At 42.4% G+C, this 72089-nt stretch overlaps 4 protein-coding genes across 6 annotated transcripts in view; 2 read left to right on the top strand and 2 right to left on the bottom strand.

Annotated features, from left to right (window-relative positions):
• The window catches only part of LOC124265108 (calpain-5-like), a 14611-nt gene extending 11597 nt beyond the window's left edge, over window positions 1–3014 (top strand). The window contains exons 2-4 of the mRNA XM_046699897.1: window positions 1139–1297; window positions 1842–1973; window positions 2808–3014. Coding sequence (XP_046555853.1) covers window positions 1145–1297; window positions 1842–1973; window positions 2808–3014 — 492 coding nt within the window. The 5' untranslated portion in view covers window positions 1139–1144. The remainder of the gene's footprint in view (window positions 1–1138; window positions 1298–1841; window positions 1974–2807) is intronic.
• Window positions 3015–8756: 5742 nt separating this feature from the next.
• Window positions 8757–21058, top strand: LOC124265107 (calpain-5-like). Of its 3 annotated transcripts, XM_046699894.1 has the most exons (10): window positions 8757–8943; window positions 9832–9849; window positions 12505–12582; window positions 12956–13136; window positions 13643–13765; window positions 14142–14338; window positions 14941–14961; window positions 16945–17069; window positions 17857–17993; window positions 20028–21058. In XM_046699894.1, the coding sequence occupies exons 1-10, from the start codon at window positions 8798–8800 to the stop codon at window positions 20208–20210; spliced, it is 1209 nt and encodes a 402-aa protein (XP_046555850.1). In that variant the 5' UTR covers window positions 8757–8797; the 3' UTR covers window positions 20211–21058. The 3 variants fall into 3 exon arrangements, with proteins under 3 accessions (XP_046555850.1, XP_046555851.1, XP_046555852.1); XM_046699895.1 differs by lacking the exon at window positions 9832–9849; XM_046699896.1 differs by lacking the exon at window positions 14941–14961.
• Window positions 21059–30641: 9583 nt separating this feature from the next.
• On the bottom strand, window positions 30642–50274 carry LOC124265082 (cytochrome P450 3A29-like). The gene is made up of 14 exons (XM_046699873.1): window positions 50058–50274; window positions 48501–48597; window positions 46005–46054; window positions 44949–45045; window positions 44616–44735; window positions 43735–43823; window positions 40978–41129; window positions 38549–38685; window positions 36647–36749; window positions 36238–36395; window positions 35666–35754; window positions 33209–33346; window positions 32367–32523; window positions 30642–31734 (listed from the first exon to the last, which is right to left on the bottom strand). The coding sequence occupies exons 1-14, from the start codon at window positions 50126–50128 to the stop codon at window positions 31657–31659; spliced, it is 1536 nt and encodes a 511-aa protein (XP_046555829.1). The 5' UTR covers window positions 50129–50274; the 3' UTR covers window positions 30642–31656.
• Window positions 50275–59822: 9548 nt separating this feature from the next.
• On the bottom strand, window positions 59823–71868 carry LOC124265053 (high mobility group protein 20A-like). The gene is made up of 11 exons (XM_046699848.1): window positions 71771–71868; window positions 68321–68459; window positions 66408–66460; window positions 65612–65661; window positions 63561–63770; window positions 62952–63063; window positions 62005–62057; window positions 61809–61887; window positions 61387–61602; window positions 60636–60774; window positions 59823–59968 (listed from the first exon to the last, which is right to left on the bottom strand). The coding sequence occupies exons 2-11, from the start codon at window positions 68440–68442 to the stop codon at window positions 59956–59958; spliced, it is 1047 nt and encodes a 348-aa protein (XP_046555804.1). The 5' UTR covers window positions 68443–68459; window positions 71771–71868; the 3' UTR covers window positions 59823–59955.
• Window positions 71869–72089: the final 221 nt, after the last annotated feature.

The raw sequence follows: 72089 nt of genomic DNA, 5'->3' as shown, positions 1-72089 counted from the left end.
GCAGGGGCGGATACAGCTTTTTGAGAGAGGTGGAGATGTGTGTGTGTGTGTGATTTGCACGTGAACATAGTCAGGGTAAAATTAGAAAGGTTGAATGAAAGATGTAACTGTGCTACTGTAAACTTCAGTGATAGAATTCAAACTGAAAGTTTGCTACAAACTCAATTAAACGTTTTTCGATATGCGGTGTCTGTGACGTCAGGAACGGCTACGTGCAATTGGCATGTTCGTAGTTGAAACCAGAACATTGTGTGGCTAGTCCGCCATTTGACCGCCATTAATTAGTAGATTACAATCCCGATATCGTCATGCAAATAACGTTGATGACAGACGCCGATCTGGTAGAACAAAGGGCGACAACTGGCGAACATGACCGTTTCGTCGGAACGGTTATATCACGAGACCGTGGTGAAAGTGCCTTTCAAACTGGAGATGAGCTTAAAAGAGCTACAGGAGTGAGCGGACGGACGATTCGTAATCGGCTACACAGATGGAACGTGCATGCTCGACGTTCACGTGTTATCCCAGGACTGACGGACCGCAAGACGTCGTTTGTGTCAAGAACGGCAGAATGAACCTATCGCCTTTGGGCAAACGTGATGTTTTGAATCAAGGTTTATTTCGGTCTTCTTTGACCAACGCGGTGTGAGCGGTCTCGTGCTCGTCTGTGTCAAATGTCCCTGACAGAAAATTGTATTTAAGAGTTAGTGTGAAAGGGAAGCGTCACTATATTTGTCTATACATTATACGAAGTGTAACTACCATTAATTCCCAGGAATAAGGTGTCACTGTGATGACGTAATTCTTCCATAATCCCACGAAGTAGGTGTCCCTATTGTGACGTATATTCGCCCATAATCCCACGAAGTAGGTGTCAGTATAGTGACGTATATTCGTCCATAATCCCACGAAGTAGGTGTCAGTATAGTGACGTATATTCGTCCATAATCCCACGAAGTAGGTGTCAGTATAGTGACGTATATTCGTCCATAATCCCACGAAGTAGGTGTCAGTATTGTGACGTATATTCGCCCATAATCCCAAGAAGTAAGTGTCAGTATAGTGACGTATATTCTTCCATACATGCTATACTATAAGTGCCATTACAGTGACATATATTCTGTCTTGTATCCCACAGAGGAAGATGCCCTCCAACTTCCGGGGCCAAAGCTACTCCAAGCTCAAGAAGGCTTGCCTGAAGAAAGGTGAACTGTTCGAGGACCCCGAGTTCCCTGCCAACAACAAGTCCCTCTTCTTCAGCAAGATTGACAATGACGTCGTATGGATGAGGCCAAAGGTTAGATTGTTTTACCAAGGTCAACTGACTGACTGACTGAGTATGGTTTTACGCCGCTTTTAGCAATATTCCAGCAACATCACGGCGGGGGACACCAGAAATGGGCTTCACACATTGTACCAATGTTGGGATTCGAACCCGGGTCTTCGGCGTGACGAGCCAACGCTTTAACCATTAGGCTACCCCACCGTCCCCTTTACGAAGGTCAAGGTTATATCGACGGAGAATAAACATAAAGTTCATATTCTTGTACTTCTTTCTGTTTTGGGCCCCACTTAGGATTCTAATCCCGGTCACAGAGTCAGGCACCTAATTTCCACACACTAAGTCAGCAGTCTGACGTCAGACTTCCATTTTTGAGGAAACTGCGATGGCTTAGGGGGTTAAATCGATCATTTTGTGTGCTAGAGAGTAGGTGCCTGACTCAGCCTTAAAAACTAGAATCTGAAGTTTACTGAGAAAGTGTAATTCTAAAGACAGCATGTGTAACATTGGATCATTTTCTAAATGGCGTTGTATAATCACACTTTTGTTTCCTAAACAGGAGCTGTGTAAAGTGCCACGGCTGGTGGTGGAGGGGGTCAGCTGTGATGATCTCAACCAGGGAAGTCTCGGCAACTCCTGGTTCGTCAACGCATGTACCAGCCTCACCCAGGAAACAAAGATGTGGCAGAGGGTGCGTAGAGGCGTTATAGCGAGGGACGATGGGTGGTATAAGGGGAGATGTTAGAGCTGCTTTTACATCCATGTGCGAAATACGCGTTTTGTCGGAAAGCGCACGTTAGAGCTCCAAATCACCATCATCTGCAGCTACACGAAAGGTGAAAAGATGAAAAGGAAATATACGAGAGATGATAGAGTGAGTGAGTGAGTGAGTGAGCGGTTTGACACTGCTTTGAAAGGTGTCTCAACATTATCATGGCGTTTCTATTTAATGTGAGCGTGTGGGGGTGGGGGGTGGGAGGGGGCCGAAATGATGAAGGTTTCAGGTATTAAACTCTACTATATTTTTTCATATCCACGAGTACTGGTATAGTGCACACAAATCGAGAAACGTAATCGATACATACCGGGATACGAACGCACGGTCATAGGTTTCTGGTCGACCAAAGGGAAGTAACTCTGTGAAGCTAAATGCGTTGCCTCTCTCGACTCAACCATCAGTGGTCCCACCTTTAGGAGACCTGTCTGTTGTCCCGATCAGTTGGTATATCTGTTGCATTTGGATCTACTTGAAGTGTAGTAGACCTGTGGCATGTCTCTGGGGTCTGTTACATGTATCGTGGATCTGTTGCATATGCCGTGGATCTGTCACATGTGTAGTGGATCTGTTACATGTGTCGTGGATCTGTTACATGTGTAGTGGATCTGTTACATGGATCTGTTACATGTGTCGTGGATCTGTTACATGTGTCGTGGATCTGTTGCATGTGTCGTGGATCTGTTACATGTGTCGTGGATCTGTTACATGTGTCGTGGATCTGTTACATTTGTAGTGGATCTGTTCCAGGTGGTGGTGGATCATCGGACTCAGGAGTGGGATGATAAGAACGAGTATGCCGGCATCTTCCGCTTCCAGTTCTGGAGGTTCGGCGATTGGGTGGATATTGTCGTGGACGACCGACTCCCCACCAAGGACGGCAAACTCATCTTTTGTCACTCGAAATCCAGGAACGAGTTCTGGTCCGCGCTACTCGAGAAGGCATACGCTAAGTGAGTTGGACATTTAAACTTCGAGACGTGCGCCAAGTGAATCTCATACGGTATTTCATTTAGACGAACATGAAATGTTTTGTTTGTTTTTGTTTTACGCCGCACTCAGCAATATTCCAGCTATATGGTGGCGGTCTGTAAATAATCCAGTCTGGATCAGACAATCCAGTGATCAACATCGTGGGCATAGATCTACACAATTGGGAACCGATGACATGTGTCAACCAAGTCAGCGAGTCTGAACACCTGATACCGTTAGTCGCCTCTCACGACAAGCACGGGTTGCTGAAGGCCGAATCTAACCCGGGTATACAGCAGATGAAAGTGATATAGTATTGGTCTGACATAGCGGTATACACAAAGTGATTTTGACACTGTACAGTATGTCGCACACATCACTTGACGTTATCAGCTGTGGCCACATGACTTTCACTCAAAACTACCCGCCTCACACGCACGCAATAATACCCAGCTAACATGCGAAGTCAGTGGTAATACTCTGATTACCACCCGGCCTACACCCGCTCTTAGTGGTAATACACTTATTACCACCCGGCTTACACCCGCACTCAATGGTAATACACTTATTACCACCCGGCTTACACCCGCACTCAATGGTAATACACTTATTACCACCCGGCTTACACCCGCTCTTAGTGGTAATACACTTATTACCACCCGGCTTACACCCGCACTCAATGGTAATACACTTATTACCACCCGGCTTACACCTGCACTCAGTGGTAATACACTTATTACCACCCGGCTTTCACCCGCTCTTAGTGGTAATACACTTATTACCACCCGGCTTTCACCCGCTCTCAGTGATAATACACTTATTACCACCCGGCCTAAACCCGTACTCAATGGTAATGCACTTATTACCACCCGGCTTACACCCGCACTCAGTGATAATACACTTATTACCACCCGGCTTACACCCGCACTCAATGGTAATACACTTATTACCCGCAGTGGTAATACACTTATTACCACCCGGCTTACACCCGCACTCAGTGATAATACACTTATTACCACCCGGCTTACACCCGCACTCAGTGATAATACACTTATTACCACCCGGCTTACACCCGCACTCAATGGTAATACACTTATTACCACCCGGCTTACACCCGCTCTTAGTGGTAATACCCTTATTACCACCCGGCTTTCACCCGCTCTCAGTGATAATACACTTATTACCACCCGGCCTAAACCCGTACTCAATGGTAATACACTTATTACCACCCGGCTTACACCCGCACTCAGTGATAATACACTTATTACCACCCGGCTTACACCCGCACTCAGTGATAATACACTTATTACCACCCGGCTTACACCCGCACTCAGTGATAATACACTTATTACCACCCGGCTTACACCCGCACTCAATGGTAATACACTTATTACCCGCAGTGGTAATACACTTATTACCACCCGGCTTACACCCGCACTCAGTGATAATACACTTATTACCACCCGGCCTATACCCGCACTCAATGGTAATACACTTATTACCACCCGGCCTACACCCGCACTCAATGGTAATACACTTATTACCACCCGGCTTACACCCGCTCTCAGTGATAATACACTTATTACCACCCGGCTTACACCCGCTCTTAGTGGTAATACACTTATTACCACCCGGCTTACACCCGCACTCAGTGATAATACACGTATTACCACCCGGCTTACACCTGCACTCAGTGGTAATACACTTATTACCACCCGACTTACACCCGTCCTCACTCTCTCAAAAGTTCTCAGCTCACAATGTACCAATTTTATCATAATTTAACCATTGCTCGTTACAACAAACAATGTGAAATTTGTTTTAGTAGCACGGTGAAGTTTTCCGTTGTAACAATTTCTTTCAATATGCCAACAATTGAAATTCTTGCTCTGTTAAATGCTTTCTTGGCATTCCGTCTTCAGTACATCACTGAAATGAGGCATCCGAAGCCAGGTTAAACATGTCAGATGTTTTACTAAACCGTATATCTAGCATCTTTGTAAACATTAATACAAAACTGCTAAAGAATAATTTCAGTGTAGCTATTAATACCCGGCGTCTATTCACACACATTCGGGAAACGCTCAGCAATACCCGCCTGACACCCGACAGAAAAACATAAACAACGTCGCTAGGGAGAAACTTCACGTGTTTACGTTGCCCTGGTGACGTTTGTGTGCTTGTCGTGTCACGTGACGTAGTCAATGTCATCAGCTGATGAACGAGCTGTAGGGCAAATATAGATTCAAAGAACGTTTCAATAATTAGTCAGCTTTATCATTTAGCACGGTGGAAAACGCCCATTTTATATGTTAATGATCCATAATTAATTTAACATATTGCACGGCGTACGTGCATTTATATTCAGGCATTTCAGTTAATGAAAAACGAGATTATACTAGTAGCGTTTTGATACAGGTAGAGGGCAATTCAATTCAGTTCTATTTGCCTTCAGCTTAACAGATATTCGGTGGTTCTACAGTGAGGTTAAGTTATCGTGTAGGTAAACATTGGTGTGAGGTGTTGGTGCGAGTGGTTGGTTGTTGTTTAACGCCGCACTCAGCAATATTCCATCAATTCTGGCGGTCTGTAAATAATCGAGTCTTGACCAGACAATCCAGTGATCAACAGCATGAGCATCGATCTACGTATCTGGGATACGATGACATCTGTCAACCAAGTCAGCGAGTCTGACCACCCAATCCCATTAGTTGCCTCTTACGACAAGCATGGGTAGCTGAAGACGAATTCTATCCCGGACATTTCACACGTGCGAGTAGTGTGGGGTGTTCATTGTAGGTCTGCGCGTCAATGTTTCTGGTAGACTTACGTGAAAGGATTTCCGAGGTTATTAACAAACCTATGGCGATTACAATTTTTACCTATTGATCAGTCAGCCGATCATTAAAAGGTTTTTATGAAGACGTACTGAGGTAAATTATTGGGCTGCTGTAAATGTATTGTTGTTTTTGGCCCACCTGCACAAAACAATCTTTGCGCTACGATCATTCTCAGTCCTTAATATCGCGATCTTAGGCACGGCTACAATGACCATCCGCTTGCACAAAGCGAGTGTAGACTGAGATCATTGTAAGCAACAATCAAAACTTACAATTGGTCTGGACCTATTGAAAGGTCTTACAATCGACCAACATAGCGTCTACGGTGGGCTATTGTAAGGAATATCACAGGTTTATAGGAGAGATAGAACAAGGGAGCTTGAGATTGTGACTGACGAGGAGCTCTATACACGATACAGAATGCCTCGTCTGTAGTTGTTTCAGTTACTGGACAAAGTTTGTCATCTTTGTATTTTTATTATATAAGTCATAAATAGATGCGATGATAAATACGGTGTTGCTAGTGATTGACCTGGCGTGCGGTATGCTGTCTTTTGGACTGTGTTAGTGTAAACATCCTGGTCTGATAAAGGTTCAGGGCCCCGTTTCACAAAGATATCCTAGTGCTACCACTGCCGTAAGTCTATAATCTGCCATGCCAACACCAGGGAGATAACTCTAGATGTTCATTCTTAAGCCTACAAGAGTTGCCTCCCATATTGAGTACCCTACTACATAATGTAACACCTGTTTTAAAATTCTATTACAGTATTTTTTACCCATACGGGTGAGGAGATCCCGTGTAATATCTTTTTGATATTTGCACAGTGTGCAATTTAGTGATTCTCGACGTTGATTGGTTGATCGTATATTTGTACATTTTCATTGGATGCCGGAACTACTTTCACACACTACGTTCATTCATAAAGTTTCATCGATTCATTGATAAATTGACATTAAGTAATGTAATCACACATTCCGAGATCTAAAAAAGAAAACATTAAGGTTAAAGAATATGAATATTCTTTTTATTAGACGTTATTATTTTGGAATAAAACTGCGTTATAAATAGTAGTCTTTTTAAATTATAATCTTTAAAAACACCAAACAATCGTTTGCATTGTTTGTAAACAAACATGGCCGCCGTTAGGCTAACCCCGATCAAGGTCACTTACCTAGTTAAAGTTGACGGTGACCAAATAGGAAGAGTGATAAGAATTTTACAGCCCTTGAATTCCCAAAACCTGTTTGTTGTTGAAACTGAATTCGGGGAAATAGAAACAGCAAGATACCGACTAAAGATGTTATCTGAAAGTGTAACAAGTAAGTCGGACACGGCGTCCATGCCATCGAACCAGAAAACAGCTCCTTTCTTACCGGAATCAGTGCTAAATGTTCTTCTTCAAGATGACTTTTTATATCCATGCATTCCTAATCAATCTGAGAGGTTGGTCCCAGTAGCCGATGCAGAGATTGACACATTTCATAGACTCGGATTCCGACTAGAGTTATCCTTCTTGGAACTGCTGTACTCTACTAAGACGAGAGTGTAACACGCCTTCCACAGAACAAAATGTTGTTTAATCTTCAAACTTGTTGAGTTTCTTGACAGAAAACTTTTTCTAGATGTATTCGTGGGATGGTTGTCTTTTAGATTTCCCAACTTTTAACCGTTGACTTTCCCAAAATTGACAGGTTTTTGCCAGAGTGTGTTTCAACACTACACCGTCACCCGTCACTAGAAAACACGTCAGTCGTGAATGAACGATGTTCCGTCGCACTGACTTGATCGAATAAATGTTTAGCTCTTATTAAGTTCAATGATATATTTAAAAGATCATTTTATCATATTAACAAATGTTAATTAATTATTCCAGGCATAATAATTTTGTTGTATTTTAAAGCGATTTTATGATGTACTATTTCCATAGCGTAGTTATGTTATTACCGCTGGAGAAGTTAGGTTTAATACGCGCATGAATACGAATCAGCTGTTTAAGGTCACAAGTCCTGTCTCCGGGTGGTTTTTATTTCGTGGTTCTTCCTTTTAAATTACATTATGGGTAATAAATAGAATAACCAACGAGGTACGAGTGATTACGGGAAATATGCCCTCGTTAAAATAATGTTCAGTGCCTCGCCAAGGCTCGGCACTGTGAACATTATTTCAACTCGGGCATATTTCCCGCATATTTCCCGTAATCCAATGTTATTACACATTCTGTAATATCATCACGCGGTGCCGTACGCATGACGTAAAACTGGTTTACAGTTATGACGTCACAATGCTAATACCTCTGTCACAATAGTATTAGACCTTGCTTGACTCGCGGAAAGCTGAGAGTCATTACACTCGTTGAATTCTTGGGAAAGAAGTACTTTGCTCGATATTATTTTGCTAGTATTTGATGAGTAATAAATAAAATACTAAACTATGTCCCGTGTAATACCATATTATGAAACTCGCTCGTTAGATACCAAACAATTCACTCGTTTCATAAATATGGTATTACACGGGACATCGTTTAGTATTCTCTATGTATCAGTGTTTGAGCGTGTAAAACATTACAACGAGGTTTCAGCGAGTAAAACATTGCAACAATGTTCAGCATGTAAAACATTACAGCGATGATTCAGCATGTAAAACATTACAGCGATGATTCAGCATGTAAAACATTACAGCGATGATTCAGCATGTAAAACATTACAGCGATGATTCAGCATGTAAAACATTACAACGATGTTTCAGCGAGTAAAACATTGCAAAGTATGTTTCAGCGAGTAAAACATTACAGCGATGTTTCAGTGTGTTAAACATTACAACGCTGTTTCAGCGTGGAAAACATTACAACGATGTTTCAGCGTGTGCATGGCTTGTTTCAGTGTGCCCAGAATGCAGTGGGACAGGAGACGGCCGACGGTCTCGTCATGGGTCAAGGCTACAACGTCACGGCCGTGAAGCTCGTGCAGGTCAGTCGGAGTCTACAGGGAGCTGTGGGGTCCGACAAGCTGCTGCTGGTGCGACTGTTCAACCCGTGGGGGGACAAGGAGTGGACAGGGCCGTGGGCCGACTCGTGAGTACACCTTCCTACCACGTTACCTCCCTTTGTTCGGAGTCATGTCACGTGTTTGTTTGCGTGATGTCGACCACAGTGTTTACAGACCAACCAGTTATAATTTGTGGCTGACCTGTAAATTTACATAACTGTTCTTTCCTCATCGTAAAGTTTCCGTGTTTCGGGTGACTACAGTCACTCTCTGCGTGCGACAGAACAATAAATCTTGCTAGGACACAATGTATGAATATCTCGTACGACTCCCAAACTAGGAAACAGGATGTTGACTCATATGTTTATATATCCCTTCCTTCTGAGAGAAGCATTTAGAAGTGGGAGTATTGAAGAACGTTAGAATATCTGGATGAACATATTTATTACTAGACCCTGCTTGATAAAGTGTCAGACCGCCTCCGTGGTGTAGTGGTTAGAGCGTCCGCCCGGAGAGCGGAAGGTCGCGGGTTCGACCAAAAAGACGTTAAAATATGGTACTTGTTGGTCCCTGGCTAGCGCTCGTCATTAATGGGTACAACAAGGACTGGTCGGCTCGGAGTCAGTATAATGTGTCTGAGTGGGGTATTCATGCTTCACTGCGGCATGGTATCTCAGTGGGCTAGCACTATAAAACAGCTTAAGTCTGGGCTAGTACAAGCAGCCGCACATACACATACACATGCATGCACGTCGTCATATGAGCGAAATATTCTCAAGCACGACGTAAAACCCAATTTCACCTCACCTGATAAAAGTGTCTCTGCGAAATGTAATAAAGACGTTGGTCATCCACATATCACTTCCTGTTTGTTCCTGTTGTATTGAACTCTGGGTAATTAGTGACGTCACGTGTATAAGACCCATACACCCCAGAACCAGACTCTATTTGCCCTTGTTTTGTTTCTGTTTCAGAAAGTTCTATAGATATCGGTTTGTGTTCTACTTTCAGTTTTGCTTTGTTAACATTACTCAGACAAACGCCCTATAGGCACCTCCCTAACGCTAACGCTTTGCCAATGTGTAACGGCTTGAACGCGGAGTCTCCGACCAGCCATGCAACACTTAGCAATACAACAACTGGACTAGACCTAAGATTGTAGCGATACAACAATCCCACTAGAGTGTAGCAATACAGTAGGATGGAAAACCTTAGATTGTTGCAAAACACCTGAACGTAAAATCGTAGATTGCAGCAATACAACAACCTGACGTAAATTTTAGATTGTTGCAATACAACAGTTCAAAGTGAAACCTTAGATTGTTGCAATACAACAGTTCAAAGTGAAACCTTAGATTGTAGCGATACAACAGTTCAAAGTGAAACCTTAGATTGTTGCAATACAACAGTTCAAAGTGAAACCTTAGATTGTAGCGATACAACAGTTCAAAGTGAAACCTTAGATTGTAGCGATACAACAGTTCAAAGTGAAACCTTAGATTGTAGCGATACAACAGTTCAAAGTGAAACCTTAGATTGTAGCGATACAACAGTTCAAAGTGAAACCTTAGATTGTAGCAATACAACAGTTCAAAGTGAAACCTTAGATTGTAGCGATACAACAGTTCAAAGTGAAACCTTAGATTGTTGCAATACAACAGTTCAAAGTGAAACCTTAGATTGTAGCGATACAACAGTTCAAAGTGAAACCTTAGATTGTAGCGATACAACAGTTCAAAGTGAAACCTTGTAATACAACAGTTCAAAGTGAAACCTAGATTGTAGCGATACAACAGTTCAAAGTGAAACCTTAGATTGTAGCGATACAACAGTTCAAAGTGAAACCTTAGATTGTAGCGATACAACAGTTCAAAGTGAAACCTTAGATTGTAGCGATACAACAGTTCAAAGTGAAACCTTAGATTGTAGCGATACAACAGTTCAAAGTGAAACCTTAGATTGTAGCGATACAACAGTTCAAAGTGAAACCTTAGATTGTAGCGATACCAGTTCAGATTAGATTGTAGCAATACAACAGTTCAAAGTGAAACCTTAGATTGTAGCGATACAACAGTTCAAAGTGAAACCTTAGATTGTAGCGATACAACAGTTCAAAGTGAAACCTTAGATTGTAGCGATACAACAGTTCAAAGTGAAACCTTAGATTGTAGCGATACAACAGTTCAAAGTGAAACCTTAGATTGTAGCGATACAACAGTTCAAAGTGAAACCTTAGATTGTTGCAATACAACAGTTCAAAGTGAAACCTTAGATTGTAGCGATACAACAGTTCAAAGTGAAACCTTAGATTGTAGCGATACAACAGTTCAAAGTGAAACCTTAGATTGTAGCAATACAACAGTTCAAAGTGAAACCTTAGATTGTAGCGATACAACAGTTCAAAGTGAAACCTTAGATTGTAGCGATACAACAGTTCAAAGTGAAACCTTAGATTGTAGCGATACAACAGTTCAAAGTGAAACCTTAGATTGTAGCGATACAACAGTTCAAAGTGAAACCTTAGATTGTAGCGATACAACAGTTCAAAGTGAAACCTTAGATTGTAGGAAGCGATACAACAGTTCATAGTGAAACCTATAGGCGTAGCGATACAACAGTTCAAAGTGAACGCTTTAATTCCAGTAATACAACAGTTGGAAGTGAAACCTTAGATTGTAGCGATACAACAGTTCAAAGTGAAACCTTAGATTGTAGCGATACAAGATTTGTAGGAACCAGCTTAGTTTGTAGCAGAGGCCATATAACGGTATATAGACGTAATGGCTTTAATTCCAGTAATACAACAATTGGACACAATGTCTTACATTGTAGCAATACAACAATTGGACGCATTGTCTTACATTGTAGCAATACAATAAGTGGACGCATTGTCTTACATTTTAGCATTACAACAATTGGACGCATTGTCTTACATTGTAGCAATACAATAAGTGGACGCATTGTCTTACATTTTAGCATTACAACAATTGTACACAATGTCTTACATTGTAGCAATACAATTGATGGAAATAATACCTTAATTTTGTAGCAACATAAATCTTGTACTATAGTTGGTAGCAATACAATCAGACCTTCGATTGTGGCGATACAAAGCTTCCAGTGGTCCTTATTAGAATATAGCAATGCAGCATTTGAAGATGAAATATTAGGGAAGCTTTGCTATGAACCTCATGAACATCTGTGACAAGTGCAGTACCCTGTGTTCCGTGTGTGCTCTGTTGATGAACTGCTGATGCTTCAATCTAATAGACAGTCTAATATCATGTAATTGTACAAGTATTGACAGTAGAGGATATTTGTTGATTTGGCATGAAATTAGGTGTTATACATGTTCAAACATTAAATTTGATCAATCAAATATCAGCATTTCAGTATCATGTATGGTATATATCGTATATATCTTCAGAATGTAAAAGCTTTAGTTTTATCAAAATATGACAAAGTAGCTGTGGTCAAGCAGTTGAGATTACTTCCCTTCAGTTCAGTTCAGAGAACTGTTGCATGTAACCCGGTCCAAGCTTAAGGCTGTTGTGATTACCTCCCTTGTATTCAATTCAGAACACTGGCAGACATTGTTGCATGTAACCCGGTTCAAGGCTGTAGAGATTACCTCCCTTGTGTTGTAGGTCCCCCGAGTGGAGACGAGTCCCGAAGTCAGAGTGGGAGAAGATGGGAGTCAGGTTCCGCCAGGAGGGAGAGTTCTGGTAAGTCACGTGATACAGGAGCATTGGGAAGGGAGTCACGTGAGTGGCAAATAGGGTTGCAATAAAGAAAAGGTACGGTCAGATGCACGTGAAATTGGAGGTGAAGCCCCGTGAAAGAGAATTAAAGGACAGTACAGGTTCGGAATAAAAGCGACTTGATCTAGAAAATGGCGGAGGGTGTCACTCAACACACAAACGTGGCAGGGGAGTCACATGGTACATAGAAAGGGCTGGGAATGAGGTAGAGAAGGAAGAGGGTTGTATTTACGTGGTATGGCAGGGCGGGATGGGTGTCTCGTGAACACGGGGTATGGCGCGGTGGGAGGCACGTGTTTCTGACTTATGTCTGGTGACAGCCACCTCTCTACTGCAGGATGTCCTTCAGCGACTTCATCCAGAACTTCTCCAGCATCCAGATCTGCCACTTCGTGAACACCTCCTTCTTCTCTTTAAAAAAGACGTGGAATGAATCTACCATGCACAGCAAGTGGTCGCACTCCGGCAGGAACGGCGGCAGCAACTACTTCTCTCCGACATTCCTCAGCAACCCACAGGTAGACTTGCTGTGTTCACTACCGCTTCAGATAAATCTCATTCCACCAAATCCTGTAATTAATCAAACACATCTACACATTGCCCCAACTCGCGCCCACATCACATCCCACCGAAGTCCTAACCGTAGTGTCGCCACAGAATCTTAGCGCCGCCACACAGAAGGGAGATAACTCTTCGTTATGGTCACCATGAACTCTTCCCACCTGTGTGTAAAATGGAGTTGCAATGTTGGTGGTTGGTTTGTTGTTTAAAGGTCGCACTCAGCAATATTCCAGCTATATGGAAATGGTCTGCAAATAATCGAGTCTGGACCAGACAATCCAGTGATCAACATCATGAGCATCAATCTACGCAATTAGGAACCGATGACATGTGTCAACCAAGTCAGCGAGCCTGACCACCCCATCCCGTTATCGCCTTTTACAAGCATGGCACTTCACGTGTCGGAGTTGTAATGTAAGAACATAGTTTGAAGCATGTCTGATCTGATGATACTCTGTTTCAGTATTTGTTCGACATCACGGGAGCGTCAGATCGGATCATGGTGTCCCTCGAACAGCACGACGTGGGCGGTGGCAGGCAGTTCCTGGGGCAGGACCTCAACGTCATTGGCTTCCACATCATGAAGGTAACTGTCAGTCAATATATAAAGGTGGGCGGAGCTTGAGCCTCAACGTCATTAGGTTCAACGTCATGAATTTAACTGTCACTCACTCAATGTGGGCGGGGCTATAAGTGAATGACATCCATAGCATGGGGGCAACAGTGAACCACTCTATTGACAGTGATAGGGCCTAAACGTGATTGTCGTCCAATGACAGAGACACATATAATGTTAGTATGTATGTATGTATGTATGTATGTATGTATGTATGTATGTATGTATCATGTATGTATGTATGTATGTATGTATGTATGTATGTATGTATGTATGTATGTATGTATGTATGTATGTATGTATGTATGTATGTATGTATTACATCAGCCATTAAACGTGCTACCAGGTGGAGGAAAACCGGAAGTACCGTATGCACGTGCCGGGAGAGAAGATGTTCACATCGGATTACGTGAAATCTCGCAGTGTGTACGGGACCACACTGCTGAAGCGTGGACGATACGTCATAGTCCCGACTACCAAAGAACAGGGGACGACAGGGGAATTTCTGCTGAGGCTGTACACAGGGTCGGCCGCTGGGGGAAGGTATGTTATACAACAGGGGAAAGGTATGTTATATATACAACAGGGGAAAGGTATGTTATATATACAACAGGGGAAAGGTATGTTACATGCACAACAGTGAGTGAGTTAAGTATAACACAGCACTCAGCAATGTGCCAACTTTGTGGCGGCGATCTGTAAATAATCAAGTCTGGACCAAACAACCCAGTGGTCAACAGCATGAGTATCGATATACGCAACTTGGATGACACTTTTCAACCAGGTGTCAGGTGGTAGTGAGTGTACACGGGATCGGCGGCTGGGGGAGGGTATGTTAATATATAACAGGGGAGGGTATGTTAATATATAACAGGGGATATGTGTATGTGTATATGTGTATAACAGGAGGGTATGTTATGTGTATAAGGGAGGGTATGTTAATATATAACAAGGGAGGGTATGTTATGTGTATAACAGGGGAGGGTATGTTAATTTATAACAAGGGAGGGTATGTTATGTGTATAACAGGGAAGTACTGAGAGTACACGGGGCAAGATATATCTTATCATATTATAGTTTTTCTTATCTGGTTTTTATTATGTGTGTGGACGAGTATATTACTTCCAACCCTTGTCTTCCTTCAGCGGAATCAGTGGCACTAGCAGGTAGTACCTCCATTCTCGAGCCATGGGTCCGGCTTCACAAAACCCACTTAGTTTCGACTATAACAACTTACGGGAATGTCTTAAAAAGACATGTTATCGATGTCACGCTAAGGTGGCTTTGTGAAGCCGGAGTCTCATGTTACAGGGATTTATGTTTATATTTTATTTATATTTTCCTTTGTGTTAAATATCTAGTATGTCCTCGCTTCATGTCGTTCCACTACGTGACCTTGACCTTGACATCGTCAGGATCTGAATCAATATTTTGTCCCCAGAGTGGTGTTTGGAATGAGAGATCGGATGTAGCGATTTGTGAATATTGTAGTGAACTCTTGATGGCTGGCTTCAGCAAGGTATATCACTCAATCGCAACCCACTGTGTTAAATACTGTTGGTACACGCGGGATATCCCACTCACTGAACTGTGAAGGATATATCTGTGGTGTTTGGGCAACACGTACGGGTGTGTACGTCAGTTTATTAAGGAAAGGGATATGTAACCCATTATTTCAATGCATTATTAAATACCAATTTAAACGTGCGTACAAACTACGATTATATTTGCGGTCCGCGTACGACACTACCTAGTCCCAATTACCCAGTACCCAGTAAATTTCAATGCATTATCAAATGCCAATTCCAACGTCCGCGCTACCTAAAGCACTTTAGTCCCAATTACCCATTAAAGAGACATTCAAAACCCTCATGCCAAAAGAGGGTTCGCAGCCACATTTGATAAACAAGCACTACTTACCTCCCTTCACAGGATGCAGGATCTAGGTCTTCGTTACAATGTTTTCGCTTTCTTTGATTACTTTTTACACTTCGGTTGGTGAAGGTTTTGTACTGGTATTATATGTTGTTTTCACCACACGTTTTGGGTTTCTATATATCGGTATTGTGTTTTATTTCTACGAATTATATTTTGCTTGGTGATGGTATATATGTTTTTACTTCCATACCACGTTTTGTCGTCTGCTCTCTAAGTTCAGACAGGTGATCTTTATATTCATGTAGCTTCGATGCTAAACGGAAAGAGAAATATATTGATGTCAGATATTTTTTCAGTGATCAAAGTCGTGATGTTTTATCGCCCGATCCTAACATTCTACCCTGTCGCATTACTACTCTTTACATAACTTGGTTTCTTATATATGAATCAGTTTTACACCCGTTCAGCCAATCAGGTAACCTCCGACCTCGAAACAATTCACATGACCCGTCACCCTGCCTCTTAAGATGAAATATCCTCCAAGCTGCACAGCGACTATCCGCGCCTCCTTGACCACCGTGTTCCCGTCATTAAAGGCACAACGTCACAAGGCACTTCTCTAAAAATACTTAATGCATTTTCGCTCAATAATACTATCAGCCCTCAGGGAAGTAATCATATAATTTATTCCAAAACAAATTACGTATTTAGATTACAGTATCAAAATAAAATGTTCGAATGAATTAATGCAACGTTGCATTAAATCAACTCTCGCTCCCTCTACCGGCCGAACATTATTTCAAGCCAACCCCACAGAGTTATGTCCCTTGGAGCGCTCTTTACGAATATCCTAAACGCAACTTATGATTGAGGCCAGTTCGGCAAACACCGACAACACTGCGTTCGACAGTTTTCGATGTATGGAGCAATCGTTTAGATTCCATATATGGCAAGTGTTATTTGTTTGAAGCTGTTCGCCTCGAAGTTTCAGTTATCGATTTCAGGCAAGTTGTAAGGGATAATAAGTATCTTTTTGCACCAACAGGAAGCTAAAGTGAGTGCATATGCCCCCAATATATAAAATATAAGCCCAAATATTGTCGAAAATGTGTAACATTGTGCCTTTAACCATGTTGTATGGGTGGGCTTAGCCACTGGTGGCTAAATTCGTTACATATCCGTTTAAGGGGCCTTGGATGTCTGCGACAGTCTGCCGGCCCTAGGCGTCTGAGAGTGACCGACTAATATGAATATCTGTATCCATGTTGCAGGGCCTTGGAGAAGGAGTGCCCGTCCAGTGGTTGTCCGTGTGTGGCCGGCTACAGCATGGTCACCACAATCACCGTGGAGTCTGCCGAAGGTCTGGAACTTCCTATGAAGGCTAAAGGCAAGGGATGTAAGTACAACGTTACTGACGGTCAACTGTAGCAGTCTCTAAAAACCTGAAATTTACATTAAGGTGCCATTTGAGACACTATCCTTTCCTCATGGCGGTTTTGTTTGTTGCTTTGTTGTTTCACGCCGCACTCAGCAATATTCCCGCTCTGTGGCGGCGGTCTGTAAATAATCGAGTCTGGACCAGACAATCCAAATCGGGGAGAATGACCACCCGAACCCGGTAGTCGCCTCTAACGACAAGCATGGGTTGTCGAAGACCAATTCTAACCCGGATCTTCACAGATACTTCAGTCGTACTGGGTGCCGTTGTACAAAGCGATCTTTGCGCTAAGGTGACCGTAACTCCCATTCTTTAACACTGACTTAAAGGTAGCCTTAGCGCTAAAGTTGTTTCGAACAACAGCACCCTGGACTGTGTACACCGGAGTACCATAACTGGAATCGGCATCCGGATACACAGATCTGACACTTTAAATATTCTTCGACCATCTGATGTTTCCTCTTGTTCTGTATATTCCACCTCTGTCTGTCTAGGATATCACCAACGTTAGAGGTCCAATGTCTCTTGTAAACGTTGAAATCTCTATCAACCCTGACGTTACAATGTTGGGGGGAGAGGGGGGAACCGGGTGGTTAAAGTATACGATTGTCACGTCGAATACCCGGGTTCGATTCCACCCATGAATACAATGTGTGAAGCCCATTTCCGATGTCCCCCGCCGTGATATTGCTAGAATATTGCTAAACGCGGCGTAAAACTAAACTCATTCACTCACTCACTCCAGCTCTGGACCCCATGGTCAGCATCAAGTGTGAGGGGGAGAAGGTCAAGTCTGTGGCATGTCCAGGAACCAGCACCCCCACGTGGAGCGTCAAGGCCACGTTCTACAGGAAGAAGACCCACCTGCCTATCACAGTCGACGTAAGTAGAGCTCTTCATCCCCTGTGACGTCTAAACCCGTTATATTCCGGCATTATGATCCACGTGGAATGTTACCTCATGCATTTTACAAGTGGACATTGTACACATTTACAGGACCAACTGTAAATATCTAACGAGCTCCAGAGAGTAACGGGTTTTATCATCCAAAACTGTGTTCCACAGTAGATATCGCTTGTGTGAGAGCAGACAGTAGATATTGTACAATGCCCTGACATTAATGCTATGACGTCATGAACTTGTTGACGTCACAATGTTATGACATCGCTGCACTGCAAATCTAATGGCAGTACTGTGTTCAGAGATGTACATTTTTCATTGAAAACTAATGAAGAGTGATTTTTGATGATAAATAGAATCTCACCCTCGTGTCTTCTGATATCAAATATATCAACACTCGTTGATAAAAGTAAAAATATCCTCGGCAAGCCTCGGATATTTGTTACTTTATCAACTCGTGGTGATATATTTGATATCAAAAGACACTCGGGTGAGATTCTCTATATCTTTCCTATGCACGGGACATACATTCTGTCAGTTTTGACACACGTTCAAACATCTGCAGTTACCACCCCACGGGAACGCTACCCCGCAGGGCTCCAGATAATTTTTCATGATCAGGAGTACGTACTCCTTATTTTTTCAATATAGGAGTACTGGAAAACAATAAAAGTACATTTAGAGTACTGAATGGAATTAAATGGAGTATCAGTAATCTTGTGTTTCGTTTCATATATGCACCACAACATTGCTATTCTTGTGTAAAAAGGTCAATAAACAAAAACAGATTCAGATAAATACGTCTGTAAATGATTCTAAGACGTACACCATTGCTGTGGTGCGTATCTGCTACGTTTTCTAAAATTTCCTACGGTATCATGCTTATTTTATATCCGTACATACGTCGAAAGGGCCCTTATCTGGAGCCCTGCTACCCTTTCATGAAATTACATGATAACAATGAAGATGTACTATGTTTTCACTGCCAGGATAATATGCTGTGTATACAATACATTATGTATACGGGGGGCGTCCCAAAAGTGGTCGGCCTCACCTAGAAAATTATACAAATGCAGCTGTTTTTTATGTATTATATTGTCTACTTCAAGCAAATTGCATTTGCCATGTTCCAGCCTCACGATCCCCATTTTGTTTGACTCTTTATCTTGGTAACCCCCAAAAACGCAAAATCTGCAATAAATGCATCACAAACTTCAGGAAGCAAAATATGCAAGAAACATTTTGTGTGTTTGAGATAGGCAGAACTCCTCGAGAATCAAACGTAGATATTAAAATGCATAATAATGCAAGCTGAAACTACAATGGCTTGTTAAAGTGACACACACACACACACACACACACACACACACACACACACACACACACACACACGATGCTTACTGAAACAGCTTGTTTTGGAGACACTACCCAACGACTTTCAGATGACGTAGTCATAAGGTCATAACTTGTTTTCACTTATTCATACATGATGCCAAGGGTTCAAACTAACTACTAAATGGGCACACAAGTGTCAGCACTCAATATATTGTAAATAGTGCCAGCTTGAATATCTGGACACAATGTTTTTGAAAGATTAAAACAGACCCGTCTAAATATAATCAAGCAATCCAAAACTTTAAATGTTTGAAGTCATTTAATACTACACTGACCATATTGAATATGCTATTATCTGAGGGCATATCATTATCCAAGAGGTACAAAATGGACAGATAATTTTTCACTTTCTGCAATTTTTACAGAAATATTATACCCCAATGTGTTGTGAAGACTAATATCTCGTTAACCACATTACCCACATATGTGAAATTTTGAATATGGCTTTGCTAACGATTCCTTCAAAATAAAATGCAAGCTTTTGTAACGTTGGACATTGAGAATATAAATAGGCCGACTACATTTGGTACGCCCTCGTTCAATGACAAGATATTACCTCGTGTAAACCCTTTAGTGATAGTAAATCCCCTATACTACAACAGGATGTGTCTTTCCTTTCAGGTGCTGAATCACAACATGCTGAAGAACGACCTACTGGGCACGGCGACCATCCCCGACATTGGCAGCGTGACCGGCGAGGACAAGGAATACGACCTCTTCATCGTGGTGAAGAAGCTGAACGAGAGCGTCCCGGGCAAAATCCGCGTCAACATCAAGTCCTCTTACGATCTCACCGAGTTGTAACCCCACGTGACATCACGTGATAGGAGGGGAGACAACTGTATTCATTTAAAGTCCGTCCAGCAGCTTCATCGTGGGCTGGTAGTTGTTTGACATGTCATCAAGTAGGAATCCCAGTTGGATGTGTCTCTCTGACGTTCTTATGAGATTACTGTTTGTGTTAATTCATGTTGGGAAGCATTTGTATAAAGAGTTTAAAAACGGGCATTCCCGTAAAAGGCAAATTACCTCTCTCCCATCCTTATATCAGACTGCCGCTCTTCGAGTTGCATTCTGGGATACCAGGGATGTGACCTAGAGTTGCATTCTGCGATATCAAGAATGTAACCCCGAGCTGCATTCTGGGATACCAGGAATGTAACCTAGAGTTGCATTCTGGGATACCTGGGATGTGACCGGCTGCTTACTGAGATGTGACTCTTGTTGCTCTTTGTGATGTGATGTGACCTCCCGTTTCTGTCTGGGGTGCCCGGCATAATGACCTCATTTTACTGTCTGTGATATCAGGGTAAGGAAGTCCAACGTTGTCAGGGATACCAGGGGGCGTAGCCTAACGTCGACCATGTGTATGTTGCCTTGCCTTGCTATGTGATATATATGGGCTCGTGTCCTCTATTGCTGTATGTTATTTCAGGGACGTGGCCAGAAAGGATGAGGCTTGTTATATTCTCTTTTGCTTCATAGGAGCTTAATCCCGACCCTGCAAAGTATTAACGCTGATCTCGGACTGAGCTGCTGACACCGGCTTTGTATTACATTGTTCAAATCATTGCATGTTATTTTCAAACGTGCAATGTCATGTCAATGTGTATATGTACTCTCGCTGTATATACTGTGCAGTGATGTCAATATATATATATATATATTTAGTTATCATACCAGCAATGGTATAGTGATAGTTGTTAACACTGTGTTATTTACTTCGTGAGTTGATGTCTTGACATCATTGTGTCGTCTTCTATTGTGACGTTTTTTCTGTTTCACAATTACTTGCATTGTGACTTCATGACGTAAAAAGTGACGTCAAGAGTGGTATTACCTGTTTTTGTTTCTGTGATAGGCAGACTGTGATATCCCCACCGTTATCCTGTACATACTATAAATAGACCAGAGTACAGCGTTTGTATGTGTATCGAATGAGTGCTTTTCTTCCAGTATTACCCGTTCTTCTTCAGGTTCCTAGATCCGCCATATAGCTGAAATATTGCTGAGTGCGGCGTAAAACTAAACTCAGGCTCCTATTTACCTTCGTGAAGTAGGCTGTGTATATCCAACGTTCAGTCTTTATGTTATACCCCTAGTAGCTCTGCCCCTGCATTTCTCGATTGCTCTCATTATCATTATGATTTAATACGAAACTGTCTGAGAAGACACCATTAAATCCGTTCATGGCGCAAGCACATCGCTGTCATGAAACAAATAATGAGACCGATGACGTTTAGGTGCCTCATTCTGAGAGTGCGGGTTCGAATCCCGGATGGGACTAAACCAAAGAGTACTAGAATCTTGAATCCCAAATATAGCTTATGTTAAATAATTGATCAATTTTAAGTGTACCTGTATATATATTGTGTGTAAATATATTCTACCCTAGAGATTACAATATTTCATTCTACATCTACATGCATGTTCCCTTGAAAGTAGAGTGTGCCACGCTTGTCTCCAAAACCAAGCGTCAGTGTCACGTGACCCAAGAGCCTTGTTCACGTTTCGTTTTCTCTAAGAACAAGGCACAAGAACACAGGGGGCGTTGCTGATTGTCAGAAGCCTATGATGTGGTTGTATTCATGCTGCATTACATGCTGTCACGGTGTTGGTATATACTGGAACCTCGTTTATACGGACTCCGAAACACTTTTTAGCTGTTGAAATCTGTAAATAGAGTTAACGGACGTGTCATTCTTCCGCACACAAAAATAATGAATTCATATTGGAAACAAAGGTCGGGAATAATAACTTCACAGTTTGTTTATTAACGGAATCAATGGCATCATTCAGCGCGGTAATGCAACACTGGACCCGACCACTCTGTTGCCAGCCATCCGCTATTGGGCATGACCTGTGTTTTCGTTTTATTGGAACAAAACATAAACATAATTTGGTTGGAAAGCCAAGGAATCAATTACATTTATCACCAAATGTTTTAGTGCGTTTCCTGACAGAAGTTGGGCAGTGCAATGGTACCCGTCTTCTGATTCTCTCGTGTGTCTGTCAAACTGAATAAAGACTGAAAGCCTGAATAGTTTTCTGTTATCACAGAAGAGAGAGACAGAGCACCCACAACGCCTTGTAGCGGAATACCCACAATGCCGGATACATTCGTAACTACTCGTGTCATTCCGGCAAGCGCTTGTAAGTCACGGGAAGAGTCGAGTAGTTACGAATGCCTCGAACACCACCTCGTAAAGATCCGGGTCTTCAATGACCCATGAGTGAGTGAGTGAGTTAATATTTAACGTCCCATCGGCAATATTTCAGCCATATCGTGACGAGAACTTTGACGATTATAAAGAATATGTATATACTATAAAACCCGTCGCCAAAGGACAGTAAAACTAGAAAAAATACGCTGTTTTAACAATTTAATGCATGTAAGACGTGAGTAATAAATAAAATACCACACTCGGTCTCATGACATACGAATTATACGAAACTCGTGACCTTCCTATGGTTTCTGACCTCGCTCGGTCAGATGCCATAGGAAGGACACTCGTTTCGTATAATTCGTATGCAATGAGACCTCGTGTAGTATTCTCTATTTATTACCCATATGGGAAAGAGAACACAGGTTAGTATTTTTTCTGTAAGTCCCTAGGGAGGTTAAACCTTTTGGTGAACGTTGATTGGCTGTTTCAGAAAATAAACGATTTCATTGGTTAAAAACAATATGCCGGAAGTACTTCATTAATCTTTCCAGTTCATTCACTGTTTTTCACCCAAACTCTCTTGTACACGAGAAAAAGAAAAATGATTACTAAATAATCATTCAGTTTTGTTTATTCATAAATACATCACTGTAAACTCTTGGAAACAACAGTTGTAGAAAAGCAAAAAACACAATGTTGCAAAAGGTAATACAAGTAGCAGTTACGCTATCCAATCACTCGAGGTTTGTCCAGATAGACGATGGGCGAGCCGGCTACGCCCTCGACATATTCAGCTGTCAATCAACACAGGCTCGCCCATCGTCTATCTGAACAAACCTCGAGTGATTGGATAGCGTAACTGCTTTGTACCATGCCCACATTGCGTGTTTTCAAAATCAGCGCGGGATGTTTGAATTTGAAATCACTCAGTGTCACACCGCCGCGATGTCAAGTCACGAGTGGTATAGACCTTACATGGTCACAAATAATTGACGAAGTTGACAATAATAGACTGGAATGGGATGATACAATCAAAGACACATTTTTTGGCAAGCTGCTGAGGTTATGGAAACTCAATCGGTCGTGTTAGATGGGTTGACTCAATAGTCAGTATTGTACACAGACGAAGGTCCAACGTTTCCTGAACTTAAAACTATACATTTTACTCAGGTCATGAAAAATAATGATGTAGACACGAGCTTTCGTTTTAGAATGAAGTAACTACTACATAGACCACGGGTAAGATCAAAGGGACCGCCGCCAGGGCATGGTACAATACGTCTGCTAGAAATCATGTGAAGCCTGAGAACGTCAACGTTATTGGTGACGTCACTGTGACGTCACGAACCATCCTTGTTCTGTTGTCGATGTAAACATGGCATCTTCCCTATCTCCAATAAAAGTGAATGACAAAGTGAAGGTTGATGGCAGCGTATTGGGAAGGGTTGTAGACATTGTTCAGCCACTGAACACCGTCAGTGTATTTGTTGTGAGGACTAAACAAGGTGAGATGTAAGTTCCCAGGTTTCGCATCCGTGGTGTGCCTGTCGAGACTGTCCCCTCTCGCCTCCAAACGAACTACTTACACAAAAATCTGATAAAATACGTTTTTGTTTTCAATTATTAATACACAATTCAAACATTCAAGTACAGAAACTATACACTTAGGTTAGTTGAGAAAGACACACTGTTCTAAGGGACTATTTAGTCTCGCGTCGCGTTATATTTACAAGTGTATGAAATAAGACAGAAACCCAGCCAGACATGAGGGCTGGTAACTTCAAAATGTTACCAGCCCAAAATGGATTTAACCAGACCAGACAATCCACTTGTCAAGTCTAAATGTAAGGCTCAATTTGAAAATAGATTTTAAGATATGGTGAATTTACTCAGATGTATGGAACATGTTTTCTAAAAATGTTTACCAGACTATCGGGCCGGCTGGCTGTAAATTATTTAGACCGTCCGTCAGAAATCTAGCCAGTCTAGGGCGGTCGGACGGGCCTTATTTCATACACTGGTAATACATCCGTTAAGATAGCGGTAATATGATGAACTTCTTGGAAATAGAGCCGCATCACATGCGTAGGTTTATGGGGATTCCCCACATCGCGGATTTCCTTAGATAGAAACTTTTTCTTTTTATTTTAATTCTCGGAGAAGCAGTATACAATATATGTATAAATGTATACAATATATATACAGGATTGGACTCATCGAGGTTTTTGTTATTTTTTAACACATAGACACAACATTCACTCACACATCCTTACAAAAAAACAAAACAAAAAAAACAACAGAAAATAAATTAATTCGTATTGTCAATGTGTGCTACTAAAAAGATTTTCATACTGTTTCCATTTGTTATGGTATTCCTGAAACCTTCCTTTGCTATAATATCTGATTCTTTCTACGTTGTGGTAATAGTTCAATTCCTTTTTAAAAACGGATAAATGCGGTATTCGATTTGTAAGTTTACATTTATACATATGAAATTTAGCTAATAGAATTATCAAGTCAAATATAGTATCACTGGTGAAGGATTCAGAAATACCAAATAACCCTAGATCACAATGGAATATAATTCTGTGAGCATGTCAACATTTCAGCGTAATCCATTGAGAGAGATTACCCCCAAAAGATTCACTTTCTCTACATGGGTAATTCCCACTTGTCCGGCAGGCTGAGGGGATTAAGAGTTATGGGTGAATGGTTGTGCAAAGTTTGTTGATCCCTATGAAAAAAGGTCCCCCCTCGTCCAGCCGGCTAGGGGATTAGTGAACACCGCTCACCATAACCGGCAAGCGGGTATGGCTGAAGTGTTTATCCTACCAACATGATGAGGTGAATATAGTTCACATGTCATGATTTTGACACCTAGTGAACATACTAATTGTGTTTGCGAGCTTCAATTTACCAAGTATCGGAATGTTATTACACACAGACAGGTTATTTCGTGATTGTCTGTCAGATACCATTTATCCTACAACGCGTTGTTTCAAAACGAATCAAACGAGCGAAACGATTTAGATACCTTCCGAAACAACGGATTTCAAGATACATGTACATGATTTCTGATAGGCACGAGTGTAGAAATGTTTCTCACACCAAATTCAATTTGGCATAAACGTCGTATAATTTCATTGATCACGGAGGCGTTTAATACATTACACAAAGGGCATTGGTGACATAAGGGACCGTTCATATTTTTTTGCTAGGGGGATGGTGATGATTTTTATGGAGAAGCATGTACAATGTGAATGACCCCCCTAAAATTTATGTACAAAGTCAATGACCCCCAACCCCCTTTCCATATTTTTAAAGCATATTTTTAAAATATTTATAAGTACAAAATTGCTGACCCCAAGTAACTTGTGTACCAAATTGCTGAGTACCCCCACACACACACACACCTCCTCAGAACAAAATGGGTGACCCCCCTTAAAATCATCAATTTCCTCCCTGTATCTCCTGTATCTGCCATGAATGGCTGCTCTGTGACCACGAATGTGAGGACATTGTTAAGCACCAATTGCTTTACCGTGAAAGTTTCATCACAGAAATGTGCTTCGTGAGTCTTTATTTTATAACCTGAGGACTGCCTCAGTGGTGTAGTGGTTAGAGCGTCCGCCCGGAGAGAGGAAGGACGCGGGTTCGATCCCCGGCCGCGTCATACCAAAAGACGTTAAAATATGGTACTTCATGCGCTCAGCATTAAATGGTGCAATAAGGACTGGTCGGCTTGGAGTCTGTATAATGTGTCTGAGTTGGGTTTTCATGCTTAACTGCGGCATGGTATCTCAGTGGGCTGGCACTATAAAACCAGCTTAAGTCTGGGCTAGTACAAGCAGCCACACATACACACGCATGCACGTCGTCATATGAGCGAAATATTCTTAAGTACGACGTTAAACCCCACTTCACCTCACCTCACCTTACAACTTACGTCACTGTTGACATATTCTTTGATCACCATTCATGGCATTCTCAGGTGAATGGTTTGAAATCCAACTTCATGTATCAGATATTTACTGCCAGGGAAGCAGTCCGTCATTATCTGAGAGCTCCTCGCCATAAGACAGCCAATCACGGGTCTTGAATTCGATCTCACACATTTGATACCAGCCATATCACATGCGTTTCACGCCAATAAGCCTGTATTATAATTTTCAAGAAATAAATGAAATAAATCCTAGAATCCATTTCATTGGTCAGCTTTAAACGACCTTATCTATCTGGTCCAATGAGAATGAGGGACTAAACTACCGGGCAAAACTTCGTAGGAATCGTGCATATTTCGTGCACAGTAATCACTTTTCATGTAATTGTATTGAAAAAAGCACTGGTACAGGTTTGAACCCAAGCAGAATACATTCGCCAAAACGCTACATGGTCCTGATAACAACGCAGCTGTCCGAAAACTTCGTACGAATCGTGCATATTTCGTGCACAGTAATCACTTTTATAAAAAGCAATGGTACAGGTTTGAACCCAAGCAGAATACATTCGCCAAAACGCAACATGGTCCTGATAACAACGCAACTGTCCGAAGACTTCCTACGAATCGCGCATATTTCAAAACGTGAAAACGCACGTAATTGTGGGATAAAAAAGCAATGGTACAGGTTTGAACCCAAGCAGAATACATTCGCCAAAACGCAACATGGTCCTGAAATACACAAAACGTGAAAACGTAATTGTGCATACTTGTGCATACTTGTGGCATACATACCGGTGTTGGACAAAGCAAGCATGCAGTAACCAAACAAAACCCACTACGAATATGCCAAAGCTTACGCAAGCGCAACGAGACAGGGCGATGAGTATGGCCAATATGGGTCTTCACAATAACCTTCAACTGCAGCTTGGATACCATGAGCACATTGATAAACCGCTACCAGCAAACAGACCCAAGACCGCCCAAGATCGGGAAGACCAAGAGACACGACATCGGCCAAAGACCGTTACATTCGGCAGATTCACCTCCGGAACAGATTCGTGACGGCGACAACACCACGCCATCAGCAGGCGAACAGTCCTTGGTATGGCTGATATACGAGCCTACCGCCCCTTCCGTAGAATGGCCTTGACGCGTCTACAACGGGTCAAAGCAGACTGCAATGTGTTCGAACAGTACGTCGGTGGCAGCGACGTGACTGGTAGAGAATGCTCTTTACAGATGAAAGTCGGTTAAGTCTGTTCAGAAACGATGACAGAGTTCAATTTTGTTTTGTTTGTTTTTCACGTAGAGGGGAGCGACTGACGCCAAACTGCGTTCAAGAAGTTCATACGTTCGATGGAGGAGGCGCCATGGTATGGGGCGACATTTGTGGCCAGAGAGCAACAAGACTGGTTATCATCCGAGGAAATCTGAATGCCAAGCGATACAGGTATGTAGTGTTGAGACCTTTTGTGGTGCCCTTTATTCGGCAACAGCCAAGACGAGTCATTTTGCAGCCTACAACGCAAGGCCTCATACCGCCAGAATTGTCAGAGAATACTTGTACAACATTAACGTCAACGTATTGCCCTGATCAGCGAGCTCTCCAGACATGAACCCCATTGGACACTTCTGGGATAAACTTGATCGTCAGCTGAAAAAGCGTGTACTGCATATTCAATACAACACAACCCATTTGCGATTAAGGTTGAAGAGCTGGTAATAATTACGTTTGACAGATTCATGAAACACGTTGTGCACGTGCATTACCTGCACCCAGTTCCTTTAAAAGCACATGGAATTGTGAAACTCAATCACTTTGAGAAAATACCACGCTTGACACAAGACGAACGGAATCAGGCTATCGGTATGGTCAGCCAAGGTGCTTCTGATGTGATGATTGCCAGGCACACCATCCACTGCTGGTCGACTCAGACAACGTTTTCGGGCCACCGGAAGTGTTGCTGATCGTGCGCGACCTGGTGAACCACCTGTTACCTGTGACGACAGCTCGACATGACCGCAATATCAGAGTTTCACACTTGCGAAATCGGTTCCAAACAGCTACTGATACGGCAAGGAGGACAATCGGGACAGCGCCCAAGACGCCTTGCTGCCTTCAACATCCGGTGTCGTCGCCCGTACCGTGGTCCAGCCTTAGTGCATCGCCACAGACTTGCGATGGGCAGCTAATGGGGACAATCTTGGCAACAGGCCATGGCGAGCTGTCATTTTTTAGATGAATCCAGGTTTAACGTATCCTTTGCAGATGGACGTCAAGGATTTATCGACGTCGAGGAGAAAGACTTGCGCCAAACTGTCCTTGAACATGATCATTTGGAGGGGATGGTGCCATGATCTGGTCTGATCTACAGCTGTTCCTGAGAAATGTGTGTCTTCGAATGCCCCGGAGACTGCGAGTATGTCTTGCAGCGCACGGTGGACACACGCGATATTGACCGCAAGTGATCCCCTCCTTTGTTCCGTCACTGATGTTGTTGTTGATTGGACATTTTCAGTTGAAATTATCCACAGGTGTTCACTTAAAACACATCTACCAGTTCCATTTATATATGTATATATATATACTAAGCAGCAAAAGAAACGTCAGTTAGGTATTTTCCGTCGCAGAAACGAATAACTGTAAACTCATTTAATGTTTTGATTGAATATTTTTGACAACATCTCCAACTTTACCTGAACAAAGACATTCCTTCCCAAACTCAGAATGGAACCTAGAAAATGGTCTCAAAAACGCAGCCTGATCTGACCAACACCACCAATGATCGCCGTCGTACTGGCAGACCAAGGGTGACCACAAGACGACAAGACCGCCATTTTGTGCAGCATGTACAGAATTCCTTCATGCAGGCATCCGAAACAGCACGCCAGACAGTGGGAACACACGGAAGACCAATCAGTACTGATACAGTACGCCGACGTCTTAACAGCGGGAACATCCATTGCCGTAGACCTTACCGTGGACCTGTCCTCAGCCCTCGTCATCGGCGTGAACGTCTACAGTTTGCCCTACAACACCAAAACTGGCGATACAGGCAATTGAGAAATGTTCTGTTCACAGATGAGAGTGGGTACTGCGTATCAACTGCAAATGGCAGAACAAGAATATGGCGACGACGTAGTCAGCGTTACTCAGACCAATGTGTTATGGAAAGAAACTCATGGGGAGGTGCAAGCATCATGGTATGGGGTGGAATAGGCCTAAACCAGAGAGTGGGTCCTGTGGTGTTCCAGAACCTTGGTCCAGGGAGAGGAGGCGGCATCACAGCGGTGCACTACATCGACCAAGCTCTCAGACCCACGTCATACCACATTTCGCACGTCACCAGAACAATATTTTCCAGCATGATAACGACCGGGCCCATACTGCCAGAGCTACACGGGACTTCCTACAGCAGAACGGTGTCAACAGTATGCAGTGGCCAGCCCTTAGTCCTGATTAAACCCAACTGAACATCTTTGGTATGAAATTCAGAGGAGGCTGAATAACGTCATACCAAGGCCGAACACAGACGATTTATTGCGCCAGGCCTTTCTCAGAGTGTGGTTCCAGGTGCCAATGGCCTTCATCAATCGATAGGTGCACTCCATGCATAGACGCTGTGCTGCAGTTATTGCCGCTCGTGGTGGTCACACTAGATACTGAAGTCAAGAGTCTGAATGGACTGCAAACGTTCACGTAATGTCTTGAAATTGTCTTGAGTTATTCATTGATGTGTCAATAAGTTGACATTTGAGTGAGTAAAGAAAGTATGAATGTCAAATTGCGTTTTTATTAACACATATTAACACATATTTGTTTCTCCTTCTTTTAGTTGGATAAAATAGGCTAATTCTTTAAAATGCATAAATAAAAACAAAAACAATAACACCAATACAATGTACGGGTGCTTCGGTGATATTAAGTAATCAAACAGGAACAGGGTTATCGTTCTTGTTTAAAGTAGTTCTGATGTTCATGCGCCAATATGACATCCATCCAGAGGGGCACGAGTCGCTATTTGGCTTGTCCCGTAATAACACGACTTGGTGTTGATGTTGTAGTTAGGTTTACTCTGCCTCAGTCCATCTCTCTATGTGAGTATAGAACCTTGTGTTGTGTTTATCTTTGAATGCGTGTGTGCCTGAGCTACTAACTTCCGACGGAGAACAGCCATAATTAGTAGGTAACTGTTGTAGGGTTTAATAAAACCCAATCGGTAGTTCCGACAATAACCGATAAACACATATAAACAATGAAGTGATTACAAGTGAGTGAGTTTAGTTTTACGCCGCTTTAAGCAATATTCCAGCAATATCACGGCGAGGGAAACCAGAAATGAGCTTCACATATTGTACCCATGTAGGGAATCGAACCCGGGTCTTCAGTGTGACAAGCGAACGCTTTAACCACTAGGCTACCCCACCTATGGAATGGGGAGGGGGTTGATATATGATAAGCTTACTAACAAACCTCTTAATGTTAATGAATGATTAAGAAATTAGCACACCCGCGGGTGTATCGTATTGGTTTTGTGAAGCGATTGTCATAAAAACAATATGTGTAGTTGAAGTACATCAGTCTCTCTCATCACTCTGCTATCCAACGTTCAAGGCAGCCGGCATAGAACCTCTGCCACAGGCACCCGCCATGCGACGATTCGTCACTCCTTTCATGGTCAATATACACTCGAACCCAACGTCTCGAACTCGGTTGAGACGAATTTTCGGTTGTGCCGAACTCATCTCTCGCCTCTGCCGATTTCCTTATATTTATTTTACCCTGATGTCTCGAACAAGATGTGTGGAATTCCCGGTTGCGTCGAACTTATTTGAGGGTATTGCATATTTTTCATCATGTTATGTATCTCAATGAAGCAGCAGTAGTAGTAGCAGTAGTAGTGGCAGTAGTAGTAGTAGTAGTAGCAGTAGCAGTAGTAGTAGTTGTAGTAGTAATAGTAGTAGTAGTAGTAGTTGTAGTAGTAGTAGTAGTAGTAGTAGTAGAAGTAGTAGTATATGATTTATGCTAAATACGTTAATTTCAGAAAAGGCACGTTCGTTGACAAATGAGAAACGTCCAGTTACGTGATATGCAAATGCGCCAGTAGCAGTGATGTCAAGTTTCAAGTCATCACATAGCCTGTCACCGGAGTTCTATCTTCAACTTGATCGGTGTCTTTGGTTGGAGAACGCCCGTAGTTTTAAATTCTGTCAGCTCGTCCTGCAAACGAAATGTTTCAAATTTGCCTGAAATATCAGATTATTTACATGTTTCACTGAGAATTGATTATTGCTGGTTATTGACCCTCTCCATGGAGGCCTGGTGGATAGGGCGGCTGCCCGGGGAGCAGAAGGCCGTTGGTTTGACCCCTGTCCTCGTGATACAAAATAACAATAAAACTCCAAAAATATGAAACGTTAAAAACATCACCAAAACGTTTAACTTAGGTGATGACCAACATGGAGGCAGGTAAGATCGCTTGGCGATTATTCCCTCGAATTAGCAGTCTTCCAAGTGTATACAACCAACATCATTTAGCACACTGATAAACTTTGATGGTGTGAATACATTGAATGGACTGAATTTGTTTATTAATGTCTATGTGTTGAAGAATAATCATTTTTAAAATCGCCGCGAGAATGTCAGTAACTGAAGTCTGGATGTCGGTAACGTGCAAAGAATGAAGCTGGTAATACATACTGTCCTGCTTTAGTCGGTAAACAGAAATTGTCGATTTATGTTTAAATACAAAGGAGATACTAATGCACCTGTATGTTAATGGCAGTGTGTAATCACAATCTTTAATGTGTTATGAAATTATATTTCATGATAATTGCTTAATGTGTTCTTACCGGCGTGTCGACCAGTCTCACAAACCGGATGTGCCTGATCACGTGGACGAGAGCGACCTTAACCTCCACCAGGGCAAGCCTCATTCCAATACACTGACGTGGCCCATGCCCAAATGGCAAAAAGAACATTGGGTTGATCTCAGACTTTTTCTCCCATCTGAAACATGCGCAATAGTTAGTCTGGATAACAATTTCACAAACTTTGAAAACCCCTATAGATGATTTTTACTTTCAGACACTGCAGCTACTGAATGACCCTGTGGTCAATCAAGGCTTCATAGACACGGATACTGAATATTACTTACGGATACAGATTAGAGTGAGTGAGTGAGTTTAGTTTTACGCCATTTTTTACAAATATTTTACCAGAAATGGGCATTACATATTGTACCCATGTGGGGATTTGCCATCTGCGTGACGGCCGAATGGTTTAAGCCCTAGGCTACCCCATCGCCTAGATTATAGATTAGAAATAGCCAGCATCTTTTAGAATATGCACAATCGATCAAATCCGATGTGAATTTACCTCAATGACGGATATGTCCTAACATAGAGATTCACTGAAATGGATTTCCATTAAGAATTAGCAGTGACATGTACTCAAATATAGGAGAATGACTTGTTGTAAAGTTCAGAGAGTGCGTTTAGTTTTACGCCGCTTTTAGCAATATTCCAGCAGCATCACGGCGGGGGACACCAGAAATGGGCTTCACACATTGTACCCGTTTTGGGAATCGAACCCGGGTCTTTGGTGTGACGAGCGAACGCTTTAACCACTAGGTTACCCCACCGACCTCATTGGTGGCTGTTTGTAGCGACTGCAGCCCCCACAGCCCACCTACCTCTCTGCGTTGAACTTGTTCGGTTCAGGGTACACGTCCGGGTCTCTGTGAAGGAAGAGGATGGGGACGTTGACGTATGTCCCTTCAGGAAAAGTCCATCCCTTAATTGTTGTTGTCTTGGAGACGTACCGGGAAGTTCTGTCGTCAAGAAATTATAATGTCTTGTAATATTTTTAGCTATAAACTGACGAGCAAAAGAAAGTACACAGGTTGTGTTTCTTCAATAAGAAAAAAATAACAAAACCTATTGATGAAATGGAAAATTTTGCTGAATCACACTGCAATACACGTGTTTTATCAACAAAATGACATTGTAACAATAAACAGCGATGTAGTGATGACCCCTTCAGACGGTTCCTACGTCTTGCTGGAAGGTCAAGGCCATTCCACGCAGCGGTCGGTAGGCCCGTATGCCAGCAGCACGATGTCGTCTTGTCACTGAGAATCGGCTCACGCGATGACCCAATAATGTGGCTGCTGATGACGTCAACGTCAATATCCGGTTACGTATGTGAATAACCCGCAGATAGCGATCCTCTTGGGGAGTTTTGACTCTGGGACGTCCACCTCTTAGTCGATCACATGTCTGGCCTGTCATATTGAAACGGTTAAACAGCCGTATTAAGGTTTGTCTTTTGCAACCCAATGTCCGTGCAATATGGCTATTGGAAGCACCGATTTGTGACATTCCTGTGGCCCGTTCTCGTTGCGCCGACGTCAACCTTGGCATTTTCTCGTGAGATTTTTGTCAAGTGATTGTTCAGTCTTCACGACAAACAGGTTTTATACCCTCTGTAAGAAAAGTGTTCGTGCATGGAACAATAATCACAATTTTGCGAAAATTCGTGCTAAACACGTACAAATGTTTTTGGTTGCATTTTAGCAAATGAAACATGATGGTTGCTTTCTATACAATCAGTGGTCTTCAATAAATTTACTAGTTAGAACGCAAATTTTGAATTGCAGCAACAATTACACCTGTGTACTTTCTTTTGCTCGTCAGTTTATTTAAATCAACATTTTAAGCGCCACTTGTGGCATATCAAATCATTCTTCGCCTCCATTGCCCCTGCTAGCTTCCGGTTCAACGGAATGAAGGAAAAGGGGAGTTAAATCTAAATATACTTGTTTGATCACATGTCCACCATATGGAATACTTACAGACTTACCTCCCTTGCTTATATTTTTTATTTGTAGAATAAATGTTTCTGAAATTCTAACAATAACAACGGCAGATAAGAAACAAATGATCTCCAACAGTTTAATTGTAAAATTAGGCAATATTATATTTCTTTTTCATTTCTGCTTATTCTTGTCCCTTCACTCCGTTGAACCGGAAGCCGGCATGGGTAATGGAGGCGAAGAACGATGTGACATGCCACGAGTCCACATTGTCAAGCAGAATATGCTCGATGGTGAACACTTCATCACAAGAGATACATATAAGAAGTCCATCTCCATCTGTTTTGAGTTGATAGCCATGAGTAAACTGACTGTGGCCAATACGACATCGCCGTAAAATTACCTCACCGCGTCTTGACTGACAACCCAAGTAGCTATGACCAATTGCTGGTTTCAGTTCAAGTTTATTTCTTCCTACCTGGGTGTCCCACCTTTTTTGCATGAGGTCCCGGGTTCAACTTTTTATAGTAGGTTTGGAATCACTATACGGGATAATCAGTGAGGAGAACGGTTTGTCAAGAGCTGCTTTAGCTGCAGCATCGGCTTTTGTGTTACCTGCTATGCCTACGTGAATCGGTAACCAGCAGAGGACGATGTCACATTGGCCAGTAGAAAGATCGTTGTAAAGTTCTAAAATGTCCAGGTTGAAAGGGTGAAGGCAAGACAGTGAATCTGTAAACAGGATGGTTTTGGAATGGTTCTGCTGTTTAATATAGGTCAAAGCCGTGAAAATAGCTTTGGCCTCAGCAGTGGAAATGGAGCTACTGTCGAGGATTCTTGAGGAGACAGTCATGGATCCAATGACTGTGTGACAGGCTACTTTGCCATCATCCTTGGGTCCGTCTATAAACCTGGATCTGTGGGTGCTATACCCGGAAGGCAACTGGTCGTATTCCTGTTGGAACACCAAAGGATTTGTTTCGGACTTTTTGAGTTTGGTGAGGATAAGATCCACCTGTGGCTTCACCATCTGACAGAAGTCGGTAAGGTGCTATGATGTTGAGAACAATGTTAGTTGCAGATATGTGTGGCTGAATTCTGATTCCAAGTGGTGGAACCAGGCTTGGTAGATTAGGAAACAGATTGCTGGAATGGGTAGGGAATGGACCGAGACAGGCTTCACAACCATGGAACCACTTCCAAACTGGTCCTCACTGGGAACAAGCATGGGTTGCTGAAGACGGATTTGGGGTCATTTGGGGCAGTGGGCAGTGTCCTTGGGCAGGGTCACCCTGAGTACTTGAGATAAAAACAAAGACGTTTGCATTTTCTTACCCAGGGGCTGCAGGGAAGAGTCTCAGTGTCTCATTCACCACTCGATCCATGAACGTCAGTCTTTGGATATTGTCATAATCAGGCTCTTCCTGAGAACATAGAGTTATTTGAGAACATTTGAGTGGTATTCTAGAAGATGGTGGTATAGAGATGACAAAACATTACGGATGATCAATTGCTTGAAAACGGTATAAGAATCTATACCGAAACGTCGCTGTTGTGAAAATATAGAAGTTGATCGTCCATTAAGTTTTATCATCTCATTATTCTACCTTCATTATTCGACTTCAGTAAATACTGGATTGTGATTAGTTAATCAAAGTCATTCAGAGCTATATAATCACATTATATGCCTCTACGTGATAGTTCGTTTTTACAATCTTAATAACGCAGTTGTGGTAGAATGGAGACAAACGTGTTGGAAAATTAGAGGTATATAAACCAAATTATATACAGCTACGCGTTCGGTGTTTTAAATCAAATTTAGAGCTATTATACGTTCGTTATATACCTCTGATTTTCCAACACAGAGTGTTTGTCTCCTAAATAGAAAGAATACACTACAAGCATACGTCTCCAAGCACTGATGATATTTCCTCTGCCAGTTTGTCCTGCACGCCAGGTTGAGTTGCAAGGATGTACGCAGCATACTGTAGAGTGCTCGCTGTGGTCTCGTATCCAGCCAAGATGAATATAAACGCCTGACCTATCATCTCCTCCGCCGTCAATTCTGGAAAGAGGAAGGGGCGGTGGGGTAGCCTAGTGGTTAAAGCCTTCGCTCGTCACGCCGAAGACCTGGGTTTGATTTCCCGCATGGTTACAATGTGTGAAGCCCATTTCTGGTAATCAAATGGGGAATCGAACCTGAGTCTTCAGCGTGATGAGCGGATGCTTTCACCATTAGGCTAACCCGCCGCCCTCAAGGCTACAGAGGTTTCACTATCCACAAACAACATTGACTTCAGACATTATTGTTCTTACTATTGGCTGATTTCTGAGCTGCTTCATCTCCAGTCTTGGCTGCATCGTGGTCGGCACCATCATCCTCGGCATCTAGCATGAGCTGCAGGAAGTCGACCCTCCTCTAAAAACAAAGGTGAGGTGAGATGAGGTGAAATTGGGTTTAACGTCGCACATATGCGTGTGTATGTGTGGCTGCTTGTACTAGCCCAGGCTTAAGCTAGTTTTATAGTGCTAGCCCACTGAGATACCATGCCGCAGTGAAGCATGAATACCTTACTCAGACACATGATACTGACTCCGAGCCGACCAGTCCTTGTTGTACCCATTAAGTGCCATTTTTAACGTCGTTTTGGTATGACTAGGTCTGGGATCGAACCCACAATTCATAATGTGGAGTTACGTCCCTGGGCAAGATACAGTCACTACGACGTGCAGCAAACACTGTGGATCTGACGCTGACCTCCGGGGAGAGGACAGTAGCAGAATCTGGACCACATTCGGTCATTTACATGCAGTTGTGATGAAATGATAACATTCAATTAGGGTTCGATCCCCCATGTGATTAATATAAGGGTCATGCTATTTTTTAGGGCATTATCATTTGCAGAAGCCCGAGGTCTTCCATCAACTGCCCGACGAAGGAGCGCAGTTGAAAAAAACCGAGGGCTTCTGCAAATGATAATGCCCTTAAACATAGCATTACCGTTATTATTGATAAAATACATGGAATTTGTGTTGAAAAGAAAAAGGAAACAATGAAGGAATTAGACTGTAAGTTTACTCAAAACCAACTTCTGACGGGGTTGACTGACCGAATGCAATTACGTCATCGAACAATTCAAGTGACGTCACAACAGAACGTGACGATATTCGACCTTGGCCTTTGACAAGACCATGGCCTGCACCATGTCAAACTGTGTCAGACACGTCAGTTGTCAGTGTTCGGTTTTGGTCCAACAACAATGTTAATAGTGCAATTGTTAAGGGTAGCACCTGCAAGAAAGCCAGTATTACAGCTATTCAAAACGGGAATTCGGGTTGCTTTGACTTGTTTGCCCCAGAATATGTTCCAGTCCAAAGCCAAAGTCGAATGAACCGACGCACCCACTATGACGTCGCTTGACAACAGAACTGATAGTGGCCTGTCGTTAAGGTTGAGCGGTCCAATATCATTTGCAGCGGCCCGCAAATTTCTGATAATAGGAGGGCCGTTTCATGATAATTCCCTGTGTTTTAGCTATAAAGAGTGTCCAAACATTCTAGTGTCTCCCACTAGTGTCTCGTCACTAAGAAGATATGGATGGTCCGGGTTCGATTCCCCACATGGGTGCAATGCATGATGTCTCTTTTTGGTGACCCTATCTGCGACCTTACTGGATTATTGCTAAAAGCGGCGTAAAACCACCCACTCACTGAAATATTGCTAAAATAAGTTGCTAAAAGCAGCGTAAAACCCAGCCCACTCACTAAAACACCCACCTAATCATTCCCTCACTCCCCCAACACCCCCTCCCCGCTCCCGCTCGCTCACACACTTATTCACTCACTCACCCACTCACTCACTCACTCACCCACGCACTCACTCACTCACCCACTCACTCACTTACTCACTCACCCACTCACTTACTCACTCACCCACGCACTCACTCACTCACCCACTCACTCACCCACGCACCCACTTACTCACTCACTCACTCACTTACTCACTCAGCCACTCACTCACTGACTCATCCACGCACGCACTCACTCACTCACTCCTCCTCCACCCCCACTCACTCCTCCTCCGACTCACCACTCACTCACTCCACTCACTTCCCTCACTCACCCACTCACCCACTCCACCCACTCACTCACTCACCCACTCACTCACTTACTCACTCACCCACTCACTCACTGACTGATCAGATGTCGAAGGCTAACCTCTCTCTCCTCCTTCGAGTCATTCTTCCTCTGTTTTATCATGTCAGTGACGGCTTGTATGAAGAACCTCTTGGTGGACGCAGAGAAAGCTCCAATTCCAGTCCACTTCACCAGCGGCCGCAGTTCGGGGAACAACACTGAAAGAGGGTCTCATAATTATGTTTGTTTGTGACTCCGCAGTCAAACAAATGGTCTTTGCACAGGAACGTCCCTCACATTTAAGCCCGGCGCCCTTTGCACATCAACAATGATCTCAGATACGTTTCTTGCTGGATGGGGGACGGTGGGGATATCTTTGTGGTTAAAGCATTCACCCGCCTCGCCGAAGATCCGGATTCGATTCCCCACATGGGTACAATATGTGAAGCCCATTTCTGGTGTCCTCCACTAACTCACTCACTCACTCACTCCCCTTCCCGGATGGTTATGTTCATTTTGAAGCTAGTGGTGACGTTTTGCGTGTCGTTTATAGCAACATGGATCAGATCTGTACTTGACTGACTGAGTTTGGTTTTACGCCGCTATTAGCAATATTCCAGCAACATCACGGCGGGGGACACCAGAAATGGGCTTCACACATTGTGCCCATGTGGGGATTCGAACCCGGGTCTTCGGCGTGACGAGCCAACGCTTTAACCATTAGGCTACCCCGCCGCCCCAGATCTGTACTTGACAATCCAGAGATTGACATTATGAGCGTTGATCTATGCATGCATGAACCAAGGGCAACCGGTCCCTTCATTTGCCTCCGACGACAGTAACGATTTGCTGAGCCCATGTTTTAAGCCTAACGTTCACTTGGGAGCCTCGTATTCACGGCGGACACACAAGGGTTACTGAAGACCAGTTCTAACTTTGATTGTGGGGACAAGCATACATTGCTGAAGACCAGTTCTAACTTTGATTGTGGGGACAAGCATACATTGCTGAAGACCAGTTCTGACTTGGATCTTCCCATTGATAAGCATGCATCGCTGAAGACCAGTTCTAAGCCTGGATCTTCCCATAGGGACAAGCATACGTTGCTGAAGACCTTCCCATCTTGGATCTTCCCATAGGGACAAGCATACATTGCTGAAAACAAGTTCTGACTTGGATCTTCCCATTGACAAGCATGTATTGCTGAAGACCAGTTCTAAGCCTGGATCTTCCCATAGGGACAAGCATACGTTGCTGAAGACCTTCCAATCTTGGATCTTCCCATTGGCAAGCATACATTGCTGAAAACCCGTTCTAAGCCTGACGTTCACTTGGAATACCCGTATTCACAACGGACAAGCATACGTAGCTTAATATCAGTTTTGACCTCGATCATCCCCTGGGGATAGGCATGGGTTGCTAAAGAGCAAGACTAAACTGATCTTTACTTGGGATAAGCATGGGTTGCTGAAGAGCAGTTCTAACCTGGATCTTTACTTGGGATAAGCATGGGTTGCTGAAGAGCACCTGGATCTTTACATGGGATAAGCATGGGTTGCTGAAGAGCAATTGTATCCTGGATCTTCACATGGGTTTAAGCATGGGTTGCTGAAGAGCAATTGTATCCTGGATCTTTCCTTGGGATAAGCATGAATTGCTGAAGAGCAATTGTAACCTGGATCTTCACATGGGATAAGCATGGGTTGCTGAAGAGCAATTGTATCCTGGATCTTTCCATGGGATAAGCATGGGTTGCTGAAGAGCAACTGTATCCTGCATCTTCTCATGGGATAAGCATGGGTTGCTGAAGAGCAATTGTAACCTGGATCTTTCCTTGGGATAAGCATGGGTTGCTGAAGAGCAACTGTATCCTGCATCTTCACATGGGATAAGCATGGGTTGCTGAAGAGCAATTGTAACCTGGATCTTTCCTTGGGATAAGCAAGGGTTGCTGAAGACCAATTGTAACCTGGATCTTCACATGGGATAAGCATGGGTTGCTGAAGAGCAACTGTATCCTGCATCTTCTCATGGGATAAGCATGGGTTGCTGAAGAGCAATTGTAACCTGGATCTTCACATGGGATAAGCATGGGTTGCTGAAGAGCAATTGTAACCTGGATCTTCACATGGGATAAGCATGGGTTGCTGAAGAGCAATTGTATCCTGGATCTTCACATGGGATAAGCAAGGGTTGCTGAAGAGCAATTGTATCCTGGATCTTTCCTTGGGATAAGCATGGGTTGCTGAAGAGCAATTGTATCCTGGATCTTTACATGGGATAAGCATGGGTTGCTGAAGAGCAATTGTATCCTGGATCTTTACTTGGGATAAGCATGGGTTGCTGAAGAGCAATTATATCCTGGATCTTTACTGGGGATAAGCATGGGTTGCTGAAGAGCACCTGGATCTTTACTGGGGACAAGCATTAGTTGCTGAAGACCAGCTGTAACCTGGATTTTCACGGTCTATCGAAAGAATGTATACAGAAGATGTGTTTCCGAAACTTACTTATAATGAGTATGGCTATGTTGCTCAGGAATGCATTATCCAACACTTTCTTGGTTTCTCTGACAAAGTTGTTGTTGAAGTCGTTCTGAGAATCGATGTCAATCCCGAATCCAGTGCTGCCAATTGCGGCCATGGTGAAAGCGCCGAAGTATCTGAAATGATAAATCACTTAATAATATTCCTACTGTTGAATTAGGGATCTTTATGTTTGTTTACGTTTTTGTACATATTTCTTAATTCCTTTGTCTTTTCTTGCCTCACCGAGATCAGAGTGAGTGAGTGAGTGAGAGAGTATGTTTTTTCGAATCTTTTAGCAATATTCCATCATTATTACTCTCCCGTGGAAGATACTGCAATGTGTAATACCTCTAGACGTATGATGTCATAATGGTTACAGTTATGACGTCACAATGCTAATACCTCTGTCACAATGGTATTAGACCTTGCTTGCTTCGTAGAAAGCTGAGAGTCATTACACTTCGTAGGCAGTTTCTATCAGTTTATGTTGGAGAGTAATAAACAGAATACTAAACTGGCTTCCGTGAAATACCATTTTTATTAAACTCGTAAAAGATTTAGCATCAACTCGCTTTCGCTCGTTTGATACCAAATCATTAACTCGTTTAATAAAAATGGTATTACACGGAAGGTTGTTTAGTATCCGTGTTTAGGACACGAGAAATGGGCTTCACACGATATGGAAAAATCAAATCCAGGTGACAAGCGAACGCTTTCAACCGATTTTCAAGTCGTATGTGTTTTGGAGCCACGTTGTATGTTTCGTTTAGAACGTCACATATTTTCTCCAAAGTATCCAACATAAAACATTCTGAGTTAGATAGTTCCCAAATCAGTGTGGTTATCGACCGAGGAAACTGATTGCAAAGTTTGTACAGCGAGGATGGCATATCATTGGGATGTCAATTGTTTCCTTTTGCCGACACAATAATGTCTCAACTCCCTCCCCGCCCATTGATGACGTCCCTCCTGTGCCTTCTCATGACACATCCAACCCGTGAAGATCCGGGTTAGAATTGATCTTCAACAACCCATACTTGGCACGACCAACCCGTGAAGATCCGGGTTAGAATTGATCTGCAACAACCCATACTTGGCACGACCAACCCGTGAAGATCCGGGTTAGAATTGATCTGCAACAACCCATACTTGGCAAGACCAACCCGTGAAGATCCGGGCTAGAATTGATCTGCAACAACCCATACTTGGCACGACCAACCCGTGAAGATCCGGGTTAGAATTGATCTTCAACAACCCATACTTGGCACGACCAACCCGTGAAGATCCGGGTTAGAATTGATCTGCAACAACCCATACTTGGCACGACCAACCCGTGAAGATCCGGGTTAGAATTGATCTGCAACAACCCATACTTGGCACGACCAACCCGTGAAGATCCGGGTTAGAATTGATCTTCAACAACCCATACTTGGCGTAAGAGGCGATTAAACACATCGGATGGCAGGGGCGTAGCTACCGTTATAGAAAAAAGCCCGGGCTTACACATGACTGCTGCTAAAAGGTTTGGGCAAACTCTCAAATCACTACATTTAAAGCTTTGCAACCTATCGGGTTTACACGAAAAAAATGGCTTGCTACGAGCTTCGATGGTGAGGCTTGCTGTCTTAAAATACCTTTTGGTTGACACATGTCATCGTATCCCAATTGCGTAGAACGATGATCATGCTGTTGATAACTAGATTGTGTGATTCACACTCGATTATTTACAGACCGCCACCATATACTAGTAGCTGGAATATTGCTGAGTGGGTCGTTAAACAACAAACCAACCGACATGGTACACCCACGGCCAACAGGTGCCCCCACTTTGAGTGAGTGAGTGAATTTAGTTTTACCCCGCAGTCCGCAATATTCCAGCTATATGGCGGCGGTCTGTAAATAATCGAGTCTGGACCAGATAATCCAGTGATCAACAGCATGAGCATCGATCTGCGCAATTGGGAACCGATGACATGTGTCAACCAAGTCAGCGAGCCTGACCACCCGACAAGCATGGGTTACTGAAGATCAATATTCTAACCCGGACCTCCACGGGTGCCCCACTCTGATATAGCGATGGGTCGTTGAGGATATCTTTTAAAACATGAAGCCCACAGGGCTGTAATACAGAGTGGGTATAAAGACGGAAGTCAGTCTACGATGATGTTACATTAATATTAACAGTCCAATATATGCTACTGTTGCTTGGAGCCCTCTAAATCTGCTTTCAGTTACAGACACCATTCGTGTCCGTTTCGTGCGTTATTTGTTTAAGTCCTAGCACTGTGAAATGTCGAGCTGCACCCTGACCTCGGCTCATCATGCTTGTTGTTAGAGGCGATTAACGGGATCGGGTGGTTGGCGTTAAACAGCAATCAATCAATCAATGGTTCGCGCATGTCATCGCATAGTCGTAAAGTCGTCAAACTGTTCTCGTCTAAACAAACGCGCAATCTTAAAAATCTTGCTATGTACATTAATGTAATATTTAAGTCTACAAAGATACATTAACCTTTGGTTCTTTTTCGCTTTTATCTGCCATCTTGTCATGAATATATTTATATGACTATAGAAATATAGTATTCTCATGTACCACCGTTGGTGGTGTTTTGAGTAATAAATTGAATTGAATTGAATATAACAGTTCGATGCTCATTTGGCCAATCACTGGATTGTCTGGCCGAGAATAAGATTACTAAAAGACCGCTATCATTACGCTGAAATAAAAAACAAACTTACTCTTTCACATCAGCTTCTTCTCCGCTTTCGCCAGCACGGATAAAATTCTTTGTCAGTTTTTCGGCACAAATATTTATCCCTTTGATCATCTGTAACATACAATACACATAATTTATATTCAGAAACTGTCTCACCATTATTTTTGTGTATGTTCAGTTTGCCATTGGGTACAGTTCCAGACCCAAGACGATCCGGGTTAGAATTGGTCTTCAGTAACCCACGCTTGTCGAAAGAAGCTACTGACGGGATCGGGTGGTCAGGCTCGCTGATTTGGTTGACACATGTCACCGGTTCCCAATTGCGCAGATCGATGCTCATGCTGGCTGATCACTGGATTATCTGGTCCAGACTCGATTATTTACAGACCGCCGCCATATAGCATACAACTGATATCACTCTGATGTGGGTAGGAACTCGTCTTGTTGCAAGTGTCCATATCTTTGTCCGTCTCTTATTTTTCACACTCATGACGTAATCTAAGAATGAGTGAGTGAGCTATAGGTTTGCGCCGCGTTTAGCAATATTCCAGCATTATCACGTCGGGGGACACCAGAAATGAACTTCGCACATTGTACCCATTTTGGGAATAGAACCGGGATGTTCGGCGTGACAAGCGAACCCTTTAACCACTAGGCTACACCCTTAATCCAAGCTGGAAACAGTGGTGTATTTGAATGTATTCAGCTTATGTGAGTGAGTGAGTTTAGTTTTACGCCGCTTTTAGCAATATTCCAGAAATGTCACAGCGGGGGACACCAGAAATGGGCTTCACACATTGTGACCATGTGGGGAATCGAACCCGGGCCTTCGGCGGGACGAAAGCTTTAACCACTAAGCTAACCACCGCCTCTCAAATTATGTGAACAATGGGGAAGATATACCTTCCTGAGTTTGCCGCCGCTAAAGGTGGGACTACAGATTTTCCGGATCCGTTTCCAGGTGTCTACCTTCGCGCTGAACAGATTGGTGCTGAGGGGGGAATTGTCCAGATCAAGAAGCGCCTAGAAAAAATAATCTTTATTTTTAATTAATCATAATAATGGCCATTTATCTTCACGTATATTCATACAAGATAATTTTGTATATTTTGTTTTACCACTTAAACATTTCAGACCCAAATATTTGAAATATTCATATTGATCCTATTCATTGCGGTTATTATGATTATATATTATGATAATGATTTCGATTACGTCATTTCTGTCAAATCGTACCAGACGGTCCCCAAACGTGTCAAAATCTTTGATCAAGACCTCCTTCAAGATATCTGGGTCATAGACGGTTACCATAGCAATTCCGCCGAACCATTCTCTAGAAACAGGAACAAGATGTTAGAGACATGTCAGTTGAGGGGTTAATTAATAGGGGCGGTGGGGTAGCCTAATGGTTAAAGCGTTGGCTCGTCACGCCGAAGACCCGGGTTCGAATCCCCACATGGGTACAATGTGTGAAGCAAATTTCTGGTGTCCCCCGCCGTGATGTTGCTGGAATATTGCTAAAAGCGGCGTAAAACCAAACTCAGTCAGTTAATTATTAGAGTAGCGAGAAACGCGTCATTGATGTATTGACTTTGGAACAGTGAGTGAGTTTAGTTTTACGGCGCTTTTAGCAATGTTCCAACAATACCACAGCGCGGGACACCAGAAATGGGCTTCTCACATTGTGCTCATGTGGGGAATAGAACCCAGGACTTCAGCGTGACGAGCGAACGCTTTAACCACTAGACCACCCCACCGCCCCGACATGACTTTAATGTTTAATTAAAAATTATGAGTCACAAACAAATTCAAAACTGGAATGACACCTGTCAAAAAGGTATAACGAGGGATGATTATTGACGGAGAAACAACTATTGTGATAGCCATAGTGTATTGCAACATACTATTACGATAGCGATAGTCTATTGCGACATACTATTACGATAGCAATAGTCTATTGCGACATACTATTACGATAGCGATAGTCTATTGCGACCAACTTTTGCAATAGTTTTTTCTCCTTGAATTGTCTTATTTGAAGTCATTTCGCAAATGAATGAATAGTTTATATGAAAATAAAAACAAGTTGAAGTAGTTTCAGTTTCTTTTGATAACTGGCAAGAAACTTGAAACCCAGATCAAGTAAACAGTCATGTTTGTTTAAGAGGTAACAGGGGTGGATAACTCTAAGTCAAAGTGAACGGTAAGTCTGTTTCATAAGGGTTAAATTCCGAGGGGGCGTACAAGTCCGGATTGGAGCTGGATACAACATGTAGTAGAATGGTTAATTACCCGTGTACATCTCCATACAGTTTCCTATTCTTGTTTTCAAAATCAATTCCCTGAAATATAAATGCATTTTGCGTGAAATATATTTCATTATGGGTTTTTTAGGTCTGGATTACGGTTTCCGCTGACCTTCAACATAAAACTGGAATGACAAGGTATATTAAAATTCTTTAATTACACTCTTCAACAAAAGAAACGCTTAAGCAGTGTATGAAATAAGGAACAACCGAGCGCCCGAGACGGGTTAGATTTCTGACGGATGGTCTAAATTTATAGCTAGCCAGCCCGATGGTCTGGTAAAAAGAATTGATATCATGTTCCATACATCTGAGTAAATTCACTATATCTTAGAATCTATTTTTTAAATTGAGCGTTACATTTAGACATGACATTTACTGTTTGAACATTGAACTATCGTATCGCAAGCTCAAAGCACTGCGTTGACATATATAATCACTAAAACAGCGACACCTATCGATGCGCGGAATTCTGTAAATTGTTCTGGTCTGGTTAAACATTTTAGCCCTGATGTCTGGCTGGGTTTCTGACTTATTTCAGTCACCGGCATAAGCCATTTTCAGAAGAAGTTATTGCGTTAGTATAAGAGCAATTATTTCATGTAATTTCAATGGTAAAAAGGTGAAGATTTACACGTCTATAGACAGAGAGTTTGCCAACACAGCAGCCTATATTGTTGTGTTTCAGTTTACTTGAGTCTACAAGATGGCGTCAAAGTCGGTACTTTGTATGGCCACCATTGGCAGCAATTACTGCTCGGCACAGACTGGATAACTCGACGAAGTCATCCTTGCAGAATTCCTCCCCACACTTCCTGCAATGCGATGGCCAGTTGTGGAAGTGCATGAGGCGTGTTTTAACGTTGACGCAAACGCCGATCGAGTTCATCCCATTGGTGTTCTATCGGGTTTAGATCGGGAAGGCCATGGCAAGACATTGACCTTAGAATTGGCAAGGTAGCGGACCGTGACGCATGCTGAATGTGAAGTAGCGTTGTTATGCTGGAACAACATCCGTGTTTCGGTTCATAATCGGAAGCATGTGACGTGCAAGGACTTCGTTGATGTACCGATTTGCTGTCAAATTCCCCTGAACCACCACTAAATCAGATCTTTGTCTGCGGGATAACCGACCCCACACCGTGACACTTTCTCCACCGAATCTGTGGACTTGTCGAATGCAATTATGGGCAAAACATGTAAATGGCGGTAAACACGCTGTCTTCCACTCGCCGGTGAAGAAATCGTGATTCATCACTGAACCAGACTCGCCTCCAGTTTCTAAGGTTCCAGTTCAGGACTCTACGACACCACATCAGCCGATTGCGCCGATGGAAGTCTCTCAAAACAGGGGCGACAACTGGCCGTCTTAGTCGAATCCCCATTTCACGCCATCGATGCGTTGTTCAGTCTCCACGGCTGTGGCAAGACGATGATGCAAGTGAGCAACCCGGCTGGAGCGGTCCTGAGTGTGAGTCGTAACTCTTGGACGGCCGCTTCTCGGGCGATCTTGGGAGGAATCGGTCTGCAGGAAACGATCCCAAAGGCGAGATATGGTGGTCTGATGAACGTTGTAATGTCGGGCAATTGCAGGCTGCGACTCCCCAGCTTGAAGGCGGCCTATGGCGATGTTTCGTTTGGCGGCATTCAGTCGTGGCATTATGATTTCCTCTTTTCCAGGCAAAAACGAATGACAAAAATATTACTTGCCTTTTTATAGTGATCGATACCGCATGCTTTTCCGCTTACTTGCACATGTAGTTGGTTTGCATGTTTTCTTTGACGAATATTTCTCAAAACGCTTCTAAAACAAGGGGAAAAGTTAAAATTGCCGCATTTTGGCGCTGAAGCTGTTTACAATCACAAAGATGATGTTTGGGAAAGAAAAAGTATATTTGTATTGTTTTTGCCGCAGCTACATGAGTTCAATATTCTCAAAATCACCTATGCGTTTCTTTCTACTTCTTTTTTTGAAGAGTGTAACACTATAAATATTTGAAATTATGTGTATATGTTAAAACAATATTTATCTAATATTTACGCACACACACAAAGTAGGAATTCACTTTTAGTTACCGAGTTGGTAAACCGGTTTGGATGTGCAGGCTCGCTTGGAGGATGGGGAGGCCCAAGAGAGGTGAAGGAACTTGGTATGTGTTCATAAGTAGATTTCGGAGAGAGGAAGGGGTGGTGGTGGAAATGGACAGGAACCGAGGGCGGGACTAGGGTTACGGCTGAAGGAGCTAACGGTTAATTTCAACGAACCAGACATGAGGGTGAAGAGAGGGCCTTCGATCAGCATTTGTGGGACTGGTGATGAATTTCAAAGAAACGAACCTGAGTGGAGACAGGACCAAGATTAAACAACTCACTGCAAAATTATTATTATTATTTTTTTTTAAAGGAATTGAGAAAAAGAGCCTTGAGTTGACATTGGGCTCAAAGAAATGAACTTGAGTGGAGAGGGGACGCATGTTTTCACCTTTCTCAAGAACTCTAGAGTGCCTCCAAAGATAAGATTTTGGTCGGGTCCAGGGATACCAAAATTCTTGAAAACGCTCTTTCTCCGTTTAGCGTACCTGGAGAAACAGATAAAATTAAAACAAATAGCTGATAAAATACCATATATATAAACACACAATCATATCAGGGCCGTAATTCCTCTAAATAGAGTCGCTATAATTACCATGCAGCCTCAAAGGCAAACTTTGTGATTAACATTTTATTTTTGTTTAAGTATTTCATTTCTGAAATTCAATAGAATGTTTCCAGAGCATTTGCATCAGTACTATAGGAAAGTTTTACTATTGTTAGCTTTAGCGAAAGAAAACATCATATAGAAGACACGAAAGACGTCACAAGGCAAACAACTGACTGAGTTTGGTTTTACGCCGCTTTTAGCAATATTCCAGCAACATCACGGCGGGGGACACCAGAAATGGGCTTCACACATTGTACCCATGTGGGGATTCGAACCCGGGTCTTCGGCGTGACGAACCAACGCTTTAACCACTAGGCTACCCCATCGCCCCACAAGGCAAACAAACGTCACATGGGATACAATGACACAAGCAAACAGAAACATGCAGAGCACGCCGCACGACATGTTTGCAAGGATTAGAAGGAGCGTATTGTTGAAATATACAAGTGATTGGGTGTATCAAATAATACTGATTAATATTTATATATCCAGTTAAATGAGTTGGTCTCAAAATACTGGACTGGTAATTGTACTGAGTTGCGCAATAGGACGGAACCCAGTCAGCAGGAAACGAAATTGTTGTGTAATCAATGTTTTGACTTGTGTTGAACAGCGATATGTGTGTAAATATTTCGTGTCAGTTCGCTAATGTCACAAAATCGTACAAATAATACACCTGAACTGCCACATTAATCAAATATCTTCGAGTATTTCAATTGTATAAATGGATTGTGCAATCACTGGAATGTCTGGTCCAGTCTCCATTCGTTATAGTCCGTCAACACACTTTTTTCAAAATTTCGAGTTTTTTTCACATTACTTCCATTTATTTCCGTAAAGGCGGTTTTCTCCTGAATTTTAGATACATATTAAATACTCGAAAGTTCGAAAAAAAATTCTCGTAAATGTTAATCATTTTCTCGAAATTTCAATTATTTTCTCGATCTTTCGAAAACCGTCGAAGTAAAGTGATGTAGCTAAAAATGATGTAGAGAAAATAAACAAATATTTGAAATAACGCAAACTTTCTATTATTTTATTTGGTACCATGAAGTTTCCATAATACAGAAAGTACATTGCAAACTTTTTTATTCACTTATTTCAAGTCACTATTAAATTTACGGCCTCAGCGAAAGTTTAGAGTTATCAAGAGTTACGTCCCTTACCCTTTACTCGTCATGTTTACATAGCGCTCACATTACGAAGATAGTTCCTGTATTTATGTACCGCTTCGTGCCTCATGGCGAGATTCGCCTTCAGAAATAGATATTATTATATGTCAGTTCTTTCTAAACAGACCCTAAAAGCATAAAATGAAGATAATAAAAGTATACTTACATGTAAAGCAGAGCCACTATACCCGCCAAGAGACCAAGGGCTAGGGGGAAATTACAACCGAACAGTTCCATTGTGAGTGTAGGCAACAGACACTTGTAGGACTGTCCTTTGACAGTAGGGTAGATCGAGGTGCAGCTTCTGTGTGCAGTTGTTCAACATGGGACTCGGGGTGCATGCGGTGCGGTGTTGTCCGCCATTTTGTTTGCCCAGTGATGTATTTTCTATTTCTTATGGGATTGACCTACTTATCTTATCGAAGGTACTTTGCACACTACCGAATCTGCAAGTATCTTTTGAGAGTTGTAAGGTGGGGTGGTGAGAAGAAATGGGATTTTACGTCGCGTTGTAGATTCCTACACTTTCACAACGACATGCGTATACGTACGTGTGTGTACTAAGCCCAGTTTTATCTATGGCTTGGCATAGCTATAGTCAGTCTCATAGTTCCTGAACCCCGTTATTCTCCCATCCATCCAGTCAGTTCAGCAATGCTAAAGCCCTAAATAAACATTTCTGTCATCCAACGTCAGGCGGCCCTGCATGAAACGTTTGTAGTCATTCCCATTGACAAAGACACAAATAACGTTAACGTATCCATTGTATGTACATAAATGGTTTGATCAAAGAGCTTGGTATATGTGACATATCTTGGACACTTGTGCGCCTGTAAAGGGAACCTGCTGTCTTTCATTGCATGGGTTTCAGTGTAGGCCTAATAAGACATGGAATGTCGATTTTGTAATGAATTTACAGAGACTGCCCAACACCTTGTCAGTGGATGCCCTTCTTAAAAAGATGGCATGGCTCGTTGCTTTTACTGTCGTCTTCGTCATGCCTGTGGCTTTGACTACAGGGTCCACCCATGGTACGACCTTTAACATGTCCAGGGTGTCATGAAAAAAATCATGCTTTTAAACTTCTTTGGAATAGGTCCATAAACAGCCTCAGAAGAATTCCTACCAACAAACCTGATCTTGTCCCTTTTGATAAATGATTGGCAAGATTCAGGATGTCTCGCTTGCATCCCAAGTACACTGTTGTCAGGCTCACCGTTGTTCTCGGTGCCCTTGGTTTGGTACTTCCTGATCTCTTGCGCAGATCAGGAGAGTGCCCGGGCTCTCCACCGGGAGCACAGCCCTTCTGACACTCTGGGTAATGCAGAAGGCTGCAGTGTTGGGGAGTCTACATATTCTACGGAAAGTTCTTGGTGGGTTCGACTAGGCAGTGTTTCCTGGGAGAAGTCCCATTCGCTGTCTGGGCTGCGTGTTGAGGGGCAAGGGCCTCGAGCTGATGATGAGCCTTACCAGCCTGACTGTGCCAGGATCACCCGAACCCTCTCTGCTGCATCTGTTTCATCTTAATTTGTAAAACATAATAACGAGTATTTATAAAGCGCTGTATCCATCCACAAGGTGCATGCTCAAAGCACATATGTAAAATGTGAGAAAAGGTTCACGTTATTGGAATAGTATGAAGTAAAATCCATATATAATAGCAGGAGATAAACTCTATGAAATAAAGTCTATGAATAAGAGCCTGAAAACAGGTGAGTCTTGAGTTTTGATTTGAATACAATTGATGATGATGAAAGTTTGATGTCCAGAGGAAGAGTGTTCCATAGTTGAGGAGGTGGTAACTACAGGATTTAGCTGGTAAGATTATACTTTGATCTGTTTAGAAGATTCAGACCACACCACTGTAGACGTTTCATGTGCGGTCACTTAAAGAGAATTTGTTGTGGATACGGACACTATATTTCGTGATGTTTTGTTTGGGTGAGGTGAGGTGAAATTGGGTTTAACGTCGTGCTTGAGAATATTTCGCTCATATCACGACGTGCATGCGTCTGTATGTGTATGTGAGGCTGCTTGTACTAGCCCAGCCTGAAGCTGGTTTTATAGTGCTAGCTCACTGAGATACCATGCCGCAGTGAATCATGAATACCCCACTCAGACACATTATACTGACTCCGAGCCGACCAGTCCTTGTTGTACCCATTAATGCCGAGCGCCAGGCAGGGACCAACAAGTACCATATTTTAACGTCTTTTGGTATGACGCGGTCCGGGATCGAACCCGCGACCTTCCGCTGTCCGGGCGGACGCTCTAACCACTACACCACGGAGGCGGTCTGTTTTGTTTGGAGTGAACTAAACTATTCCAATACATAGATCCACACTGTATACGTTATGCAGTATCACAATTCATAAGATATAGTGACATCGTACAACATGAGAAAGCACGGAATAGCGCCATGGATGGCCCTAGCCAATATGTAGATTAAAGTAATGTCGGAAATAGAAAAAAAAAAACTATTTTAGGCTGTTACTCTGTATCCCTAAAATTTACACAACTGCAAGTAGCATATGTTGAAATAACCCACATCGGCCTAACTGGGTGTTCAGTGGGATGTGTAATAGGATATCCAGAAGTGCATGTTTACTCGTAAAATAGGGCAAAACTTAGAAAAAATACGAATAGCTGCTGAAAACAATAGATCAGACTATAGATGGCAATTAGGTCGCTCAGCCAGGTATCACGACGGACCGTCGACTCATCTGGCATGAAATGCACGTGCTGCCTACAGGCACAAGGGGTCATCTCAAAGATATTTTTCATGTGTATTGAATATGTCTCATCTATTGATTATCATCTTACGTGTCTTTCATAACGTTTATGTTGAGATATGTAAAAGAATAAATGAAAAAGAATATTTCTCTTCGTAAGGATACAATAAAAGATGGGGAAAAGACAGCTCCTTTGGTATGAAGGAGAATAATAATGTACGGTTTGTCAAAAGGTGAGGTGAGGTGAAATTGGGTTTTATAGTGCTAGCTCACTGAGATACCACGCCGCAGTGAAGCATGAATACCCCACTCAGACACATTATACTGACTCCGAGCCGACCCGTCCTTGTTGTACCCATTAATGCCGAACGCCAGGCAGGGACCAACAAGTACCATATTTTAACGTCTTTTGGTATGACGCGGCAGGGGAACATTGTCAAAAGGAAGACATGGTATGGTTTATATTTATTTTGACAATTGACGTTCTGCAGTTACATTAAATTTCCTCTCCGATGATGTAGGCGGGTTCATGCTATCCGTGAAATAGACGACGGTTTCATATGCATTGGCTATGAACCAACAAGAAGAATTCTAATCTATGCTGAGGGAAACAAATAAGGGAACACCACTTTATGGCAGTGTTCCTTTATTTATTCTCAGATTTCCTCCCACAGTGCTATTTAAAGCTGGTAATGAAAACTGGAAAATATTAAAGGAAGGCTTGAATTTTCCTGTGTTCCTATATTTGTTTCTTCTCAGTATCTCAAGGGTAATACAGCCGAATGTTGATCTGACTGACCAGTGTCATCAGATGTTGATGACATATCTGTGATGTTCCATTTTATTGTGAGCAGTATCAGAAATTTGTATAATTGCAGGTTTTAAATACCGATTCTAGCACGACATTGTGTGATACTCGATTCTGATTGGCTGAGAGCTCATCAAAACCATACTTAAATGGCTGTTTAAGACCGCTAATTAAAGCGACCGATTCACCGCGTATGAATACAACGAAGACGTTGACCCTACTTGTTTGCAAACAAACATGTCGGACATCGGCAATTTCTATCTCGGCAGCATCTTTGGTGTTTTTGAAGTAAAAAGCGAAGGGTTTGAAGAATAATTTCTTCACCCTAATCCCAGTGAAGAAACTACGAAGCTGGAAAATCCGCCAGCAGCACAAAAGCGGCAGTATATTCAAACCGGGTCCAGATCTACGTGTGTTGACGTCGACAACACACGTCGGCCAACACGTCCTAACCTGACCGCTTCCGTCACGGCCATAATGCCCAGTCCTTCCATTTCCCATGTATCCCACATAAAACGTGGCATGTCAGGTCTTTTCCAAATTGGGAATAGTAGGGTGGTTATCAACAATTATTTCCGTGAAGAAAGTTAGCGGCGACTCAACTTAGCGAGTTCACAGCTTGAATTTGGACGAGTCGATTGTCATACAGTAGGGGAATCAATAATTCTCTTGAGAAATATCAAATAATTGTACTTGCTCACAGTATAAACTGTATTTTTTATTTTTGTATGCTATTTGTTACAAATACAAGCATACTGGTTCCTGAAACAAAGCATTTATGTTGTTGAAAATGTCTTATTTGGTTCATTACACAACCTGTCCCTCAACGGGACGATTCCAAGCGATTTCCAGGAAAAAGGCCCCTTCGCGCCTTGTGTTCTTGCGCGCCAAACAGTTCGGTTTTAAAACGCTTATCAGTCGTGCTAGAATGAAAATAAAGCTACTCTGTTTTCAACTTTGCGGTCCTTTATCGTTGATTTAAGACTGCTACTGTTTAATTTAAAACTTCAAGCTTACGCGCTCGGTTTTAAATTACATTTAGCGGTCTTAAATCAAAGATAAAGGACCGCAAAATTGAAAACAGAGTACCTTTATCTTCTAAATCACTTGTCCACCTCTGTGTGTCAAGGCCACTCTCAGTTGTTCTCTCATCTCCTTGCAGCCATTGTGTACATCATGAGGTTGCATTTTATGCTAGACTATAACATATAGAGTCCAGAGCCTTTCATTTTCAAACATTATTAATCCAAACCTGCCAAATATTATAGTGATCGAGTGAGTATGGTTTTACGCGGCTTTTAGCAATATTCCAGCAATATCACAGCAGGGGACGAGGAAATGGGCTTCACGCATGTGCGCTACATCAACCAAGCTCTCAGACCCACGTCATACCACATTTCGCACGTCACCGGAACATTTTCCAGCGTGATAACGACTGGGCCCCTACCGCCAGAGTTACACGGGACTTCCTACAGCAGAACGGTGTCAACAGTATGCAGTGGCCAGCCCTTAGTCCTGATTTAAACCCAATTGAATATCTTTGGAATGAAATTCAGAGGAGACTGAATAAGGTCATACCAAGGCCGAACACAACCGATTTATTGCACCAGACCTTTCTAAGAGTGTGGTTCCAGGTGCTAATGGCCTTCATCAATCGATTTGTGCACTCCATGCATAGACGCTGTGCTGCAGTTATTGCCGCTCGTGGTGGTCCCACTAGATACTGAAGTCAAGAGTCTGAATGGACTGCAAACGTTCACGTAATGTCTTGGAATTGTGCGGAGTTATTCATTGATGTGTCAGGATATTGTACACAAAAAATGTTTTTGATCTGCTTATTATGTCCCTTTCTGTAATGACTTGATTACAGTGCCTATATAATTTAGAATTCGTACTGAGAGGGTTTTTTTGCTGCTGAGTGTCATTGCTTTCTTAATCTTTATTTTAAACATCACCTCGGATAATGCTCTGAGCTAAATTATTAAGGGTGATGGGTTCTTCTTGAGTTTAGCCAGGTATTCAGATGCGACACAGCACACTACCAGTTTTAATCAGCTATTTTATTGATATCAAACTGCAACAGGCATGTATACAGCATCAAAGCACAGGTGTACAAACAGGCATTTATACAGACTCAAAGCACAGGCATACAGGCACATACACTGGCACTTTTATACAGCATCAAAGCACAGGTGTACACACAGGCACATATACAGCATCGAAGCACAAGTGTACAGAAGGCATTTATACAGCATCAAAGCACAGGCATACACACAGGCACTTATACAGCATCGAAGCACAAGTGTACAGACAGGCATTTATACAGCATCAAAGCACAGGCATACACACAGGCACTTATACCAACAGTTTATAGTACACTGATACCCAACATGTAAAACAGTTTGTACATGTCACCTCCTGTCATATGTACAAATCTAAACAGGGACGGTTCCAAAAAGCAGGCTTAAAACTACATCTGATGTAAGTCTGTATCAAAATAAAAGGTTGACAACAGACATAGGGCTAAGATCACTTTGTGGACACAGTCAGGTAACTCTATTCATACTGGACTCTTTGGAAAAAGAAAATGATAATTAATAAAATAAACCACAAGCCCTGGCAATATCTTCACCAAGGAACTTAAAACAAATTAGAACTGAATTAGCAAGTATGACTCTATGTCACTTTAATCATCAGTATACTGGCAGGGGACATCAGATATTCGCTTGACACCAGTGTATGAAATAAGGCCCGTCCGACCGCCCGAGACGGGTTAGATTTCAGACGGACGGTCTAGATTTACAGCTAGCCAGCCCGATGGTCTGGTAACAAATTTAGATGTTATATACATCTGAGTCATATCCTGGTGTCTGGTCTGGTCAAATCCATTTTGGACTGGTAACATGTTGAAGTTACCAGCCCTGATGTCTGGCTGGGAAATGGCTTATTTCATACACTGTTGACACACTGTAACAATGTGAAGAATCAAACCAAGGTCTCAGCATGAGCAATGCATAACCATTTATTGACTACCACAGTGCCCTTGCAAGCTTGATGTTTGATGTTTAGTCATACCGTGTGAATAAAAGAAATGCAAATAAAAATATCAGAAAAACAGTATCCTGCGCACTGACATCAGTGTACAAAACAGCCACTGGCCCACTAGTCCATGGCTAGTAAAAACCCAGTCGGGCCAGTAAATCTCCATGGTCACTGGCCCGACTGGTGAGTGGGATCATTTTGTAAACATATCACTCTCTCCAACTTGTAAAGTTGTAACACTTTATAGCATGCAAGATTATGGCCTGATAAAAATGTTCATCATATTAGCAGCTTAATGATGAAACTCGTGTCCACATTCAAATTTTGGACTAGTGAATTATTTTGTGGGCTGATAACTTTCAGGCAAAGCTAGCCCGACTGGCTAGAAAAATTTGGAAACTATTCACACACTGATTGACAGTAACATAAAGATCAATATGTTTCCCAAACAAAGTAACCAGTGTTGACCCAAGATATCGTCATTAATAACAATAATAATAATAATAAAAGTCCACTTTTATCCATTCTAGGATGAACATCTTGCTCAAAGCACTATTATTATTACCATGGATAACCAAAGCTGCCTGTGAGGCGCTAGAAGGTTTAGTTACAAAATCACATGACTTTACCCATCGGGTACCCATTTTCTGCTTGATGAACATTAGAGAGTAACCTTTGAAATTCTGTTGAAGCTGTGTGGGTGCAGGGTTAATAGAGAATAATTAGGCCTTGAGATGAGATGTACAATATTTCTATCAAATATCCTTAGCTAACCCAGAAAACAAATAATTAATGCCCAATTATGAGCCAACATGTTCTCAGAATTGTTTCACAGACAGTTTGTCTTCCTGAGAGAGAGATAATGGCTTTGGAAGAATGTATTTATTGACCAGAAACTTTTCACATTTTTCATCCAAGATTGAAGCATGGCTCCATCACAATACCGAGTGAATAATGTCACCAGACAGCATGGTCACCCATAGGCTAGCCATGTTATGACAAACTGTAGACAATATTTCTGGTCCAGATGATGATGACGTTTTGAAGATTTGACCTTTAGCAACCTATGCCTGTCGGAAGAGGGGAAGTTCCTGACTTGATGCATTTTGCCAAATCCGAGCAGCTTGGATCAATCCTCACGCCAATCACTGGATTGTCCAGTACACACTGCTGTCATATAGTTGTAATATTGCCGAGTGCAGCATCAACCAACCAACCAACCAACCAACCAACAAATTACAAAACTCCAGAGAATCGTTACCTCTCTGTAGTTCATGTTAACAGCCGTAATAAGTCCACCAGATCGGAGGAACATATCTGTCACATAAGGAAGAGAATTTTATGGATGTCAACTTCTTTATTGTGAGTAACACAATGTTTTGGAGTATCTACTTACTCCTTCACAGACCTGATGAAGGGGAAAGTCATCCTCAATAATCTCTAGGGTATAGTTCCAATAAATCTCCACTAGGGAGGTAATAAAATTAGATGCATCCAGGGTACAAGTGGAGATTTATCGGAACGTATACCCTGGAGATTATTGAGGATGGGAGGAAGTATATACTCTGAAAACATTGTGTTCATCACAATAAAGAAGTTGACATCCATAAAATTCTCTTCCTTATGTACTTCTAAATGCCATTCACAGACCTGATATCTGTCACAGGTGAATTAACTCAATACAAAGATATCTCCCCTCACCGCTCTTCATACAGAGTCTTCTGAACATGTGCAGTACCAGGGTGAGTGTATTTTACAAGCTTTGACCACTATCTGTCCCAAGACTAGAGAAATTATGAGAGAACAACTTCCTTTCTACCCCCAAAATTAGTTACTGTAGTCATAGGAACAGCATTCTCTTCCCACAGAGGTAACTTGTCATATCTTCCTACGAACCTCTGTTCTAATACGGCCATATTTCCTAGTTCTTTTAAAATCCCCTATCGGCAAAAAATTGCAACACGAATTATCTCCCTTCTTTTTATCAAATCAGAACACCTTTTACATCGACTTAGATCCAACTTTACTAATACAAGCAAATGCGGGGCCACAAATATCCCTCCTCTACCGGGGACTTGTGTTGATGTGACACACAAGGCATTTAATAACTATCTTGTCCCTTGTCAAATGAGGGCGATTGAGATGCCATTGATCCGCTATTACATGATTGAGTTCCGTCTGGAAGAAACGATTGCGCATCGCGCAGGAGAAGAGGTTCTAGTTTTCCCCCCGAGGCATACGGAAATTACAGAGACCTTGCGAATGATCACTTTTGAAACAACGTAGCTGATTGCACAGCTAAATCTGATTGCAGCCAATCACGAATCCTGAACACTTGCACCATGAAAGGCCATATTAGAACAGAGGTTCGTAGGAAGATATGACATGTAACCTCTGTGGGAAGAGAATGAGGAACAGTGAAAAGGTTTTGATTATACAGTGTGGACGTCTGTCTTACAACTCGAGATCCGCCCCTCCCCTGCATGTCCCATAACTTGTGACCACCCCTCCCTCCTCAAAGCACCCCTCCCTCCTCAAAGCACCCCTCCCCTCCTCAAAGCACATGTCATACAACTTTAGATCCCCAACTGACTCCTTTCAAACTCACGACCCCTCAACCAGGTCAGACAAGAAATGATCCCTCCCTGACATGCATTACAACTTGAGACCCCCGTCCCCTGTCCCCCTCGAATATAAGACCTCCAATCCAGGTCATACAAAGTAATAGCCCCCCTGTTACATCATACAATACTAGTCCTTTCAGGTTATACAACTGACGACCTCCCTTCTCTCATCAGTCAGTGAGTGGGTATGGTCTTACACTACGTTTAGCAATATTCCAGCAATATCACGGCAGCGGACACCAGAAATGGGCTTCACACATCATACCCGTGAAGAATCTAACCTGGGTCTTCGGCATGACGAGCAAACGCTTTAACCACTAGGCTACCCCCATTCCCTCATGAAATACAAGTCTCCCTTCCCCACACACCCTTAACTGCACTGCCCCCACCAACCAGGTGAGTCACTGCAAGCAACTCCTTCTCTGATGCAATCAGTACCCGGGCCTAGATTTTCAAGGCTCTCTTAGACTAAGATAGTCGTAAGTTTATGTTAATGTATGGCACTTACGGCCACTTTAACACTAGGAGAGCTTTGAAAATCTAGTTCCTGTGTGTCCCTGCTGCTGTGGTGGTGGTGGTCGTCAGATGAAGACAAACACTGCTCAATGTCAAGAGCAGCACAGTTCAAGATTTCAACATTTGTTCTCAAAACATCTGGCTAATCACATCACAGTGAAGCCTCACAAGAATAGGACTACAAATCTCAGCATCTGCACTTCTGGTTCAGGTCCATCACTTTATTCACACTGTGTACCAACTGAAGATGCTGGGGTCCAGGTCCTCCGGGTCCACAACATCCAGAGGAGAAGCACCGGTTCAAGAAGTCCTAACATCAGTAACACACTTTTCTTGTTCTCGTCATAACTTATCACTGAAATAAACCATAAAGATATTACATACAGGACATCTACCCTTTAGTGAGTGGTTTTACGCTGCTTTTAGCAATATTCCAGTAATATCACATCAGGGAACAGGGGAAATGGGCTTCACATATTGTACCCATGTGGGAATCAAACCCAGGCCTTCAGCGTGACGAGGGAACACTTTAGCCACTAGGCTACTCCACTGTCCCTCTACGCTTGACATTATAGAGGCTGTCACTGAATATCATCCAATCTTTGCCCCAAACCACTTAAACTTGACCTGGGTTCTTTGTATCATTTGAGGAGATGAGTGATGGAATATGGACTATTACTAGCTTAGCTTACTTAACTGAAAAGAATATCGCTAGACTTTGGACTAATGATATTGACAAAACTTTATGAACATTGTACGTCCAAACTTCTAACATGCCACTCAAAGAGTGAGTGGGTGAGTGAGTATGGTTTTACTACCGCTTTAGCAATACAGCAATATCACCGCAGGGGACACCAGAAATGGGCTCACACATTGTACCCATGTGGGGAATCTAACCCAGGTCTTCTGTGTGACAAGTGAACGCTTTATCACTTGGCTACCCCACCGCTCTGCCACTCAAAGAAGTTATCTGGCCTGATGGCTGAAGTGAGGGAATGTGAGACTCCATGTCACAAACTCACCCTTCAATGTTGAGTCTTCCGACTATTTCTCTAACAGTGGCTATGAGAGATTCATTCTCCTGAGGGGAGTCGAGGATCACGGTGTGTAGTTTGGCCATGTATGTGTCGATCGTCTCCAGAGATGGCGTCTTCCCCGATCCTGAAATAGGACACGAGCTCTGATATTAAGAAATGGTTCAAATGTTTTGATATTTTTGATAGTATCTTTTCATTGTTATCCAGCCTTTGTTTTCAATGGAGATGTTCCCAAGCGTTCACACACAGGCCAGAAGCAAATTCTTGTGATTGTTGTGTGTAGGTTGTCGAGGTGTTGTGGGACACACCTGGGATAGACACAGAGGCAAAGTGTGTAGTGATTGTTGTGTGTAGGTTGTCCAGGTGTTGTGCGACAAACCTTGTAGAGACAGGGAGGCAAAGTGTGTGGTGAGTGTTGTATGTTGGTTGTCCAGGTTTTATGGGACACACGTGGGAGAGACACACAGAGGTACAGTGAGTGGTGAGTGTTGTGTGTTGGTTGTCCAGGTGTTGTGCTACATACCTGGGAGAGACACAGAGGTACAGTGTGTAGTGAGCGTTGTGTGTAGGTTGTCCAGGTGTTGTGCTACATACCTTGGAGAGACATGGAGGTAGAGTGTGTAGTGAGCGTTGTGCGCAGGTTGTCGAGGTGTTGTGGGACACACCTGGGAGAGACACAGAGGTACAGTGTGTAGTGAGTGTTGTGCGCAGGTTGTCGAGGTGTTGTGCTACATACCTGGGAGAGACACGGAGGCAAAGTGTGTAGTGAGTGTTGTGCGCAGGTTGTCGAGGTGAGTCTGCAGCGCCATGTTGGTGCTCCGTTGCTGCACCGCCTCAATCTCCAGCTTCTCGATGGCATGTTTCATATTTTCGATGTGTTTACTGAGGATGGCATTCTGTTCCTCCAACTCCGTTGTCTGCTTCCGTAGCTGCCTCAACTCTGCTTCACGCACTGGTCAAAAGAAACCACTACACTTAAAATTTCCAAAATGACCAATAATGGAGCGCCTATTGAAAGAATACGGAATGCTATGATCATGCAGCTTGAAACTAAAACATGTAAATAACATGTGATCTTGACTCCGGATATCTTTTCAACATTAACTTTTGATTAATCCATTCACAGCTTCACCAACAAATATTTAAGTGAAAGATTACCTTTATTATGGTCCAGAAAATCCTCAGTGAAGATAGGGATGTCAAAGGTGCCACTCTCCTCCTCTTCATTGTTTAACATCTGAAACATGAAAAAACATTAGTGAAACTGGAATTATCAAATGTATTCCCACCAATGTCATCTGTTTAACAATTTCTCAGTGGATGTCTCTTCATGCCATACATAGACTTTACTCACCTCTAAAGATGATCCATTCAACCCTGTACTCTCAGTCTCTTCTCCAAGATCACCTACAAACACATGGGTTACCATGGTTACTAGTATATTAGGAATTATACACCTTTTTATGAATATCAACACCCAGTCTATAACCTGTGATTACTATTATCATCAATAAGTCAGAACATGATGTGTTAACTATCACAGACTCATAATGGTCACTGCATAAAAAGAAACATGTTTCCACACAACCACCTGTAGCGTAACCTAGCAATTACAAGCTAATCCTTTGGAACATTCTTCCATTCAACATCAAGTCTGCTCCTACTAGTGGTGTTCCGATTAATTGAAATAATCGAAGATTGGTCGCAGAGACCAAACGACCAAGCAATCGATCACGTTTTCTCATAATGAACATAAACGATTTTGGAACTACTGTTTTAGTCTTTGAAATACTTGATAATGGAACATACCATTGGAAGTTGTCAGGGCCTGAAAACGTGTTTAATTCTTAGAAAACTTACATCACTAACTGAAAAGCCATGACTGAATATTTCTTGAAGACTCCGGGAAGTTTATGTTCATGATATATTAGTCATCACTTAAAGTAGCAAGTTGCATCATGTTTTACATATCTGCAATAACAACCTGGATCGGAAAATCTGAAAAACGACGCTTACCAATTTATTTTCAATGATTGTTCGTTGGTAATGAATCAATCATCAATTGTGAGATTTCAACTAATTCCCAACACTAGCTCCTACCCTTGAAACATTCTGCTGACAACTAAAGACCTATTTCTTCTATCTGTGATATGCAAGCACCTATGAGCAGTCTAGCTGGAATTCGGCGTTATACAAACCAATTATTTATATATCATATATTCTATACACTAACCCAATGTCAAGCTGGCCCTCATCTACACTGTAACCTAGCAACTACAAGCATAACCTGGAAACGCTCACCTCGTAACTTCTTTTGCTGCATCCTGAAGGTCTTGTAAGCCTCAGTTTTCTGATACGCCTCCATCTCCTTCAGATACCGCTCTTTGTCTTTCTCTGCGTCGTCAAGGTAACGCTGGAAAATCAATCACTGTGAGGTCTAGCAACATCATACAGGTTGTTTAACAATACAGAACTATGAATGACATGCCCACAGGTTACACACCTGTCTGCCTACACATTACTTATGTTGGACCACGCCACCCACCAAGCTGTTTCTCTGAAGCCCTCCGTTTGAACCACCACTCCAACCTCTTTGCATGTCGCCCTCAATTCAGACCACCCCATCCACCCATTTCTCTGTGGTCCTCATTTTGAACCACCCCATTAACCATTTTATCTGTAGCCCCAAGTTTGGACTATCCCATCAACCTATTTATTTGGAGCCTTAAGTTGGGACCATCCAATCAGCCATGTTTGTCTGTAGCCCCAAGTTTGGACTATCCCATCAACCTATTTATCTGTAGCCTAAAGTTTGGACCATCCCATCAACCTGTTTCTCTGTAGCCCCAAGTTTGGACCATCCAACCAACATTTTCATCTGTAGCCCCAAGATTGGACCACTCCACCAACCTGTTTGTCTGTAGCCCCAAGTTTGGACCACTCTGCTCCTAGCATTTTCGTGATCTCTGAGAATGTCAGGTTTGGGTTTTCCTGTCTCAGCTGCTCACGACGTTCATTCAGGAACCGGATGTATCCTGTAAGGGCTGGTTTGGGAGCATTGACGTCTTTCAAACTCTTTTTCCTTTTGCGTCCTTTTGGCCAGCCACCTTTCCTTTTGGCCTGTGGAAATAGCATTCAAATAGAAGCAAAGAGCATTCATCGTACGCATTACAGCCTGCAAAACTGACATACAAAGCCCACAATTTACAGACATCTATTTACATAAAGGTATGTTTGTGTGATGACACTAGATCTATCTGACGTCTGTCACATGACTCTCACTTTGATGTGATGGCTGACAGATAAGTTGAAAGTCTAAAATCATTTGTGGACATTACCTGATATCACAGAGTGAGTGAGAGAGGTTTAGTTTATACCACTTTTAGCAATGTTCCAACAAATGAACAATATCACAGCAGGGGACACAAGAAATGGGCTGCACACATTGTACCCATGTGGGGAATCGAACCTGGATGTTTGGCGTGACAAGAGAACGTTTTAACCACCAGGCCACCCCACCGTCCCTGATGCCATAGAGGAATATCTACAAACAACCAGCTGAGCAAATCATTATGCTGTGATACGTCTGTAAAATAACCTATGCCACGGTAAACAAGTGAGAAACAGAGTTTATCACTTATCAATTAGCTCTCGTAACAGCATGAAGAGAAACTATGAACAGAGTCCATTGTGACCTGACAAATGAAACACAAAGATATCATGATATCCATATCCGCTAGCAGGGCTCCAGATAATTTTTCAACCTCAGGAGTATGTACTCCTTATTTTTTCAACACAGGAGTACTGGAAAACCTAAAATGACATTTAGAGTACTGAATGGAATTTAATGGAGTATCAGTAATCTTGTATTTCGTTTCATATATGCACCACAACATTGCTACTCTTATGTAAACAGGTCAATGAACAATAAAACAAGAAGACAAAGTCATCAATATCCCCCTCAATGGCAAAATACTCTTCATGATTATGTCTACGAGTTATGATTATGTCAAATACTTAGGTGTGTATATAGAAAAGTGGAAGGAGAGTATTGAAAGGTTTTTAAAGTTCTGCTCCAGAAAATAGCACTATCACCAATTTCAATCAAAGTTAAACTTGTTGCCATGGAAACGCCAAAATATTTTATTCAGAATTCCAAAACTACCAAAAGGCACCAGTACACCACCAGATATATGTATGTGCCAAGTTTGGTGAAGAAACATTGAATGGTTTTAGAGTTCTGCTCCAGAAAAGAGCACTATCACCAATTTCAGTCTAAGTCAAACTTGTTGCCATGGAAACGCCAAAAATATTTTATTCAGAATTCCAAAACTACCAAAAGGCACCAGTACACCACCAGATATATGTATGTGCCAAGTTTGGTGAAGAAACATTGAATGGTTTTAGAGTTCTGCTCCAGAAAATAGCACTATCACCAATTTCAGTCTAAGTCAAACTTGTTGCCATGGAAACGCCAAAAATATTTTATTCAGAATTCCAAAACTACCAAAAGGCACCAGTACACCACCAGATATATGTATGTGCCAAGTTTGGTGAAGAAACATTGAATGGTTTTAGAGTTCTGCTCCAGAAAGGAGCACTATCACCAATTTCAGTCTAAGTCGAAATTGTTGCCATGGAATGGCCAAAAATATTTTATTCAGAATTCACAAACTACCAAAAGGCACCAGTACACCACCAGATCTATCTATGTGCCAAGTTTGGTGAAGAAATAGAGAACGGTTTTAGAGTTCTGCTCCGGAAAAGACAAAAGTGAACGGACGGACGGACGGAGTCCATTTTAATACCCCCTGCAAAACACGTTGCGGGGGATAACAATACTTTTTCAGATAATTACTTCTGTAAACAATAGTTTGTCAACAACTGAATGTCCCTTAATCAGTATGAGATGCTGTATTTAAAGGCCATTTTTATAAGAATAGGCTCACAGTGAGTCTTACCTCTCCATCTCCAGTCTCTCCGACGGAGTTACCTGCCCCTGTTGATAGACCTGCAATAACGAAATTGATGCAATTATTCATACACTGTACATCGAGACATTAAGCACCACATGTCACAAATATGGGCAAAAACAATTTGGTTGTAGTGATAATGTTTTGCAATCATGTCTACAACCCCAGTTACTGGTGCTAAGCATGAGTCCGGGAAAATGTCCTTCAAATTGTGGCAAGCCTTAGTTTTAAACAAAAACTCAGATGTCAAGTTTGGTCTGGTATATACTCCATTGTATTTCAGCAGAAACTGTGATGTTGTCAAGGAAACCTTTCAGGTCAACACTGCCAGCAAGCAGACCTGCAAGTTGCCATCAACCAGGCCAGCGAGCCTGGCCACCGATCCTGTTAGATACCTCTTATGACAAGCATGTGTTACTGTAAATTGATCTTCAGTAACCAATGCTTGTCGTAAGAGGCGACTATCGGGATCAGGTGACAGGGTCGCTGTCTTGGTTGACACATATCATCAGTTCCTAATAGTGCAGATCGATGCTCATGGTGTTGATCACTGGATTGTCTGGTCCAGGCTCGATTATTGACGGACCGCCGCCATATAGGTGGAATATTGCTGCGTGTGGCGTAAAACTAAACTCACTCACTCGCTACAACCTGGGTGCTACTGGTGGAGGTGGTGAACAATAATGAAATCTTACCCTGATACACGTACGTACACACAGGACAACATACTTCAACACACACTGACACAACATGGACATAAAACATGTCACAAACAAACACTCACCACCTCCAATGTCGCTGCTGCCTGCCATGAAGTTGCCATCAGAGGATGGAAAGCTGCAAAAACACAATTCTTTATTTGAACCAAAAACACAAACATTCGAAAAATTATTTAATCATGAGCCAGCAATATTCTTACACAGATTCAGCACTGGAATACATGTATTTCGGGGACCAATTCTTCCCCAGAATCAGCACTGGAAAGCAGGCACATGATACCAGAGAATTATTCACCCCAGAAAATGGCAATGGAAAGCAGGCATGTGGTACCAGAGAATTATTCTCCCAAGAATCAGCACTGGAAAGCAGGCATGTTGTACCAGAGAATTATTCTCTCCCAGAATCAGGACTGGAAAGCAGTCATGTGGTACCAGGGAATTATTCTCTCCCAGAATCAGGACTGGAAAGCAGGCATGTGGTACCAGGGAATTATTCTCCCAAGAATCAGCACTGGAAAGCAGGCATGTGGTACCAGGAAATTATTCTCTCCCACAATCAGCACTGGAAAGCAGGAATGTGGCAGCACTGAAAGCAGGCATGTGGTACCATGGAATTATTCTCCCAAGAATCAGCACTGGAAAGCAGGCATGTGGTACCACGGAATTATTCTCTCCCAGAATCAGCACTGAAAGCAGGCATGTGGTACCAGGGAATTATTCTCCCAAGAATCAGCACTGAAAGCAGGCATGTGGTACCAGGGAATTAATTCCCCCAAGAATCAGCACTGGAAAGCAGGCATGTGGTACTAGGAAATTATTCTCTCCCAAAATCAGCACAGAAAGCAGGCATGTGATACCAGGGAATTATTCTCTCCCAGAATCAGCACTGAAAGCAGGCATGTGGTACCAGGGAATTATTCTCTCCCACAATCAGGACTGGAAAGCAGGCATGTGGTACCAGGGAATTATTCTCTCCCAGAATCAGCACTGGAAAGCAGGAATGTGGCAGCACTGAAAGCAGGCATGTGGTACCAGGGAATTATTCTCCCAAGAATCAGCACTGGAAAGCAGGCATGTGGTACCAGGGAATTATTCTCTCCCACAATCAGCACTGGAAAGCAGGCATGTGGTACCAGGGAATTAATTCTCCCAAGAATCAGCACTGGAAAGCAGGCATGTGCTACTATGAAATTATTCTCTCCCAGAATCAGCACTGAAAGCAGGCATGTGGTACCAGGGAATTATTCTCTCCCACAATCAGGACTGGAAAGCAGGCATGTGGTACCAGGGAATTATTCTCTCCCAGAATCAGCACTGGAAAGCAGGAATGTGGCAGCACTGAAAGCAGGCATGTGGTACCAGGAAATTATTCTCCCAAGAATCAGCACTGGAAAGCAGGCATGTGGTACCAGGGAATTATTCTCTCCCACAATCAGCACTGGAAAGCAGGCATGTGGTACCAGGGAATTAATTCTCCCAAGAATCAGCACTGGAAAGCAGGCATGTGCTACTATGAAATTATTCTCTCCCAGAATCAGCACTGAAAGCAGGCATGTGATACCAGGAAATTATTCTCTCCCACAATCAGCACTGGAAAGCAGGCATGTGGTACCAGGGAATTATTCTCTCAAGAATCAGCACTGGAAAGCAGGCATGTGGTACTAGCGAATTATTCTCCCCAGAATCAGCACTGGAAAGCAGGCATGTGGTACTTGGGTCATGTACTTCCCTAGATTCATCAATGGAAAACAGGTGGTACTGAGTACCTATTCTGCAACAGGATCACCAGTGGAAAACAAGCAGGAGACACAGGGGAACTATTCCATCCCAGACTCAACACTGTGACATGCACTGGCCTCAATACAGGAAAATATGTTTGTGTCACTGGCGACCTGTGTTCCATGGAAGGCCAACTGGGAAATCAAACTTTGAAAAAATAGAAAGTGAAAAACATACCACTTTTTAAGCATCACCTTACCTTGCATCTACAGTGAGGTCATTACTCTCCTTTGAAACCTCATCATCAAAGCTCTCAAAGTTCAGCTTCAGTCCGGACATGTTAGACAGCATACTGGAGGATGCATTAGGGCCCAGGTCCATCCTGGTGCTACACTAACCTGGAGACAGAACACATAAACCCAAAGGAGTTTAGGGGTGGTGAAGTGTAGGGATGTCACGATACATGAGTTTCATGAATCAATACGCATCAAGATACCCATGTCACAATTCGAAATGCATCACGATACCTATTTTCGCGGCATTATTGCGTAAATGTAGTTACATATATATTTCATATTTTATAATTGTCTGTGAAAAGATCAACATTTTTTATTCTCAGAGATTAAAAAGTTTCTAATTTTTACTCAATAAACATTATACAATTGCAAACTGTAAACAATACATAAACATATTTAAACCGATACTTTCAAAACTAAAAATCGATACAGTTTTGAATGTATCGATAATTGTATCATCTTAGGGAAAGTATCAATGCATCAATGTGTCGTGGCATCCCCAGTGAAATGGGTTTGTGTGTGTTTTGTTGGTTTGTTTAACCAAACACAGAATTAGGCACCTATTTGCTTCGTACTACGCACTCATAGTCATAATTTGTCTGTAGCTGAACTGTTGCTGTGTGCAGTGTTAAACAATAAATACACGAGGTAATAAACTGGTCCAGCTTCTCTGGGTAATATTCAAACGCTACACAGTGACATTTAGAAGTATCTTGTTCTGTTTTGTTGTCTGATGTTTAACACCACACTAAGAAATATTCCAGCCATATGGCCTTGGTCTGTTAGTGAGTTTGGTTTTACGCCGCACTCAGTAATATTCCAGCTATATGGCAGCGGTCTGTAAATATTCAAGTCTGGACCAGACAATCCAGTCATCAACAGCGTGAGCATCGATCTACACAACTGGGATACGATGACATGTGTCAACCAAGTCAGCGTGCCTGACCACCCGATCCCGTTAGTCGCCTTTTATGACAAGCATGGGTTGCTGAAGACCAATTCACACCCAGATCTTCAAGGGCTACCCTTGGTCTGTGAATACTAGAGTCTGGACCAGACAATCCATAGATACAATGACATGTGTCAAGCAAGTCAGCAAACCTGACCATCCGATCCCGTTTGTTGCCTCTTTCGATATGCATGTGTTGCTGAAGACCAATTCTAACCCGGATCTTCATGGGTTGAAATTGGGTTTAACACTGCATACAAAACTATTCACGTGTGTACTAGACATACTTGTTTTATCCGCTTAATGCCAAATACAAGGCAGTATAACAAGAAGCCCCAGACTACGGAGTGTGTGTGGGGAGAAGAAAGAAGGGTGAGTGAGGGAGTCACAGTATAATTCAAGACCTACCAACAGGGATTTACCTTGAGTACTGTATTTGAGGGTCCCTGGGACTCATATTTTCAGGGGTCATGGACAACAAAATGGGGGTCCCAGACACTTAAATGTTATTATCAATACTGTAATTGTACTGTGTATCATGATCCTCACATTAATTGTTACAGTAATGTAATGAAATTGCAAATGCCAAACTAGCTAGTAGCAAACTCAGTGATAACATATTGTTACTTGATTGGAATTTTTACAAAAAGTATTTGGTCTTTTTTCTGAGTCTCTGTGGATGCGCTTATAAATTTTGCTGCGTCCATTGTCAATTTTTATGCGCATAGGACGCAGGAGTTCACATCCTGTAAATCCCTGTACCAAGCACTAAAATATTGCAACCTACAGGCCTACAAAAAGTACAAATGATGCACACAAGCAAAATCTGCATGGTAGTTCCCATGTAAATGATGTTGCTCATGAACAAGATGTTGATTTAGTGATGTGATATAGGACTACAAAAATAGACTTTCAGACCAGCCAAAACATAACTTATAAGGTCCATAGCTAGTTTAATGGAAAATGGACCTTAATATAGTCAGATAACTCCATTACTGGGGAAGAATGATCATCCTTCATAGGTCATTCAATTGTAAACATGATATGACGCAAGAGATGTGACAAGATCTTTCAAGTAGCAAACATTCTTTCCAGCAAGCGTGAAGCAATTGTCAGCAGCAGGACCAATAAAGAAAAAGAATAAATTACAGGAGTGGAAAAAACCCATTGCCCGACGCCCGAGTCCAGTGTTTTTTCTGTCGGGCAAGCAAATTTGTATATCACACTGTACCGGTGTCCAGTTGACTTTCCAATGTTAATTATGTTCTTTATGTAAAAAATCAACAAGAAAACAGCTGGTATAGTGGAAAAATTATCTGGGCAAGTGATTTTACATGTGCCACTGTACCGGAGTACACTAGCAATTTTAAAGTTATTTCCACCCCTGAATTATTAGTTTTTGCGATATGCTGTGCTTAAATGCAAAGTTAAATTACCATAAATGATTAAAAAACTGAATAGATTACAATTTCAAACAATCAATTTTCCAGTATCATTTTCCCTTTAACATGAACAGAAAAGTGTTTTGCAAACATGGTAATCATTTCACCGGAAGGCCAAACACGTAAGGGGCTTACCACAGATAACTCCAAACTATAGAATCTGGCAATCACAACATATTGCTATAACATCTGCATCACTGTACCCATATTTCATTAACATTCACAGCCTACATCATAGTGTTTATCTCAGTGGATTTCTGGCACTGCAGTTGCCTCTACCTAATTAATTGTTATAAATGTTTTCCACCATCATGAGTCACCAGTTCTAATTAAACTGGTACCAGGCAAGTTGACTTTAGAATATTCCTTCCTAAGACTGATAATATTTGTCTGATGATATGAATGACTGTTAAAGATATAAGCGGTCATTATGATTTTGTGTGCATATGGTAATTTTGTGTTTATGGTAATGTGTCATCATGAAGAAAGGTGACAAAGACACTATCACTGGTTCTTTTACACGTGACATGTCACAGAACCCGGCTGATGTGTATCAAAATGACACACGATCGCCCACACAGGTCCGTAGATGCACGTGTCTTACTAGAAAAAACCCGCTTCTAAGATCGATGTTGGGGATAGTCCACACCTGTCACGATTCCTATCTACTGTGTTGTCAGTGAGGGGTGGTACATGCAAATGACAAGTCGCGGATTGTCACTCAGATATAATCTGTGCATGCCAGATTTCAAATGGCAGTTGTGTCAAGGAAAACATGATATCACCACTCATACCTACAAGTAAAGGTATTGGTGTCACACGCAACTGTGATTCCAGAATTCTCAGGGAATCCCCGCCAATATGATAGCCTCGTTCAGTGGGCCGCCTGCGCAAGTGACTCGGTCGCAGCGTGCAGGGAACGCTGATGCGAAGGCGTGCGTGTGTAAGGCATGTTAAACCAATAGTGGCCCATAAATTGTAATGGAATATGTTCCTGAAAATGTTGTCATTCAGTTTCTTACCTAGCAACGTGCTGACCATGTGCATTTGTTTTCATTTCAATAATCGGTAGAGGGGGATAGGAAAATTTCCGCAAAATGGCGATTGTTAATCCGCGAAAGGATATTGAAATTGATACTGCTATCTGAACAACTACTTACAGTTAGCGTTTCTGCAGCGGTGTTCTACTGGTACAACGGCAGAAGGATCTCTACTTGACTAACATGTAGTCTCTGAAATGAACATATTTTACGAAAAATTAATCAGTGAATTTTGGCTTTTTGGACGCATGCAGTGCAGTGAGTATTGCCATATAAAAAATGAATGCGCACATATTCATGG

Source organism: Haliotis rubra, unplaced genomic scaffold, assembly GCF_003918875.1.
Source record: "Haliotis rubra isolate DU_JTF1 unplaced genomic scaffold, ASM391887v1 Scf96, whole genome shotgun sequence".
Taxonomy (NCBI): domain Eukaryota; kingdom Metazoa; phylum Mollusca; class Gastropoda; order Lepetellida; family Haliotidae; genus Haliotis; species Haliotis rubra.
This window is presented reverse-complemented; position numbering and strand designations above follow the sequence as displayed.

What these genes read in the sequence shown, in the direction of transcription:
- LOC124265107 (XM_046699894.1), top strand. Translation starts at nt 8,798, where the DNA reads ATGGGTCAAGGCTACAACGTCACGGCCGTGAAGCTCGTGCAGGTCAGT. An exon ending in CGCCAGGAGGGAGAGTTCTG is followed by an intron (nt 12,583 to 12,955) that starts GTAAGTCACGTG and finishes TCTCTACTGCAG; the next exon opens with GATGTCCTTCAGCGACTTCA. An exon ending in ACCTGCCTATCACAGTCGAC is followed by an intron (nt 17,994 to 20,027) that starts GTAAGTAGAGCT and finishes CTTTCCTTTCAG; the next exon opens with GTGCTGAATCACAACATGCT.
- LOC124265053 (XM_046699848.1), bottom strand. Translation starts at nt 68,442, where the DNA reads ATGGACCTGGGCCCTAATGCATCCTCCAGTATGCTGTCTAACATGTCC. An exon ending in TTTTCTGGACCATAATAAAG is followed by an intron (nt 61,603 to 61,808) that starts GTAATCTTTCAC and finishes TCTTTTGACCAG; the next exon opens with TGCGTGAAGCAGAGTTGAGG. An exon ending in TGCCTCCGTGTCTCTCCCAG is followed by an intron (nt 60,775 to 61,386) that starts GTATGTAGCACA and finishes GTCCTATTTCAG; the next exon opens with GATCGGGGAAGACGCCATCT.
- LOC124265082 (XM_046699873.1), bottom strand. Translation starts at nt 50,128, where the DNA reads ATGGAACTGTTCGGTTGTAATTTCCCCCTAGCCCTTGGTCTCTTGGCG. An exon ending in ATAGTGGCTCTGCTTTACAT is followed by an intron (nt 48,598 to 50,057) that starts GTAAGTATACTT and finishes CTGTTTCTCCAG; the next exon opens with GTACGCTAAACGGAGAAAGA. An exon ending in GCGGCGGCAAACTCAGGAAG is followed by an intron (nt 43,824 to 44,615) that starts GTATATCTTCCC and finishes TGTATGTTACAG; the next exon opens with ATGATCAAAGGGATAAATAT.